This window comes from Scomber japonicus, chromosome 1 (genome assembly GCF_027409825.1).
Source record: "Scomber japonicus isolate fScoJap1 chromosome 1, fScoJap1.pri, whole genome shotgun sequence".
NCBI classification, from domain to species: domain Eukaryota; kingdom Metazoa; phylum Chordata; class Actinopteri; order Scombriformes; family Scombridae; genus Scomber; species Scomber japonicus.
In genome coordinates this window covers 22,805,911-22,877,999 of record NC_070578.1, presented here as the reverse complement: position 1 = coordinate 22,877,999, position 72,089 = coordinate 22,805,911, and the positions used below count along the sequence as shown (strand labels likewise).

The 72,089-nt window shown below is 38.9% G+C and overlaps 2 protein-coding genes across 2 annotated transcripts; both read left to right on the top strand.

Moving 5' to 3' along the window:
* The first annotated feature begins 17,603 nt into the window (after positions 1-17,603).
* Positions 17,604-57,399, top strand: tead1b (TEA domain family member 1b). Its single transcript, XM_053324534.1, has 12 exons — positions 17,604-17,828; positions 40,260-40,324; positions 42,435-42,497; positions 45,003-45,014; positions 45,856-45,987; positions 46,273-46,319; positions 46,428-46,489; positions 47,649-47,773; positions 49,874-50,047; positions 52,027-52,167; positions 52,295-52,447; positions 53,964-57,399. The coding sequence occupies exons 1-12, from the start codon at positions 17,672-17,674 to the stop codon at positions 54,075-54,077; spliced, it is 1,245 nt and encodes a 414-aa protein (XP_053180509.1). The 5' UTR covers positions 17,604-17,671; the 3' UTR covers positions 54,078-57,399.
* Positions 57,400-60,639: 3,240 nt separating this feature from the next.
* LOC128361602 (ras association domain-containing protein 10-like) lies at positions 60,640-61,971 on the top strand. The gene has a single exon (XM_053322127.1). The coding sequence runs from the start codon at positions 60,640-60,642 to the stop codon at positions 61,969-61,971; it is 1,332 nt and encodes a 443-aa protein (XP_053178102.1).
* The last annotated feature ends 10,118 nt before the right edge of the window (positions 61,972-72,089 follow it).

Here is a 72,089-nt window from a genome sequence, read left to right as displayed (position 1 = left end):
TGGTCTCATCCCATATCTACAAGTGCACCAAGTGCAGGAAATTCAGAAGAGGTTTGGAACAACAAAGGATGTCAGATCTTCCTGTAGACCGAACAGAAGCAACACCACCATTCACTTTCTGTGGCATGGATTGTTTCGGTCCGTTTTACATCAAGGAAGGGAGAAAAGAGTTAAAGAAGTACGGACTGTTACTCACCTGTATGTGCTCCAGAGCAATTCACATTGAAATGCTCGATGACTTGACCTCGGATGCCTTCATTAACGCTCTGCGTTCATTCATCGCCATTCGTGGAGCAGTGCGGCAGATCAGGTGTGATCAGGGGACAAACTTCGTTGGTGCGAGGCGAGAGTTTGTTGAAGCATTGAGAGAGATGGATCAAGAGGAACTCAAGGAGAGGGGATGCGAGTTCATCTTTAATACCCCAGCCTCAAGCCACATGGGCGGAGTCTGGGAAAGACAGATCCGCACCATCAGAAGTGTTTTGATGTCTATCCTAGAAGAGTCTGCCAAACAACTTGACTCCTCCTCTCTACGAACATTCCTATATGAGGTCATGGCAGTAGTGAATAGCAGGCCACTGACTACAGATAACCTGAATGATTCATCCAGTCCAGAGCCATTGACACCAAACCACATTCTGACCATGAAGTCCACAATCATATCACCCCCCCCTGGGAAGTTCATCAGGGAAGACCTTTACCTGCGGAAGAGATGGCGTCGAGTTCAACTCCTGGCCAACAACTTCTGGTCACGTTGGAAGAAGGAGTATCTTTTACATCTCCAAAACAGACAAAGGTGGACTAAGGATCGCAGAAATGCACAGGTCAACGACATTGTTCTTCTGAAGGATGATGGGATACCACGAAACAGATGGAAGTTAGCCAAGGTCATGCAAGTTCATCCTGGGAAGGATGGGAGAGTGAGGACGCTCACGTTGTTACTCAGTGATCCAACACTGGATACAATGGGAAGACGCACTTCCAAACCAGTCTACCTGGAGAGGCCTATTCAGAAGACAGTTACACTGTTGGAAGCAGACTAAAGACCGCAGTGTACCATTCTCGCACTCTCAGTGTTATTAGCTGGCCTTATTGATTGTTATTGACTTGTTACATGATAATATTTGAAGTAATGTTCATATACAGTATATATGTCTCTCATAAGTCGTTCTAAGAAAATCACTCGTGATTTGGTGGGAGTGTAACTGCCGACATGTCAGTTCATTTAATTCTCATTTATTTATTTATTTCTTAGTTCCTACCTGCGTTTCAGTTGAGGCGGACGCATTGTTTTGTATTTGTTTCTACACGGTACTAATTTAGTGACACACCACCTGGCAGGGCATGGCAGGGAAACCACACGGTTGGTTGTCTCCACACTCGGTAAAGTTGATATGAGTTGAGTTACGACATTAAAGGTAAATAAAGAAGACAAAGACAGAAGAAAGGACAAGATTCAGCCCCTTTTGGTAGTGTGCAGCCTACGAGGTGTGTTTTATTGGTGTATATGTGTAATATTATTAAGCTGCTAGCTCTGAATTAGCGCATGTATTTACCAGATTGTTTGTTTACTTTCATCTTCTTTAGTTCTCACGGGTTGGTCGGTGAATAAATTAAACCCTGTTTTGAAACGAGCTCGGGTCTCATGCTTTACTACCGAGAGGAGCTACAGATTGGTTCTACTATCCAGTGTGTAAAAAAAATAAATTCTTTCCTCCCAGTTTTAACAATGAAATCTGGTTAGACTGTCCTCAGTCTCTATGAGCAAAGCTGATCTGTAAGTCTAGAAGTAAAGTAACAAAAAGAGAGACTTAAAAAGGCTGTAACCCTAAAGAAAATCAACTTGACTAAGATAAACTTTTAAATACAGTTTTGTCCCCATAACTTAGATTGTAAGTGCAAGTATGAACAGGAGGAATGATTATGGCGAGAATACCCTATTTCAATGTTCATTTGGGCACGTGACTATTTTTTTTATCCCTCTTGTTGTCTTTCCATCAACTATGCAACTTTTGTCCTCCTGGGTCAAAATTTACATGATTTGGTTTGACTGTTTATAAAGCATAAGATATAAAATATCACCTAATTCTGTGTTAGACCTTCTAAGTCCACTTTATTCTGACTTATTACCACAGGTTTTACACATAGTTTTGGAAATTATGGTCAATAGGCCTCATTTAAATGAATGGTGTGACCTAACATAACAACAATTGTGATTAAGAGTGAAACTTCTGAAGACATTTCAGTTGAGGCAGTGTTACTGAGTGAAATGTAATCAAAAGTGAATGTAATATTGTTTTTTTCTCCTTCCGATCTAATTCCTTATTGTTATTTATGTATTTCTATGTGCATTGTTTTTGGAAAGTTGTTTATAAAGATCGAAATAAATCACTATTTCTACTAATGTTTGCTGTAGTCATACAATGTAGTAAAACTAAAATCTGCGCATGTAAAAAATAGGCCCTGGCTCTGAGTGCTCTTAGTTTAGCCCCGAATCCTGCCAACTCCTTAATTCGCCCCTCCATGACAACCGGAGGGTTAAGAAAGACTTGAAAAAACTGTGAACCTGTCCTTTAAGGAATGTAGTGTAACGTTATGACTGGCCAAGGAAATCCAGGTGTGATATGTTCTACCATAAGAATATCAAAGTCAAACATGTACACACTTCGGTAGTCAGATGCTGCTTGTATTGCACTTGTTTAAAGGTAGGTGTATTACACAAAGAAAGAAAGAAACATTTCTACTATACACGATATGCTTAAAGCACTGTTGGCTCTGGGAGGGGCTTTGTTCTGCATTGATAACTAAAGTATGGATCGATACAGGCGGAGATTAGGTGCTGAGAGCTGTGAAGTCTGACTTTCGCCGTGTCCCTGAAGGCCACAGTTCCCGGGATGTTCTTTAGCCTGCTTGCCCCCGCTGCTGCTGGCTGCCTGCTGCCCGCTGCCCAGGCTGGCTGCCGGGGCTCGGGATGACGCCACCTCTCGCTCCGCCCCGGCGCTAACTCGCTCTCTGCGTTCATTTCATTCCTCTTCTCATTCCGAGCATTCTTCGCATCTCTGTCAGTGCGCGAAGCGATTCACCTACACCTTCCTGGCTGGCCCAGAAACACCAGAATAACTTGACAATAGTATTAAAAAATACCCAGTAACATCACATTACCAAAAAAAGGGACATTTTTTTTATATGAGATATCAATAACGAGGTAAGTTTCAAATGGTAGTTGCAGGTATTCAAACTGGTTGTAGACTTCTGTTTGTGGGGCTTAGTTGACGTCTTTGCAAATGCGGGACAATTTATTAAAAAATGCTGGCTTATTATTTATCCCATGGCGTGAAGTAGCGTTAGGTCGTCTTGTTTCCTCGCTGATCTGATGGCCGGGTCTCTGTTTCAACAGGGTGCTCACTTTGGTGTAACCAGCCTTATGGCTTTGACATAGCGGCTGAAAAATCTTTGACATTTTTTACATTTTTTGAAAAGAAGCCTGCTCATACGCCCCTATAAAAGCCTCAGATGCCGTGTGCTCTTGTGTCAGAGCTTCAGAAACTCCCGGCGGGATTCAGGATGAACTAAAAAAAAAATTATTACAGCACGATAAACTAAATTTTTTTTTTTTGGACAAGATGACGGTTGAAAACGCTGCTGTTTTCCTCTCCGTAGTTGTTGGCTCAGCCGGGACTTGTTGGGAGATTTCACCGGAGCATTTTCACACCAGCTCGAAGAAAACACGGCGGAGAGACTTGTTGCTTCAACACGTTGGACGTTGCTTTTTTAATCGTCGGCGAAGTTTTGAGTAAGTATATTTATTTAGTGTGTGTTTGTCACTGTCCCCCCCCGAGCTGCTCTCCATGTTGTTACTGTAACTCCTCCGGCTGAACTGTAGAGGGAAAGGTTAGCTTAAACTCCTGTTTTATTGTTTCATGTTGCAGGCTGGATTAAAGCTCCTCTGTAGCCCCCTTTCACGAATAATTTACACCCCCGAAAACTACCAGTTTAGTCAAATTAAAACAACATAGTAAACTGCATGAATGTAGGTTCTTGTTATGCTTTGGGGAGGCTTTAAAAACAATATTAGAAATAGATAGAGGGTATCGACCCTAGGGGCTGTGGAGGAAAACTAGCTTAAATTTGTGAGCTTTTTAAAATGTATTACCCCGCTATAACGTGAACTGTAACAGATAATGTAAAAGACATTGAGATGATTGTGTGGATTTAGAGCTTCTCAGTGGAGTTTATGGAGCTTTTATGTGCTGTTTCCTTCATTGTTTTCCCTTCCTCTAGTTTGGGAAATGCCTGCTCAGCTAAAACCTCCCAATCATAGGCCAGCTGTGGCAGCCATCTGTGTGTCAGAGAGTTTTTACTCCTTACTTACACTGCTTTCATCCCTATAACTTTTTTTGTGGATGCTGGGAAAATTGCACATGTTATTATTGCAAAGGCCAAAAAACTTTCATTAGTTACAAGTTAGTTAGCTTGAGAAAGTGGGTGTTGCAACAAACACCAGAAAGATCTCTTTGTGCCAGACCTTTGCTGTTTCTAGTTGTCAGATTTGGTTTGCTTGGAGCAAACAGTCCAGTCGGGTCATGGGGTCACAGTTTACACAGCTCAGATATACAGCTGTGATTCAATCAAGAGTGTCCTTACTGCATTAATTTAGCAGAGGGTTGTTAAAATGAATCTCCCATCTCACCTCATTCATTTCTATTCTTCACTGGTGTGTTTTTCTAGCTCCGTCAGCTGTCCAGCCTCACTTGACATCACATTGCTTTTGATAGTGTTTCATGATCATCAGTTCGAGGGGGAGTAACTAATACATTTTTTGCTTCAGGAGTTTAGTAAGCTCATGAAGGGAAGTGCTGCAGCCCGGCAATGGGGTTAAAACAGGAGGTTCTTCAACAAAATCCACTTTCCTCCATTACCACTAATACTACAAGTTGTTGGCTGCAGCAACTATACAGTGTCCCACCTCTGTATATTCTTAATAGACGAGCTGCTGCTTATGGCAATTGTACAAGTTCTTTGCTGCTGTCACGATGTAGAATATGCCTTTTTCCTACAGTTTATAACTTGTTTGACATGTTATGTAACTGTGCAAAATAGAGAGACAAAAATAATCGAGAAAGACACAACACTTTTCATTTAATTAACGTAAAAAAGGGGGCTGTTATTATTTCCAGGAAACAGTTTGAATTCAGTCAGGCGTAACCTCAGACATGTCACAGTGTAAATCTGCTTGCCAGGAAGAAAAAAAAAAAAAAAATTAGGGGTAGAAATAGATGCTTTGTTTTCAGCTTATGCAACCAGTGGACCTGTTGGACGGAAGCCTGCATAACATTTGAGCAAGAATAGGATGTTGTCTTTGTTTGGCCATACGAGACTTTACTTCTGAAACAAGGAGTTCCCGAGCAGCCGCTATGTTTTGATGGAGCATAAATCAGAGCAATATGCATTACTTTAAGTTTGTTAAAGAGACTAAGAAGAAGTCTGAGAAGTAGAAAAGTTTACACATATGATTATACTCTTTTACACTATATTATTGTTATCATTATTATTATTATTATTATTATTATTATTTTAATTACTTTATTTTTTTGTCATTTTGATTTACTCCTTGGATTAAGGGAACACAATTACTTGAACTGAGTTGTAAAACGAGTGGTTTAAATATGATGTTATCTGCAGTAAAATGAAAGCACTTCCTGATAAACACCACAACAAGAGAGGATTTTGCTTGTGTGTGTGTATACTCTGATAATCTACATAGATAAGGTGCATCATTTTATTCTTTAACGCAGGAGTATAGTGAATGTAGTCTTTCCGTTTGAAGTGTGGACAGAATAATGTACTTTTGTGAGCCACTTGGTGGACTGTGTTACTTCTTGGAGCAAAGTGAGACTCTTCTTTTCTTCTGCCATCCACACTAAAATTGTTTAAGCTGGTCAAATTGATAAAAAGCAGTATTTTAGGTGAAACTATTGCTCATTTTGCACATCAAAGATTTGATCTCTCCTGCCAGTAATGGGTTCTTCGACCATTCATATCAATCCTCTTACTATATTGATTTCTGCATTTACAATTCTTTTAAGCTAATGCATTGAAGTTAATTAATGATATGACCATGTTTTCTTGGTCACTTGGAGATTTACTTACTAGATGTATAATTTACTATAAGGATAAAGGCTGAAAACAGTATAAGCACATATAACATATAACCACACCTGGACTTGTAATGATACTACTATGTGCATAAATCTAAGAGTAATGCCTCAGTATTAAAAGAGGGAACCTAAACTTTTCCTCTACCCATTCACATCATCGTCATTAGTTTAAATCTTAACATCTGCGGACACTTCCTGGCCATTTTGATTCACAGCATGTCATTAGATACAGTCTGTGTGTGAGGGTCATAAATGAGAAGCACCTGTGTACTTGTTGCTCTGTGCAACAGGTGCCATAGACTGGGAAGTGTTTCTTTTCTCATGAATTTTGAAAAATGGCATTTTAATTCCACTAGTATTAGTGTGAAATAGATTATTTGTAAATCCTGCTCGAGTCTTAATGTTCACAGATCTTTAAGCTTGTATTTGGCTTAAGTTTTAGGCCATATTTAGATTTGCATTTCATACGAAGTCTTAATCATTACATGGTCAAAAATTGCACTTGAAGAAATCTGGTAAATTTGGCTTTTCAGTAGATTTGGTGTACTGTAATGTTGAGCAGTCTTTTCTTTAGTGCCATAATGTAATTATAATTGTTGGTGTTGTTTGTGAGCTCAAATTAAAAAGAAAACATCTGATATCTAGATATAGCCAATGCTCAGTTAATATTGTTACAGTCAACAGTGAAAACATTGGTAGCTTATGTTTTTTGGAGACCATACCATAGATTTATTGGCAGGAAACTGATGTTAGACACTACATGTACATGCATCAAAGCATGTTTTCTGTTTGTTGTAAGGGACATTGGCATTCCTCATGGGAATGTGAACACATTATGTGTCCCACATTTTAATTAAAATGATGATATGCAGTATTATTTTTTGTTCAAATTCAGGGCTAGAAAAAAGATCTGTGATCTGTAATTGAATCTGGACACAGAGTCGTTAATTGTGTAATTAGATGTGATGTGTGGCAGCGGTAGAATCACATCAAAACATCAGTGTTCACCACGGTCAAAGCACGTTTTTTAAAAAGAGGACACTCCCGCAGACTTCCAGACTGTGTGTGCCCTGAGGTAAACCCTGGTCTAGAAAGGGAATTTTAGAGTATGCGCTGCTGCTCAGCAGTTTGAGCAGGGCCCATTGAGGCCAGTGGAGAGTGCCACCAAAAAGGAAAAGCTGGCTCAAAGCCACTGACGTCATCTAAGTAAATCTGCTTCAGTACTGCAACCATAAAATGACTGCCAGCTACCGAATGCACTTTGGCCCTGTCAACCACCTTGGTTAGTGCAACACAGGTCTTTTTTCCCCCCTCATACATTCATACTTATAGAAGACGGGCTGCGTTTAGGTTGACTCCCACTTTCCTTCAGTGAGATTTAGCCTATTCACTCCAAAGGAACAAGTGATGTTTGAGCCTCTCCAGTTTTACACAAAGCACCAAATGATTGAGCCTTTCTGACTGTTTGAAGTCATACCACTTTAATGTTACGGCCTTATAATTTTTACCATGTGGGAACCTTAGTCATTTGTGCTAGGAAAAAAAACATTTAGACAACTTAATGCCTAAACCACTCATTATTGAAATGTAGTTCTTCAAAAGTTATTAAGACGCCAGGACATCATCTTACTTTTTGCTGCGTATTCTTATTTGCACAAAAAGGCAAATAAATGAGCTGCCACAGACGCGGATGAAAAGCAATATGTACTCCATGAATCATTAGATGAGTCAGTTTCTGAAACCACTATAAACATTTTGAGTTCTTAACCACAATGAAAGCAGGAAATCTCGTCTTCAACAACTTCCTCACTCGGTGCTGGACATAGTAGTGGTGGTGGTGTTCGGCTTCCCACTAGTGAAAGGAAACCCATGGAACAAAGGCACACAGTCACTTCATTTACTGAAACTGTGTATAATTTGTGGCTTGTATTCAAATGTGGGTTATTCAAGTCTCTCTGGCACCATATTCTCCAGTCGTTGCCTGTAACAAATTCCCACAAGACCTTTCATCAATGGTTGCTGTATTGTTATCATGGCTGACACAGATCAGGCAGGCTCTTTCTGGCCTGAAGGTGCCCTGGATTCAGTGGAGGCACAGATAGACTGAAGGGTAAGCTCCCAAAATTAATATGCAGGCTGTGCCCGGTAAATTAGCTTGGAGTCCTAGTTGGGACACGGCTACGGAGCGCTGGATTGTACCAACTTAGTTCTCAGTTTAGTGTGTTTAGAAGGCCCGTAGCGGCCATTTGCAACATGTAGTCCTGTTCGTTATATAATTACATCATCAACAACAAGGGTTAGCTGTTCTGGCAGCAATCAAAACATCTCTTCATTACACAATATTTTGAGCATATGTATCAAATTCAATGTTGAGGCTTGTGATATTCTATATTTTTGTCAACAAATGGAAAAAAAACCCTCAAAGCCAAAGGTGTGTTGGTCTGCGTCGCCATAGTTTCCGACTTCCCAATGGGTCACCGTTGCCAAGGATACATTATTTCCTAAAAGAGCTGGGCACTGTGATTTTTAGCAAATGTTAGTCAAACAGGAGTAAGTAGTGTATTTGTTGGTGGCTGTTTCCATCTGTGGGTTTGGAGCGTAAGCTAACGTTAGCAGCCGCGGGACAGCGTGTGGAGGATTGACTCAAAATAACTTACATGTTTATTATAAAGAAAGAACATGTCATCCAGTGGCTCCTTTTATGTGTTTTTAGTAGTTTTTTTGCACCACAATGGATCTTTATGTCACAGAGGATTAAAGATATGTCAGGTTTTGGCTACAGAGGCTACTTGTTTAGGATCAGTTCACTGTTGGTTGTTTCCTTTTCTTTGGATCTGTTGACAATAAGAAAAACAGACAAGATGAGCAGAATTATCCTTAAATCTTGTAAATAGTGTCTTCATTTTACTGTCTTGAGCTTCCAAATGTCAGAATGTTTTATTTTCACCAATCAAGGATATTGGTTTTTCAAAGTAACCAGTTCTTGGTTTCCGATATAAGAAAATGGTGTTGACTCTAGTGTTGAGGCTGTATGACGTGTCCCGTGTTTCTAACTCAACAATTTTCTCAGGAAATAGCAGTCTTAAATTTGTATGTTTCATCATCCATGATTGCCCAAAAGATACAATGACTAAGTATGTTTTCATGTTTATTTAAAGTACAATGATCTTCAAAAACTACATATTTTTTAGATGAATTAGAAAATTATGTTGCTTTGTGTAATATTTATGAATAGTGAATGGCAGTTCTTAAACTCCTGATAGATTATTCAAGCTAAATTATTATTGTTTTACTGAGTGCTCACATAGTTTGCAAAGTACATACCATAATTGAACAAAAAAATTTTAAGTTTTAGATAAACATTATGCAGAATTTGTGTAAAATGTCTTTAACTGTTTGTTACAATTCTTATTTTTATGCTAAATACATAAACATTTACAAAATACATACATGTCCTGTGACTCTTTCTCTTTATACACTATACTTTTTTAATAACATAGACAGAACCTTTACAGTAAACTGAGGTTTGGTCCAGTCTGCTTTGTCAGTAACTGATGTGATTAAAGGAAATCTTCTGAATCATAAAAAGCTAATTTAAAAAAATAAACCATGCTTATCTTTCTTGCCCAACAATCTAAAGCTGGACTTTATGTTAGTTAAAAATACAATTGAATGCCTTTAACCTGTTGGTCTGTCATATCTGCATCACTGGTGATGACAACTGGACCAATGTTAAAATATAGTCACTTTATTGGTGATTGGTGGGCAGTAAAAAGAGAGTAATTGCATCATGTTTTGTAAATGTAACCTGGCTGTCAGCATCTCTGACGAGGCTCTCTTATGATGATAGTGTGATATGCAGTAGTTGCCAAGAAAAAAAAAAAGACAGGAGAAGAAAAGAAGCATGAGAAAAAAAGAAATAAGTACACAACGGGAGAAATGATGGCTAGAGACGAAGAAAACAGATGAAAGTCAGTGTGAATTGGCAGAGCCAAATGCAAATGGTGGCCTTCATGCTCATCACTGTGATTTGTTTTTTCATGCCCATCCGCACGCGTCCTGAATGAGCCAGCGGCCAGCCCTCGGCCTGCTCTGCTCTCATAACTGTCAGGAGATCCTTTATCTGACGGACCTTTATTTACAGCTTTAATTTCCTGAGCTTTATGTGTTCCGCTCGCACTCCACATCGCTGTGACATGGGCGTATGCTGTCTGGAATGCACTGCAAATTTTTGATAGGCAAATGTCCTCTGAGCTTTCATTACATTTCACATTTGAATGGTAAATTCTATTTTTTATATGTTTTGATATTACTGGAAGGACAGAGATGTATCCTCAGAAGGAGAGATTTTTGTCTCTCAGATTTACAGTCAATTTTCCCCTCTGTTGTTCAGAGTGGAGGACCTTTAGCTATGTCTCTTTTCTGGGCTGCTGACATATCTGATGTTGTCCAGGTCATGTTGTTGCTACCTGTTTCTCAGTCTGAGGCGGGTAGAGAGAGGGCTGCTTTGACAGAACCTGTAAATCAATCCCATTCTCTGGCAAACAAAGATTGATCCCACAGTGGCCTGATGGTTGCTGAGCAGTGGGATCCAGGCCTCAGATTTGAGTGGGATGATATCAGACAGATTCACGGCACCTAAGCCTGCCGGTTCAAAGAGGCATGAAATAAACACTAGGCCATTGCCAATAACAGAGGCAGCATAAGTAAGCTTTCTAGCCTCTCCAGCGGACCTTCGGAAATTGGTATTGAAAACCTTGTTTATTCATTCATCTGTACTCTGAAGCTGTAGATTTATACATGAAACCTAAAGGAAAATCCAATACAGGATCAATGGCTTTGTCCTGAAATTCTTGCATAGTTAAATAAAATAATGTAATACTTCCAATGTGAGCGTGTTAATTAAAATATTCCCTGCCATCCAACCAATTTTGTTGTTGTGTCTGAAATTGCAGCCGGTTAAATTTGTTCTCCACTAACATTTTCCTTTTTTAAAATTGAAAGTAGGGATATTTATCACCTCACCTATTTGGTTGATTTTCTATTTATTTTAAACAGTGGCTGCATGCCTGAACTTTACCTTGAGAAGAAAATATCTCTAAACAAATTAAATTCAAAAAGGTATTTCCATAGATTTTAGGTTAAGTTTATTTTTGTGTGTTCCCTCCATCCTATAACTGCATCTCAAGGTCCTCAAAGACATTCTGTCAAAGAGGTTCTCCATAAATGTGCTTTTTCCCAAGGTAATTGTGTTTTAATGACAAAAGCTAAATGGAATTTGAGTTATGTCTGTTATTGTAAATGTTCATAGTTTGCTACACGTTGCTCAAAATGAAATACTTTTGACATTGCTGTTCTAATTATGCAAAGGCCAGGATAGTCTTTACAACATGCGGAAAATGTTGAGTATTGAAATCACATGGTAATTATAGTTTTACACACTGTGGCCTTAACTACTGTGGGCCATTATGGGGTGCACAAAAGTCATTCACAGAATCATTATTGCACCCTCTGAGATAACGGCACAAAAGAACTCCACATGGAAAATTACATTTGAGACCTCTCATCTGCTATTTCATTACCTTGCTCTGTCTGATGGGTGAAATGGGTTCTCTTAATTTAAGGAGCTGGATTCCAGCTTGGTGAGTGGTTTATGTAATCTCACGGTAAGTGTAATTTCCCATAATGCCATGTCACAGCTACTACTCTGCTTAGCTACCACATTCACTTATTGCATCGCGGGCCATCTCCAACCCGCATCTCACAGATAAGACCATTTCTATGGTGTACACCCTGCAAAGACAGAAGTATGCAATTATCTGTAAGCCACAAGTGTTTCTATGGGTGACATTCATACCTTCTTCTGACAGACATAATTAGTCCACAGATTCTGTGGCACTAAGAGACCGCCGTCACTGACAACTCTGCCTGGTTCTAAACACGTTGAACATGGCAAAAGCATCCAATTGATGTCAATGGATGCAAAAAAGCTAATCTGCTGTGGATGGGTGTCACTTTTATTCAGATGTTATTCTTTGTGTATGAGAGGACATTCGATAATACGTTTATCAGTTTAATATATCAATACATAGGTTGATGTTATTTTAGATATTTAAGAGGAAATGCGTGTGCACACTGTATACTGTGCACACATGAATAACCCTACTCCACATTATTTTCATCCCTTAATGCAAACACCAATTCCCTTCTTCAGTATTCCACCACGCCCAGCATTGTATTGGTAATAATTTGACATTTTATAAACAACTTCGTAGTTTGAACAGTAGGAGAAGGAATGAAAGACGGAGGGATATTTATGCAAGTCATCCACACTAAAAAAATCTTGGAACAAAAAAAATAAAACGATGCAGCAGTACAAAATATGGTGGGTCAGTTATCACTTCATAGTTTAAGAACAGGATTAAGCATCATTTCATGTAATAACATATGTACTTAACTTGTCATAACTGTTTGCAAGAACGTATAAATGTTAATTTATAATCATATGTATGTATTTGTCAATCATTAACAAGTAATGCTTAAATCTTTGAGTACATTATTTATGAATGATAAGTTGTTGCATTAGTCAATACTCATGTTTTAATCATGTTAACGCCTGTTAGCTAAAGTTGAATTTAACATTTGCCAACAATTTTTGAATTTGTGGAACCAATTGCAAAGCAGCGGATGACAATTTCCTTTTTTTCACAAGTCCTCCATATCTGAATTCAAGACACTAAATATTACTCAGATGACAAAGAAGCAGATGGAAAAAGGCTGTGGGGAAAAAAGTGCACTTAAAGCTTACTTTGATATCTGATGCTAGACTTATCTGGTATTGAGGTTTCTAAACATCACTTGAATGAAAAAGTAAGAACTAGTTTGTGATTATAGTTGCTTTAATAAAAAAAAGAAAAAGAGGGAAAAAAAAGTATGTGGCGTATGACGGGAGCCTGAAAGAATTTGTTGATTCAAGGATTGAACTGTATGACACACCAGAGGATATTTGTTGGCCAAGACATAAATATGATTTACGCTGTGTCTAACTTTAACTGCGTCAGTCATGGCTGAAATTTATCTTCAGATGTATCCGGACAGCTTGAATGTTGCTGGTCTTTGAGATAGTTGCGTTGCATTGACACCGTGCTGGGAGCACATGAATGGCTGCCCCTACAATGTGAGAGATTATTATTTGACAGTGTGTGATTACGTGATAATAAAACCCACTTAACATTTGTTGTGTGGTATGGAAGTCGAAAGTCAGTTGATGCAGTGTTGTCAGGTTTATTGTACTATTAGTTGACTTGTTTAATTTTCCGTCAGATAACGATCAACATCCTGAGGAGAAAAGCTCTCTGGAGAAACGCTGTTTATAAAATCATTTCTGTTGAGGAAAAGTATTAATGTTCGTCTGTTGCAGGCTGGAAGAGTGCTGTGTGATTTTACACATTACTCAGTGCTGCATCATGTCGTCTTTTTCTCTCTCTCATTAATAAAAACCACAAACAGAGCTTTGATTTTCCTAATAGTAAAGATGAGAACATTTTATCCTTTCACATCTTTTCAGGCGTCTGTAATTAAATGAACTCTATTCTCTCCGATACAAACTCCGGCTTTGACAAGATGAGAACAGTGTTCTTTAGAGCTTTATGTAGTGTATGCGTTACATTAGTTTATTCAGTATTCTCATAATTTTGTGAAATAACACTTTTCATCTACTGTAGTTCTTTGGTGTTGACATCAGTTCTTACGTGTGTGTGTTTTGTTGTCAGACTGGGTATAAGGTGGAGTTAAAGGAAGTCTCTTGAGGGTACTTTTATTACCTGGTGTGATGTTGGACCCTGGGAAGAGAAGAGAAATAACAGGTTGTACGAATCAAGTCGGTGTGATTGCCAGAGCCACTAAAGAACGTTTAAAACATCACAAAAGTTCAAGAGGAAAACTTTAACCTAAAAAATGTTATGTGCTTTTTCATAAGACATAAAAGTGTTGTATTTGTTTTTCTTTCTTGGATTTCCTTGATAACTCATGTGGATGATTTTGTGCTTTTAAAGGGTTTAAAATAATGTTTTAGTAGATTTGGCATTATTAAAGCTTTATTGAAAAATACTGGCTGTAACAGAGAAAAAACATCCATCCAAAGTCATAACATTTTCAACAGTACTTAAGCTTTTACAAACACTGCTGTAATTCAACTGTTTGGGCTTGATGAGGATAGAAACAAATATTTTCTTCAGAAGCCGATGGTGCTACGAAAATGTAAGCTGGAATTGATTACCAGCGTAGTTCATCATTCGGCTGCGATGAGAGGAGCACATCTAGAAAGAGTCCCTGCCTTTTAGTGGTTGAAATGGGAATTTTTTTCCCCTCCCTCATCAGTTTGTGAGTTAGATTTGCAGCGTCAGCAGTCAGCACACAAAAACGGAATTCAGTAAAAGCTCTCTCTGCTCTCTGGGAGTTTTTTCCCCCCCCAACAGCTTGCTCCCATCCCCCCTTTCCCCCTCATGAACTGACATGCTGGAAGAAACATATGCTACTATTCCCACTTCCTGACAGCTTGTGCTGCTTGAATAGGATCCTGCTCAGGGAGGAAGCAGTTGTCTGGAAAGAGGGGAGAGATTAAGTATAGAGAAAACCTCAATGAACTGTTTGTAAAGGAGGCAAAATATGAAAGTATATTTAATGGTGAATTAAAGGTAAGGACAGTAACAGTTGACATAAAGTCTCAGATTGCTTCTTATTGAAAGTCCAGTCTGGTTTTTTTTTTGGGGGGGGGGGGGGGGGGGGGGGGTTGGCTTGTGCTGGACCAGAGAAAAAAAGTCACAAGTATATCGGTTGTGGATGCATGGGAATAAAGCGGAGGACGGTGTGGTAGTTTCACCTCACACCTCATCTACATTGGCTCTGCAGGGAAAGCAACACGACATAAACACAACAACAGCTGCAGTCCTCTGCCAGTATGCACACTGGATCTGTTCAACCACAGCAGTGATGTGCACCCAGATACAGTCGTGTACTTAAAGATACCCTGTGGAGTTTTTTTCTTTAAAACTGACAGAGTTTCCACTACTGTTTTGCAAGCCTGGTGCCCTGCGGGAACTGAATTGACCCCCACGTCAGGCCTGAGCCTTGGGGAATTAAAAAAAAAAAAAGAAAGTATTTTTAGATGTTTTCTAAACTGTGTCGTTCCAGTAGCAAATCTTTAAGGAATAGCTCAGTATGTAGAGAGTGTGTAGTCGAGAGAATGAGAGAGAGAGAGAGAGAAAGAGAGTGACAGTGAGGCTGTGATGACCAGAGTAGAGAGTACGAAGTTAGCAGTGTAGCTGTGAACAGTGTAGCGTGTGTACAGTTTATGTGTTGGTGAATACATAATGTAATGCATGTAATCGGTGCATGCCCGTCTATCACCAGTAACCTGGTAACACATGGTAAAACATTTTGCTCAGCAACCCCCTGCCCCCATGGTGTGTATTTTTAAAAAAATTTTTTAGACAAGACAATAAATGTGCTGAATTAATTTCCTTCCCAATGAAACATTTGAAGAGATAATAGTTGGAATACTTTGAAATCTACATTATTTGTATACATATTTGCATCAGGTTTTGCTTTTATTGGTGCATTGCTACATGTACTGGCACCATACCACCACCAAAATGAATTAGTGGACACGGCAGGGCTGTGTAACGGTCGTCCTCGTGCTCCCACTTTTTGACATAGCTGCATATTGGTTAAAAACTCCTGTCAAACATAAATCTATGCTTCAGTTGCACAACCAAAGTGTAAGAGCTGCTATGCGCCCAGTATAGACAGGTAGACAGTTTTGCATAGAACAACAGATAACTGCTAGAGACACAAGTCTGGAGTATATACAGTAGAGAGTGCAGTCAGAGACTTTTCTCCTCAGCAAGTGATTCAATGTTTAAATGATCTATTCTGTGCAGTGTTAGACAGTGTGCTTCATACACAGGCATTTACAGGCAAGTTCTGAGAGATAACTTAATAAGGACTTATTATTTTTTAATAGTATGACAACAATTTATAACCTTTGGAAACCAGCACGTAAGTCCTAAAAATATAAACGTAATCAATTTCTACATAATAGGTGGTCCAGGTTCTTACTGGATTTCTCAACACAAAACCGTACCGTGATCTGTTTCTCATGTCATTTAACCACCGTAATAAACTCTTTCAGGCTTTTGAAATTCTGGGTCTGACTCTGCGGCTGCTAACGCCACATTGTGCAGAATTCTTCCAGTCCGCACAGTCCATACTGACCACAGCCCTGCTGAATCTCATTTTACCACACACACTGATATGTTTGCTCACTTCTGTACATTCATGAAGTTTTAGCTTGTAATGGTAATTTCCTGTAATATGTGGGATAGCTGTTTTATGTTATTAGACATGTAATGTATTCTGCTCTTTATGCCAGTTCAGTTTATTAGCTGCAGATTCACCCAGGAGCTTGTTGGTCTTGTCAATAGCTGCTGGGGAGATGAGACTTTTTCCTGCTGTGTGACCAACTTGGTAAGATACACAAAGGGGGACTGGTCCTTGGATTGTGCCATTCTCTGTAAGCAGTGGTCTTGTTGTGCCTGTAGGTTTACAGCCTCTGCAGCTTGAGTTTCTGATTTTTAAATGCTGTCATGGTGTGATGACTGTAGCACTGTTTTTTGTTTTATTTCATGTATACATGATAATCTTGCAGGACATGAATGATTATTGAGGAGATTCTTGCCTCACAGTTGCTGTTACACACATTTATACCCGGAAACTTCCAAGTACGACCACAGTCTTACCTGCTGGCTATTGAGGAGTTTGGGGTGGAGTACCTTTGCTCAAGGGCAAGTGCTTCAATTTTCATTTCCCCTTTGGATTTATTCTGCTGCTCCACAAATCAAACTGTCATTTTATGAGCAAATTCCTAGTGTCCTTTTATTACAGTTTGTAGAAAGGTATGAAGATAAAAGCAGTTACACAGGTGATGAATTACAGTAAAGGCTTGATTTCGACCAGTACAGGGTTTATAAAACGTTGACATAGAGGTTCAATCTGTTCACTCCATGACCCACCTGTGTTTAGACCCACTGATGGAGCTACTCAACAGGGCTACTGTTGAATGGAGACACACCACACACACTGGGTGCATTTCCCATCATATTAGGCATTTATTCGCTCTCTAAATCAGTTTTAAATGTAACCGTCTACTGCATGTGCTGTCATTTCATTAGAAGTTCCACAAGTCCATGAGAGAAAATGTTCAATTGATTAAACCCATAACATCCATTGTAAATCAAGTCAACAACATTCTTGGCGATGTCTATGCTTGTTTGGCTGCTTCTCTCTCTCTTTTTTTTTTGGAAGCAGATGTCCACTGTCACAGAGTGATGGTTTGGTTTGTTTATTGGGAATTCCAGGTCTCTTCCTAATCTGCTCCAGGCTTCAGCTTGGAGAGCCCAACCGCCACGATTGATCCCAGCAGCTGGAGCGGCAGCGAGAGCCCTGCCGAGGACATGGAGAGGATGAGCGACTCGGCAGACAAACCTGTAGACAATGATGCCGAGGGGGTGTGGAGCCCTGACATTGAACAGAGCTTCCAGGAGGCCCTGGCCATCTATCCTCCTTGTGGACGCAGGAAGATCATCTTGTCTGATGAGGGAAAGATGTATGGTGAGTACAGATGGGGAGTGTGCATGCCTAAGTTTAAATCCAGTCTTGATCTGTGTATTTGTGTGTTTTTGTTAAAGCTGGAACTGGAAGGAGCTTAACGGGGGAAATGCATCAGTACATGAGTAATGTAATACAAGACTCGATCTCAGATTAACCTGTGATGTGTTCTCTGATGGTGGCCTTACAGACGCCACTCTGGTTCACAGAAGTGCAAGTTTATAAGTAAAGCAGCATGAACTATTAGTCAGTAGCAGATGGTACTGCGGCTGCCACCAGCTGTGCCCCCTCTCCTCCCTCCACTTCCCCCATTCCTGGCTGGGTGATGTCATGGAAAGAGGGAATATTTTCTCTCTGTGGTGTTGGACTGTCTCACAGCCTGTCAGTGTCAAGTGAAAGCAGAAAGCCCCTCAGAGCATTCGCTTGCAGCTGTCATGTGACCCCTCCGGCCAAACAAAATGTAAATTCTAGGAGTTGCAGTGAAAACCCCCTCAGCTGCCACTACAAAGATTTGGGCTCAGACAACAGGACCCTCCCCACTGTCTCTTCCTCCGTTTTCGATTAAAGCATGACAATTCAGTTTTTTGTAGTTAGAAATGAGCAGCGGTAAATGCAGGCCTCACTGTTATTCAGTGGACATCTTTAATATGATGCAAATGTTCAGCTCTCTAGTAGTCTGTGACATTGACATTATACATATTCTCTCAAATATACTATTTTTGTCAATTTTTGGATAATGTGGGAAATTAAGCTCTTCTCATTAATCAGATTAGGTAGATAAATGGATAAAAATGTATTTTAACAGGCATTAACATACACTAGGATTAAAGCAACCAACATACCTCATGAAAATAGCTTACAGACTAAAAGAATAATTCAAACTGAATCATGTATTCTTTCTTTGGGTTATAAAAGAAAAAGCATGTATACTATGGGTCTTGATTGCGTAAGATGCTGTAGTTTTAAACGCACAATAACAAAACCTTTTTTTTGTTTTTGTTACTGTGGCTTTAATCTCTCTCTTCAAATCAGAGACTACAGGTTTTAACAGAGGTTCATCCTCCCAGATGTGTTCTGTATCCGTCTCATCGGTATCCTTGGACTGGCTCTTACTGTTACTGAGTCAGACCTGTTAGACACAACAGTGAAATGATTTTCTTACATTTTTAGGTGTGGACACCGAGGGGATATTGAAACACATGTTTCCATGCTGTAAGATTGTGGCAGAATGTCTGTGTTGTCTGTGGAAAGAGCTGTAGGAAGACAGGAGAGCTACATTTTATTTATTTATCTTTTGGAGATTAAAGGCAGATTTGTGGATGCAGTCCTCTTTCTTATCATATCTGAGTTTGTTGGGACCATGTAACAGGGAACAGATTGAAATCAGTCTGATGTATGTGTGCTTTTTCTGGATGCTTGTTGTTCAGCCACGCAACTGTTGCAGAAGCACAGTGCCAATCCCATCATGACGTGAACTAACAATTCCCCAAAAACCAGGAATGCATAAAAGATGACACGGGTCTTTCTAGGAGAAAAAAGCAGCTATGTTTAATTTAGAATAGACAGTGTCAGGTCATTACTAGACCACACTGTTTAAGAAATATCAAATTAGAGGAACAGTACAGGGAACCTTGCATAGTGTGATTGCTTATAAGTGTGTGTATGTATGCACAGTCACATATGTAAATAGTCACTGGGTCATTTTAGATCTAGAAATGTTGTGCTGTTGAATGTTGTTTTGTGGCAAAGTGACATTCAGAGCATCAGGACTATCCAGTAGTATGGTGTTGATGCCTTCACCCATTGTGAATTTATTCCAACCAAATCCTACAAATCACAGACAATCACAATAGAGCCATGACCACTTAAATTACCTTTTTTAATCCATTGAGGAATGATAGGAATGTAATTGAACTCCTTTTTTCCCCTTTTCAGTGATCTTACACAATGTTCTCTGAAGGTATATTTGACTCAGGTGTTCATTTTCTTACTCTTGTGTTTGTCAACATAAGCAAATGAAAAATAAATGTTCCCACATTCTTGCTAGGGCAATATTGACAGTGTTAGATATTTTTTAACCCCTGCCTCCCTCTGAATAAAAACTTTCAGTTATCAGTTGCCAAAACAAATATATGGTTTGTTGTGTAAAGCGGTTATGTACCAGGGAAAAGGGCGTTTTGCATCTTACTGCTCTTATAGAGTATTTTTTGCTTTTCCAGAACCACCATGTCTGACAGGTGAACCCAATCTCGTACCTTCTTTGCTTAATACCAGGCTTTGAGTCTAACATCTGTTATAAAATCAGTCAGATGTATAGATTTAGCTTTACTAGTTAAAGGTGTAGTAAGCGATAATAATCCAATACATTTTTTTGTCAAAATCACAGAATCTCTCCTCACTATCTGCTAGCTGTCCCCTCTAAGTGTGCGCTGAAAAAAAGTCTGGTTTCAATACACAGCCTGGCTCTGAGATTCAGCAGATAAACATTTGGCTCGGCGTGAGCCACCACAACAATGCAGCCAATCAGAGACAGGTAGCGTTCATGCGCGTTCACGGTCAGACAGAGGGGGGAGGAGAGTGTATGCAGTCGGAGCGAGAAACGTCTGTTACAAACATAGTTGAGAAGGAGAGGTGTCTGAGAAACATCCGGAGTGGAGAAGGTTAGAAAAACAAAACATATAAAAGAGGCACTTTGACCAGACAAGGACCCGCGGACACATCGTTGTGGTTTTCTGACCGTGGAGGGACCGACGGAGACCCGGCGGAAGGTCCGATGGAGCTCCGGCAGAGGACCAGAGAGTGAAGGCGGACGCTGCTCTGCCGGACAGGTGAGTAACATCAGCTCTGCTTCACATAAACTGTAACATTACTTACTGACATTCAACTCACTGTCTAGTTAGTCAGGATATGTTGTTGTGATGTTAGCTGTAAAGTAGCAGAGTTGTTACTACGGCTGTTTCACGTTCTGCACGTTAGCTTTGCAGCTAACATTAGCAGCGTGCTACAACGTAGCTGCTGTGCATCTCGCTGTGTATCTGGTGTTTGTTCACTGCTTTCAAACTGTTTACAGTCATTAAGACATAAGCACAGGTTTGCCATCACAATAAGATTATTTTGAGTGATACACGGACCAACATGCTGTTATCATTAGCTTCAACTCTGGTCACTGTACTGTAAAATCAACCTGAACAGCTAACTCCTGCTAGTTTTTGCTCCGTTGTGTTTTGTTAAATAAACAGATTGATACACAGATAAACAGATTTACTTTATTAATCCAAAATTTGGAAAATCGAGATTTAGAGCAGCAGGATATCCAGGCATTGCAGGGGAAAAGAAAACACAGTAAATCAACACTAGACAATAGAAATGTATGTCTGTAAAAAAACAATAGCTCAATACAAAAATACAATTTTGAAAAACTGCATGTTGTTACTTAGATTATGTTTAATATGACGTTTGTTTAACTCAACTGAAAAAATCAAGGCCTGGTGATTTCCAAAAACAAAAATAAAATCAGCACATATTTTCTCCACACAGATGTTACAATCCAACTGTCTATGAATGTTTAACATTGCACATTACTGTAGCCATCACGCCACATTCTTCTAAATTATCCAGTAACAATGGCATAAGACTAATAATGGGTCTGTATTTATTCTTTTTAAAGGCATCCTAGACACAGACATGATGTCAGCTCCAGAAACCTCCCAACCTCTAATCCTGTAGCCCAGCTTCTCAGACATGGACCCTGCTTATCAGACCTGTAGCCTGCTCCTCAGACCTGGACCCTGCTCTGCTCAGCACTCCCCTGGATTCTTCTCTAGACCTGCTCGGCTCCAGCTCTGCTCCCTTCAGCCTATTCCCCTCAATAAATGTATTTTCCTTCAACCGTGCCTCCTCTCCTCTCTGTCACACTTACAGTAATAAGCTTCAACTAACAACTGAGTATCGAATTATGTAAGACTTTATCAGAGGTGGGTAGTAAAGAGTTACATTTACTCCTTTACATTTACTTGAGTAAGTTTTTGAAAAAATTATACTTCTAGGAGTAGTTTTAAATCAGTATACTTTTTACTTTTACTTGAGTAGATTTGTGAAGAAGAAACTGTACTCTTACTCCGCTACATTAGGCTACATTGAGCTTGTTACTTTTCTTTTTACCTCTTGGGTATTCTACGCGTCATTATTTGTATCCCCCCGCGTACGCATCATTTTAATGTTTTATTTTGACAGAGTGAGAGAGACCTACAAAGTGAATAAGAAAAATTTATAAAATATAAATACAATAGAATACAGTAAAATTGTCTGGGTGAAGGATCTCCACACACAGCAGCTTGGTATCACTACTCTACTGTCTAAGTGCTTCATGTTGGAGGGAATCTGCATCTCCGGCAGAAACACCAGGCTGGCTGAACCTGGACAGGGTGAAGTGATGCTGTAGGCCGGGTCACCAGGTGATGAAGACAGTAGGTTGAACACCATGCTTGGGTCCCTCATCAGACAGCGTGAAGCAGCTGATGAGACTGCTCAAGGTTCAGGTCCTGAATTATCTCCTGAAATGAGAAAATTATTAACATTTCATTAGTGTTCATAAATCAGATTTTATTATGATAAGATGCAGTTTTCACATTATAGGTAGAGCCAGTGTCAATCCAGGGGTAATGCTGTTACAGTGATGTAATCTGGTTTTATTTCACAGGATAGGGGTATTTATGGAGGGAATTTATGAAATAATACAAGCAAGCAAAGAAACACTTACTCAGTTGTAAGACTCTGAGCCTGCAGCGTCTGCTCACCTGTAGCTCTCCTAGTTTCAGGCTCATGGAACTGGTTGAACTTTGACCTCTGCCTTTTCCTCCCCCGCCAGGGACAGAGCTGCACCATGATAATAATGACACATAAATAACATCGGACATATTACCTGTAAACTTAGTATAAATATGTGATTTACTACAGGAGACATATATATCATGCTATTTCCCTCTAAATAACACTCCACTGTGTGACGTTACTCTTCCCGTCTATCTTCTTACATCATAACTGATATTAATAATATAAATAATATCAGAGTAGGCCGCTGTAATGAAGTTTTCTTCCTAGATCTTTTCAAATTCTTAATAAACAACATCACTAACATGACGTGCATCATTGACGGTAGAATAGAGGTTAGTTACTGTGAAGCTAGTAGCGTTAGCAACAATGCTAACATCATTTATACATAGGCTGATGGGGAGGTTTGTTTTGGGTTTCACTCAAATATCAACAACTTTTCTCCTCGGTTTCCCCCACATCACTTACTATACCTTTAAAGAACTAATAATATTTTTAAACATGGAAATATTACCCTGGGTGCTTGTCCCTATAAAAACCAAGATACTTTCATTTCCATGTGAATATATATTTTTTGTTGTATGCCTCAGATTTCCATCTATGAGTTGCTCTTTAGTGATGTATACTGTGCACTTCTTTGGAATGCCATCAGAGATGATAAGTAACCAATTAAGTGGCCCTCCATGCAACTGCAAGGGATTGATTTGTCTAAAACATCTAGTGATTTGTCTTTTAAAAGAAGGGCTCTGCTAACAGTGGTGAGGCTGATATGACGCTTTAATCCAGGTCTATAGGGTTTATAACAGCCACAGACAGACGACACACAAAACCTCTCAAGGCATCTAAGATGAAAGTTGGCTACAAGGAGACCGGTATTTTGTAGTTGAGAGACTCAGGGGATGGCATAGTGTTCCATACACAGAGCTCATCACAAGAGGAGCTGCCCTGAGTGCCCTTAAGCCCTTTGTTATCCTGGGCTAGAGTGCAGTTAATTAGCAACAGTCTCTATAGCAACTGTGTAGTGGTATAAAACAATTTCTAATTTCTGCTTCTTAGCTTATTGTGGTGTTTACCTGAAGTGTTTTGGATGTGCTGAGACCAGTGTTGACTGGCACTGTGCCCATTCTCTGAGGCTAATTGTAACTGCGATTGAAGACACTACATCTGCATAGTCTACTGCATCACCCGGACACTTGCCATGGCCCCAGAGTTTACTTAGGAGAATATTTTAGGAAAAGGGAAATAGGGGGCACTGGCCCCTAGCCAAAGGCCTAAGACTCTGCACTTGCATAATTCACCTGCTGTGCTAGGCTGCATTCATTTATCCCAGAAATAGAGTTGATAAATGAAACAACACGCTTCACTCAAATTGTATGTTTATTCATTGAGTTATGTATTTGCACTTGCCCCGCAAGCGAAATGACATTGGTAAATTTTTCTCAGTTACTGTTGGAAAAAAAGGCAAGAACTGATTTCTATTCCATCTGCCGACAAATAAATATGTAAATACATACTCTACTTGTAGTCTATACCACATGGTGTTTTTCTAGCTTTTCCTTCTAAAGAGGGAAAACCACCATTTGTATTTGATGCCAGAGCTTGAAACTCCTTTCTAACAATTATGATGGAGACCTTTCATGGGAATTTCAAACCACTATTTTGTGCCTGTGTCTTATCTTGTTCTGATAAATAGCAGTGAGGCTGCAACTAAGGAGTATTTCTCTGATTGATTAACTTACTGATTAGGTTTATGTTTGATCGATTAATCATTTGTTCAATAAAACCGGAAAAAATGTCTATAATTACATCATGGAGTCCATGGTGACGTCCTTAAGGTCTTACTTTGTCCAACCAATCCTAAATCTCAAAATATTACATTTACAGTAATGTCAAAGCAGCAGATTCTCAAATTTGAGACCCTCGAACCAGCAAATATTTTGCATTTTTACTTTAAAAATTAACGATTATTCAAAGATCATCGTAGTTGCAGATTCATTTCCTTTCCATAGATTAATAGATTACAGCTCTAAACAGCAGCATACCAGTAAATGCATATATTTATTTTAAAAATGAAATATGCAGTCAAATCCTTACGTGTTGTAATGTTCACCTTACAGGCGACATGATGCTTCCATCCTCACGTGTCTTTTGATGTAAAGCTTTTCCTATTACCACTCTACTGTTTGCTCTGCCATCTCGTCAGTGATCCAGCCTAGACCCCTCCTGTGGGAACTAAGTGGCACTTGGTTTGCAGAGATGCCAAGGATGAGTTAGATATAATGAGCAGACCTGGCTTGCCCCCGATGGCCCAACACTGTGCTCCTCTGGGGCTCATCTCACCGGGCCGAGCATGCTCTGAGACAGAGCGAGCGGACCTGATCCTCCCTGCTGGGCGGATAATGAGGAATTCTGGGATCAGCTCAGGCTCCCCGAGTCACCTGCATTCACTCAGAATGGAGTGTGAGGAACTTCATTGCAGGAGAGGCATCACACACCTCCAGAATAATCCCTCATTTGTTACCCTGCCATTGTCAGTGTAAGACTACTGTGTTTTCACACACGGTAGTGAAAAAAGTCCAATTATTGTATTTCTTCCTCAAAAGGAGAAACTGTCGAAAGTGTAAATAGTATTGATGCAGGTATGATGAAGGGAGGAAGAAGTCATCCTGAATAAGGAATCAAGATTTGAAGGTTGGGTTGTGACAAACTGGTCTTATTCATTACGGGTCTATGGAGATGTCTTATACTTCTCTCAGCCTGACACAGTGATGAGGATCAAACATGTCTTTGGTTTATCGAAATGGGTCAACAAGCATGAAGTGACCTGGTTTTATGTCCCTGCTTCTGATTAGGGTGGCACATGTTAGACAATAATGCGCTGAAAAGGTGTATCTATTAATGACATTTATACATTATTTCATGTACAGTAACTGAGAGACAATGAGAGAGATTTTGAGCAAAAACTAAATAGAAACTGACACTCAGTTTTATATTGATGTTATTCTTTGTAATGTTCCAGTCTAGCAGGTGATTTAAAAGCATGTGTGAGAAAGAGCGTCATTCATGAGGTATGAAAGGTTTGTCAGTTGTCACTTCTTGTCTCTCCAGCACAATGAAACACTAATTTCGACTGATGTTTTATTCAGGGCTCAACTGTAATTCATATATTATATATTTTCATGAAATTTAGGGCCCACGACTAATGATTATTTTGGTCATCGATTAGTCTGATGATTATGTCCTTGGTAAATTGATTGTTTGGTTAAAAAAATAAATCAAATAGATTCACCTTTTCAAAAAAATTTTTTGCTGATTAGTTTTCTGTCAATCAACTAATCGATTAATCAAGTATTTGTTGCAGCTCTAATGTGATCTTTTACTGTCTCTTGTTACTTTTTATTTTTGCTTCTGTTGTTTTACACCTCTGGCCAGAGAGAGGAAAACAAATGAGATGTCCAGTAGACACTAGTCAGTGTTTGGACAACAGGTGACAGAAAAATCCAGATTATAGATAATATGAGGTCTTGTTGATTTCACTGTACTCATTTTGCTTGATTCAGTTTCTTCATATCTTTATAAACCATGTGTGTTTCCAAGATGCTCCGAGAATGTGCACTTAATGAAACTCAGCCCCAAAATGGATCCACATTTAGAGCTGCGCTGTTGCTGAGCAGCAGAATTGATTGTGAAGTGCATATTAGATAGATGGATGGATGATGTACTTTATTGATCCCAAATTGGAAAATTCTTGTGTTACAGCAGTAGGTTATCCAGGATTTGCACGGACACTGTAAATACACACTCAACTTCAATACTAGAAGAGAGGAAAATACATCTTTCGAAAAATAAACAAACAACAACCTCAATACAAGAATATAAGAAAAAACCTTAGCATACACTATAAATATTATAAAATATAAACATATGATAACATATACATCGGTCAAGTGTGCAAAGTTGTTGAAGTTTTAAAAATGCAATGAGGTAGAATAGGAGTATTAAGATGGGCAAAGTTACTGAAGGAACAAAACTGAGTAAAGTTTAGTTGAGACAGAAACTATTAGGATGAGGGTTCTGAGAGTTCTCCGTTAGACAGACAACAGGCGTTGGAGAGAGTAATTGCTTGGGACAGGAAAGATCTCCTGTATTGGTTCCTGTGACAGTGAAGCTGAACCAGTCTGTTAAAGAAAGTTCTCGGCTGTCTGTCCAGTAGGTTGTGGAGAGGTTGGTCAGGATTATTCATAATGGATCCTTTACACCACCATTTTAAAGATGTTTGGTTTGCACCCAATTACGGAGCTGGCCTTCTTAATCAGTTTATTAAGTCTGTTGGTGTCGCCGGCTCTAATGCTGCACCCCCAGTTAGACCAGTGGGCAGGGGAGCAGGATTTCAGCAAAGTACAGTGAACTGGCCACAACAGACTAGTAGAAGTACTGTACTGTTCTTCTTTCCAACATCTTGTAGCACACGTTGAAGTATCTCAGCTTCCTCAGGAAATACATTCTGCCCCTCCTCTTCTTAAATACAGCCTCAATGTTGGTCTTCCAGTTCAGTCTGATGTTGATGTGAACGCCCAGGTACTTGAAGTCCTCCAACATGCCAAAATCTTCTCCCAGAATACACAGGGGTTGTTTAACCGTCCTCTTCCTTCTCAAGTCAGTCACCAACTCTGTGGTCTTGGTGAAATTCAGAAGCAGATGACTTCTTCCAGACCACTCAACAAAAGTGTCCTCTGTACTCCTCCATCTGCCTATCACTCATACACCCAACCACTGCAGTGATGTCAAATGACTTCTGCAAATGAGTTCAGAGTTATACTGAAAGTCTGAGGTTTGCAAGGGAGACAGCACACTCCCCTGTGGAGCTCCTGGACGACTCTCCATCATTTCAATCAGAGCTCTGGACTTGTTATCCCTCATTGCTGGAAGCTTCTCCCTCAGTACCAGTGGCCAAGTTCAGTCTCTCCAGCACCATCATCACAAGAGATGTAAGGGAAACTAGTTAATCGTCATTGAGGCCAGATGGAGTCATCTTCTTGGGATCAGGAACCAGGCAGAATTTCTTCCACAGCACTGATATCTTCTCCTGGTTCAGGCTCAGGTTGAAGGTGTCGCAGAGTAGCAGACATCTGACTACAACATATCATTTCATGGCAGTCTGATCAGGGGTCAGATTTCAGCTCTTAAGTTGTGTCCATGTTGTGATGACCAACCAAAACATGTTGTTACTCGTGTGAGATTCCTGCCCACAGCCTCATGTTGTGGGGGGTTCACGACTCACAACATGAGGCTCAAAGTGTGAGCAGTACTGATGCTGACCAGGCTGCGAGGTGACATCACTGGAAGAGTGATATAAAGAGTTGATGTTGTGAGGCAGAGATTTTTGCTTGATTTTTTGTTTTGAATTTTGGTGTTAGGTATTCATGATTATCAAATGAACAAAATGTGCAGTGCATCATTATCTGAAAGGGTTGAAGTGGTGTCATTTTACACTTTGAAATGCAAGAAATCAAAATGTCTTTTTCTGGCTCACACCACTGAACACTTTCACAATCTGATGGTGATACTGTATCACCTTAAATTGCTGCCAAATCAAATGTGTTGCATGTTTCTGATTATATATCAATTGTTGTAGAAATTGAGTCCTAGTAGATCTCTAATTTTTACACATTTACAGAAGTACTATAGAAAGAGCCCGGACTACATGATTAGTGAGTCTGATAGTGATTTTCTGACTGTGTGAGTAGAAGTGTTTGCACTGAACAGTTGGATTGCAGGCCTCGGCTCTCTGCCTGCCTGCCTGAATCAGGAGTACACGGGGTGTGTCCCAGCTCTGAGGTCTGTGTGAGGCCCTTTGAGCCAGGCTTCTGGTTTCAGGTTGCATGTTCCCAATTGGCTGCTTTTGTTTGACTAAAACACAGTGAGACACTGGGCTTCTTAAAGATGCAGTGTCACTTTCATGCTCTCTTCAAGAAATCATCTGTTTCATGCTGATTACATCATATCCCATTGATGAAACACTTTTATTCTGATGAGATCATCTCACACTGATGGGACCATTTTGTGTAATCAACATATGAATGGAATCTGAATGCCAGTGTTATTCTCTCATCCAGAGCACAGGGACCTCACTCTAGTGCGAACAGAGACTGTCATCTCTTTCTTTGCTGTTTGTGTTACAGAGAAAGGTCTCTCGACACTGAACAGCATCCCTGGAAACAAAGGAACTGCAGCCACAGCTGTAAAATGATCATACTCAGTGCTGTATTATGGTCTGACCTTATATCCTATATGCCCAATCCTATTTCTTTGTAATATATAATAACATTAAGTGCTTGTTTATGATGTCGTGACTAGCAGGATTGTTTCCACTGTTGAGAGGCATTAACTGTTTGGGACTTCTCCTCTCTTCAAAGTTGGACTCAATTACAACTTTCAGACAAGACTCCCCAAGCTTGTGCTCAGGATGACAAAAGAACGTGAGACATGCAGCCCATCATGACCACAAAGTTTGACTTTTCATTTATACATATTGGCCACAGCCAACATGTCTTCCTTTGTGCTCAGATGCTGAATTGATCCCAAGAGATTGAAAATATTGATTTGACTCAGTTCCTTACTTTGTTGTGGAGAAGGGGGGGTGGGGGGACAGTGCACCTTACTGACTGTTAGCGCCATGTTCACACATTGGACTTGCCACACAACTAGTTCCCCGGGAGACCCATAATTACAGCCGTCCTTTCAGATTAGTCCAGCAGCCTGTCCAACTGTGGCTTCACTCCCTGGTCATTTATTTCATCCCTTTCCCTCTCCTGAGAGGCACACCTCAACACAATGACCAGGCCATCCTCTACAATAATGTATGTGATGATAAACACAGTGGCTCCTAATTGATAGAGTGATTCAGACAAGGGCTGGCTGTGCAAATTGGTCCCCTGTGAGTATATTGCACAGAGTTGGGACTAGCAGGTTTCTGCTCTGGCCTCATTTGAGAGGCGTTGAGCAGGGAGAGAGGAAATAGAATGGGCTGGACCTGCTGGGTGATAAAGAGGCTGTCTTTGCCTGCTCAGCCCCGTCTGAATACAGGCACAGTTCAGCAGAGGTTGGCTGCTGTAATCCTCTCAGTGTCTCCAGGAAGGCTCAGGTTAGTGACCTGCTGCTTTGTGATGTCTTGTAAGATTTTGAGACAACATCTCACCTTTAATCCCCCACTGTTCAACTAACACATTAGCTCAACCGCTCCTTACCCTGCCCCTGCAATAAAACCTTTTATCCAGCTCAATAAGGTCATTTGAAGTTAAGTATTGATTTCTTTTGGTGTCCAGAGAAAAAATGGATTCTTAAAGAGCTGTTAATTACAGTTACACACTGCTTTATAAAAAGAGAACTTAATTTTGCCATGGCTGGATTTTTAAACCCTCAGTGAAATTCACAATGGTCAATTACCTTAAAGATCTAAACAGCTGCAATGTGTGTCGGAAGAGCTTCATTCAGCATACTAACTCTGCAGCTCACAGTGCAACAACATGACTTGATAAATAAACTTGCAGACATTATAGCTGATCAGATTTGTGTTAGTTCTGTTGCTCTGTAAGCTAACACAACGGAAAAAGCTGACAGACAAGCTGTTCTGCTTTCTTAACCAGTAATGCACTATGAGACAGTTCCTGATGATATGGTCAACCATGTTAGGGTTAGGGTTCTGCATCAATAATTATTACGATATATATATATATGTATATATATATAAATAATCCTCAATTTACAGTTTTAAGACTATTCTCCTTTGGGCAGAACCCTAAAGAAACCAGTTGGTTAATTATGGCTTATAATATACAATTATTTATAATAAACACAAATAGGTGATAAATATTCAACAGAACCAACATGGCTTTATGTTAAATAAATAATATAATAAATATGTAAACAACTGCTGTGATTCCCATCACATCAAACATCATGTTTCAAGTGTCTCAGACATTTTACAGGTTTTCACTATTCTTTGAATATTGCAGATTCTTGGCAACGTCACTACAAGTTTTTGCAAGAACGACAAATCTGTCAACTGTCTCAATTGGGGCATTGTTTACTCGAGTCGAGTTTTCGTGTGAGTAGACTACTCTAGACAGATGGTCATTCTGCATTATTGTAAGTGGAAGGGGCCAGAAACATGCGTCAACCACATGCATTTGTTTCTCTGCTGTACGACAGGTTTTTAGTGTAGCGTTTTCAGTAAAGATAAAGGAAAACAAACTAAAAAAATAAGTATTGAAAATAAATCTTATAAATGTATCATCATTATCATCAAAGATTTTCATCAGGAAAATAATCCTTTTATCGCCCAGCCATACTCTGAGGCCAAATGCAGTGGCCCTCTGTGCAAATAGAAGCACATATGATAGAGAATAAAACCTCTGTGTGATGCTGTCATGGTCTCAAAAGAGATAAGTTTTCCTTTTTATCAAATGTACAAAACGTATTCCCACGAAACAGAAAACCCACTCAGTGTCTTGACTCTGAAATTCTCCGGCCTCAGGGAAATGATCTGCTCTTAATTGTAGGCTTTCTTTTGTTTATGCTTTTCTTGTCTAAATGAAGACTGAATAGAGTTGTTTCCTGTGGATATGGGAAGGAACACCCATGTACAGAAATGAAAGAGCCAGTGAGAATTTTATGAGACATTAAAAAGACTGCTCGGTGCTAATTACACTGAAAAGATTACCATAATAATCGCCTTCCAACAAATAAAAAAATGTGTGCCGTTTTAAGTTAATAGCCAAAATACATTTTAAAATGCATCACCACACATACTGCAATAATGAGAAGGTATATTTATGTATGCACAGTGTACTTCCTGATTATTATATTTACAAAATGGGGACCTATACATAGATGCCAATTTTATGAAAAGATAAATAGGCTTGAACTCTTATGTTTCAGCTAGTAGGCATTGGGATTGTGTTTATGTGTGTGTGCGTGCGTGTATGAGTAGAAGGAGGAGGGATTACTATTGTGTCCGAGAGAATAGCTTTGGTGTTTGTGATCACTGTGGCGTCACGCATGCGATGTCTGGCCTTGAAGTCTTTCTTATAGACCCACGCTTGCAATGCGAGGGGCGAACAATACAGGAAGTTAAAACACTTGTAACAGGCAGCTGGTGGGTTGGAGTCAGATGTTGTGATTAGCAGACTTTATCTTGTGACTTCCACAAGAGATCTTGCTGCTGGGTAACTCAGACCTGTATCATTATTATTATTATTGTTACTATTATAATTGTTATTGAATGAAGAGAAAAGGCTCATAAATGCTGGCGCTACACCTTCCTTGGGAAACACCTGCAGGGTCTGGCCAGCTGCAGACCTTTTTATATTTAGTTGTAATTGTTTGAGCTCACTGACACATTGTGTTCTTAACACAGCAGTTGTGCGTGATTTATTCTTGTGATTTTATTTATCAGACAGGAACCTCCCTGTCAGCGTAGTCTTTGGCCTCTCTCAGCCCAGACTAACATAATGCTAAACTGATATCACAGCGTTTTCCCTCCAAAAAGGGCACTGTCAATTTTCTTTCAAGCCACAAGTCACAGGTTCCTCTCCACTTGGCAAGCAGTGGTTTCCCATTGATACTGCAAGTAAAAGGCTTCCTGCCCCTGCCTGCTATTCCCAAAACCTGGGACGAATGCCTTCATATTGTTGGTTTAGTCTATTGTGATGCTAATGGCTGCCTGGGACCCTTGAGTCATCTATCACGGATGACAGGAAAGCTGGAGCCATTGTGTTGGCCCGCTGCACACACACACACACACACACACACACACACACACACACACACACACACACACACACAGGAAAACACATACTGGGCAGACTGGTATACATAACTTTAAAGTGGAAGACACCAGATAAGCAGATTATTGGAGCGACAGTGTAAATGAAATGTTTATTAAAAAGAAACATTTGAATAATTATGAACAGTTGGAAGTTACTAGATTTGGTTTGATTGTATAATTAATTTTCATTATAGATTGTTTATATTTTATTTTATTAATTTATTAATTGTTTAGTCCATTAATAAGAGTAAATGTTCCAAGAGTTCATGGTAACATTGGCATATTGCCTGTTTTATATGATCAACCATCCAAAACCCAAGAATAGTCCATTTGTTATGACACTGATGCAGTGCATAAAAAAATTAATACAGTAGTCAGGTGTGAATGGGAATATACACCAACAATACAAAATAAACTAACATTCACAGATGTTAATCATAATTACTGTAAGAGTAAATAAATGTTCTTTTTTCATTTCAAGAAAAATAAGGGCTACATTGATAAATAAAGTGGATCAATCATATTGGGCTCTTAGATCGTTTATTTTCTGTGCCTTCAGTTTGGATTTTAGCGGGAATGCACAGATTTGTGCTTTGTCTGTAGGTGCTTCACAATTGCCACAGTCTTGGAGAATAAGAGACAAACAGTTTTTTATTGGAAAGTATATTTCTTTGTTTTTTGCACTTAACTTTTGCTCAACAATGTACCTGCAGTCACTTGCTGCTAATGCTGATCTGCTAACGCTACGCCCTCTTTCCAGACATGGGGTCAGATTGTCCATTTAGATTTGTCTCTTTAGACATCTTTTTCTCTGACTCATGCCAGTCAGCAGAGCTCCTGCGCAGAGCGGAGCAGCTAACTGATCGCTGGTTTATTTAAACTTTGTTAATATTAAATATACTGTATTGTGTGTCCGAATTGCACCAAATTTAACATTGCACTCTTTGTGGTCCCCAGCAGTACACCCACCAAGGGTGGAGTCGATCAAATGAAAAATTCAAGAGATATATGAAGGACAAACACACAGACAGAGATTCCTTCCTTTGATAGAGAAATAAAAGAGAGATGAGCAGCAAATCGTCACATTCAAGATTCTTGAACCAGAAAATACTTTGTATTTTTCCTAGATAAATGATCATTTGATGATTTGAGTTTTTGTTTATGGACTAAATTATTTATGGATATATTTATAGATCACTTGTTTCAGAAATTAATTGTTTGATATTTGATATTTAAACAATGCACCAGAGAATGATTAGTCTTTGGACTTTTGGTCGGGATAAAACAAGACATATTGCATCTTGGCATTGAGGAAACAATTTCACCATTTTCTCACATTTTTATGTGATAAGTGTAATTTAAAGAGTGAAGAATTGAAACAAAGCGTAGTTACAGATCTGTCCTTTCAGTCCAGACAGTGTGCTCTCTATGCTGTGAGGATCTGTGTCTCAGGCCCTGCAGAGAGAGTGAGCGAGCAGAGTAGAAGAAGCCACACACTTGCAGGCAATCTGCCGACTGATTCTCAGCCAGGCCCTGCGCTGTCTCATGGCAGAGTGCTGGGCCAGATGTGACTGTGGTTGTGCCTGCATTAGAAAAAAAGTGCTGTTACAGGAAATGGATGCTTTTAAAAAGAGGAAAAGAAAAAAAAACTGGAGCAGAGCAGTAAATTATTGTTCATGTAGCTCAAAGGACGTAACCAAGCCAGTTAAAATGTTTAATATGCCATTACTTAAATTAACCTCTGTGTTTATGTTACACAGGTGCTTGCAGGCTTTAATACTGAATTCAGATACAAGCTTTTGACAAAGGACAAAGGAAAAAAAGCAGTGAAAAATGAATCTGTTGTATGGATTTGCTTGATAATCCCCTCCTTTTCTTCTATATTGATTTAAAAAAATCTATTTAAATGTACAAATTAGGCAGTTGAATCATCACAGGTATTTCTTCTGCAAGACCTGCTGTGGATGAAAATAAGCCTTTGATTGTTTTAGCTTCTGTATCTTCAGATTAAACTGCATTACAACAATATAAAAAGAAAAGCATTTACAAATATACTTTGTGTTACTGTGTGTACATCTGATTGTCTGGTGGTATAGTTTCCCACCATATGAGATTAAAATATTTCCAGTGCAGCTACAACAGAGTTTGATAACACCATCGTTCCCAGCTATCTAAATCATTAGCTGTAAAGGTCAGGTTTTTGTGTCAGTCCCTCAGAATTGAAGAGCAAAGGCTTCTTGCTTCACTCACCATTTTAAACTGATGTTCAGTGGTCATACAAGGTCTAATCCATTGTAAAACAGTCAGGATAAACCAGCCTTAATTGGCTATGAACCAGAATTTAGTGTGAATACAGAATATGTCATGTTCAGAGTAAACATCATGAGTCACTTTTCTTCTATTGGAAATACTGAATCTTTCATACATTTTTGTGCCACAGCTCAGTATCAACAGGATGATTGAAGGAATTGCTGTAAAAGCATGAAGTAACTAAAGGCCCTGTACTGGCTCTAAGAGCTCTTACAGTTAAACTGACTGATGCTTGAACACAGTTATTTGAGGGCATAAATGTATTCTACAGTTAACTACAATGAAGCACACCTTTTGTCAGAGGAGAAGATAATATACTATCTTCTATGCCTCTGGTTCTTTACTACCACCTCAAGATAGTAGTCAAGAAGAAAAGAAGTCAAGGACACAAGCCTCACTTTCTTTCTGTTTCAGGTGGCTGTGTTCACTGAAGAGCAACTTCATAAATGTCAAAGTTTGGTATCATTGGCAGCTCAGATATCATTGACTTTTTCCAGATTTCTGTGTGTCATTGTGAAATATAACAGACATAACACACAAAGTGTAGAAAGTAAGCAGCAACTACATTGCAGAATTACCATAAAGAGCCACTGATGGCCATGAGTCTCATTCAAAAAGCGTCAATTTCTCTGTAAAAATACTAAGTCAATAATTTTTTTTGTAAATACATTTTTTTTCATGGTCCTCTAATCAATTTGTCAGTGGTCATTTTGGAAAAGATTGCTCTGTAAAAAAAGATTTGAAGACCCATAGTAGCTGCTGTGTTTTCTCGACTGGTGCTGTATTTGGCTCCAGGACTCACACTCTAAGCACTAGTGTCATAATATTTCAGTAAGTATACTTGATTATTATAGCCCAAGTTTGCACTGATCGGTGTTTGCAGTAAACTAGCATTAACTTTACCGAGGTAGGAGGGTATGTTTCTAGAGTGAAAGCACCCTGCACTCCTTATTTGGAAGGTCCTGGCTCCAAACATAAAAGATGGCGTCGTCCATAAGGAGCAACTCTGGGCTTCAAACCAGCTCTAATGGTAACATCACACCTCACTACGTCCATCTTTTTATGGTAGAAAGACTGTGTATCAGGTGAAACCATTCAGAGATGTTAAATGTTGTAGTAATCTACCAGTATATGTACCATTGTTTACTTGCTAAATTATCAGCTCACCTGTTAAGTCATATGACTAAATCCTCTTCAGTATTTTTTAAAGAAAAAATGACAGTTCTAACATCTCTTCTCTCTTTGTGAAGTTTTGCTGTGATATTTGATTTAATATTTTTGGGTTTTGGACTGTTGGTTGAACAAAAGCGATCTGAAGACATCATCTTGTGATTTTTTAAATTGTAGTTGGCATCTTTCATTATTTACTGACATTTTATAAAGAAAATAATGAATTGATTAATCAGGAAGATGATCAGCAGTTTAATTTATAATGTAAATAATTGTCAGTCGCAGCCTTACTGCATTTAGATCTTCCCTTTGTTGAAGAGTGGGTCAGCATGCAGATTAGAAGAAGGGGCAAGAAGACAGCAGCTGTATAAAAAGTATGTTTGAAGTCACATTTTAAACTAAGTCACTGTTTTATGTGTTATGGTTGTAAAGTTTAGTTCATAAAATGTTCATTAGACACTGCTGGTCTTATGTAGCTTATGGGATGTTATTTCTGGAGGTGGGATCTCTGAGGTTGGTCCATAGCAGACTGAGACAATACACTCCATTGTTATTCACAACAGAGGGAGTCTGTCGCAGGTTCCACGGAGGAAGGATGCTGATGGCCAAATTGGATTTCTGACTGAATGAGGAATAAGCTACTTGGGGACGGTCTAGGGAAAGTTGAGCCACCATCTCTTTGTGGGGCTGCTGCTGGAGTGCTATTCATATGACTCCTTTAGAGTCATTGAGGTCCAGAAGAGAGTTCACTCTGGCCGGGTGGAAGCTCCTACAGCTGCTGAACAGCATGAGTCTGCTTGGGGGTCACACAATATATATTGAATCCTTTTCTTGCTGCTTTGAGTGACAAGAACACCCCATAAAGAGTTCATTTTCTCACCCCTCTCCAGGCTGTGCTGGAAGTGCAGGACTTTACACAACCTCTGGGAACTGACTCACATGTAGCGTAGATCTTTCAAAAACAATACAAGAAAACATTTTAAACACAGAAAATAGAAAAAGCAAAAAGCAGACAGGACTGACTTCAAGATAACTCTCCAAGAAATCCTGTAAACCCATGAAAATCATACCAGCAACATACTGCATGTCAGCTGTATTTCATATGTATTCATGGTAGGGCTGTAGTCTCCTTGTTGACTGGTCGATTAGTTGGCCGATATGCTGTCGTCCAACCAAATTCTCATCGGTCGAATAACCGCTGTGTTACTTTTATAAGGAGTGAAGTGCTACATCAGAAGCCTTCCAGGATTAATCCATTATTTCCTGCGGAGGAGGACAGACTAAGAATTACCTGTGAAAAGGGGGATGTTTTCAAAACATAATTGTCTAACTCCACCAATATTTGGGCAAAAGATGAGCTTTAAAACCTGAGACAATCATCAGTCCAATCACCACAAGGAAGATTTGATAATAGACTGTCTTTAGGCCAAATGAGACAGGATGGCATTTACCTGTTTATTTAAGACCCATGTATAAACTATAAAACAGAACCACAATAATAATACAAGGGTCTGAATGATTTTTAGCATAGAAATTTGCATTATGCCTTTTTTGATGTTTATTTTCATTGGTCATAAATTTAATTAAACAGTGGCAATAATAATAAGTCTTACATTTAACTTGCTGATACATGTTGACACCCTGCTCAGCCTCAACAGGGCTACCATTTTATTTACCACTATGGGGGAAGAAATCTGTATTTGTTGAATATATTACTACTGTATTAGTTTGTAGAACAATGTTATAGATTACAGGTGGGAGAAGCGTAGTTATGTCTAAAGCAGTTTCAGTCCCGAATGTGTACGGTCACATTGTTTTCAGTAATAGTTGTTTTGCTGTGCAAACACAGGCAAGAAAAAGAGAAAGCAGGCTAGCCAGGACCCACTGAGCTTTTTTCCAGCCTGGTGAAAAGAATGAATTATTCAACAGTAAGCAAGCTTTCAGCTGGCCATTTGTGTGCTTTGATCTAGGCATCAGGAGTTTGCATGAGTGCCTGTATTGTAATGTTCAGTTTCCACAGTGTGTGAATTATTAAAATCTTTACCCATCTGGTAAAGTTTACACTGCAGGCACACTGGATCAGCAGACGGCGGTTGTTAATCCCCAGATGATGTTTATTTGTCCTGGGAGGTCATGTGACCTGGTTCTCTCAAGCTGGCCTTGCCTAAGTTTCAGTGTGAAAGAGCTTCAGGGTCAACCTTTAACAAACTCCAACTCAATGTCAAATCCCACTCCTCCTCACACCTCCCCTCCCACCCCTCTGCTCCACTCTCTACTCCATGTAACAACAAAATGTGTAGGTGTGGCACGCAGCCAGGTGCTGCATGTTGTTTTCATATGTATGCCTAGTATACATAGTATCTCAGTTACCATGTGATTTGGTAGATGCAGCAAAAATGAATGAAGCCTGATACAACACACCTACAATGATACTATTTTCATTAAAGTTATGATGTTCAGTTTCTGTTTAAATTGTTAATTCAATTGTAGGGTCATTTCCTGTGTAAAGTAAAAATATCTTTGAAGCTTTCATTCATCAAATCTGTGACCCTAAATTGTTTCATTGTTACAATTATAAGCCCCTTTCATTTTGAACAACTCATCAGTGTAAAAAATAAATAAAGATATTTTGGGGCTGTTGAATTAGACTGCACTCTATGTTTAAGCTTGGTGGATCTAATAAACTGGCAACTTAAACTCAAAGACATTTGATGAAAGCTGAAATCAGACTGAAGAAAGCTAATTATAATAATTTTCTATTAATTATTTTCAAAAAATGAGACTGAAGGAAACATACAGACACAGTGGTTTGAATTCAAACTGCCATACCAAGAGCAGCCTGTTTTTTATTTGGCACACAATAGTGTTGAAGCCTCAAAAGACGACACTTCCATGCTAGCTACCTTTTTATGTTTCCATCAACAACAAGCAGAAATCACACCATGTCAGTCTATTCTCTTATCCGTCCAACATGTCTGCTCTTTTATACCTCTGAGATTTACGCTTTTGCTCGATCACATTATGTGATCTGTTTTCATTGATTAAAAAAAAGCCTTTCCCTCTGATATCTAAGATACGACTAATTAGCACATGTGGGGTATGTTGTGCTCCCATTGTGTCCTAATAAATGTAAGACCTTTAATTAATAATGAAGAGAAAAATGCTTCATTGTGTTTGGGGTTTGGTGCATTTCATGGAGGAGTCGAGCAGATCCATAGCATTGGATGGCTACAGCTGGACACATAATTAGAGTGCCTCCTTACCTATAATTTGTGTAATAGTTTTGGTTGGCGGCATGTTATTACCATATGAAAGGGCTAAGCAGGGGTCATGTGCATTGCTACAGCAATTAGAGCAGAGCTGAGGGCAGAAGAATGTTTGGAGCCGTTGTTAATTGGAAATCTCTACAAAGCTATGCTTTAATTATAATTTAGTCAGAGCTGCACTGTTTTAAACCCAATATATTCAGTTGCCATTATTTACTGTAATAGTATGAACAGCTAGGTCTGCTTCCTTTCAAAGCGTCGGGCTTTGAAGAGAATGAGATTGAATTAGATTAATTTGAAAGGCTGTGCTGCTGCGAGTTTTTTTTTTTTCATGCTAATGTCACATGGTGTTTTCATAGAGAAGCAGGATCTGGTTTGTTTAGGACATGCACATATCGGCTGATTTGCATCCATTTGAAATATAAATGTTATGGTATAGAGTTTATATTTCATGTATTGGCTTTGTGTTTGATTCTATGACTACAGAGAAACGTAATTATCACTGGGGAGTACATTGATAATACATTAGTCAGGCAGCTAAAATCTACCTAATTTAATATTTTTATGTTATGTTTAAGTTTAAAACTGTAAGTTGAACTGTGGTTAAAAACAGAACTTTCTGACAATATTTTCTTAATGTCAACATAAATATTAATTTTTTCCTACAGCTTAAATTCATTCAAACAAATGTTGCATGCTAACAATTTAATTAACTATTAAAAGGAATAAAATGCACCCCACCAAGGAATTCATTTGTGTTTGTGTCATTGTGTGTCAGTGTTAATAAGTTAAAACCATGAATAACTGCAGTCGACATGCCACAACCACGACTCAATGTTCAGACAAGATAATCGTTTCCTCATTTACACACACAGCTACAAACCTAATGATATATGATTTTATTCAGTTTTTATCCAACAATGCCCTCTCATTTGATATTCTGATTTTCTCTTTTGATAGTTTTTGTTAAGTCTATTTTGTCCTGTTTTTAAAATAAACTAATTTCTCTCCTTTTTCCTCTTCCTGCAGGTCGTAATGAGCTCATTGCCAGATACATAAAGCTTCGTACCGGGAAGACGAGGACTCGGAAGCAGGTAAGACGAGAGCGTGAGCGTCTCGATTGCACGAATGTCAGAGGGCTGTCAAATCTCAATGTGTCCAGACTGTTGCCTTTTTGTTCTTCAGGAGACAAACAAAGCTAGACATAGAATAACACAATGCTTAGCTGTCGAGGGGACTTCTGAGGCGGACAAATCCCCCGTCACTGCTGTGTTGCATGAACAGATGTCCCTGGATTATGACAACATTGTCACTCTTAGTTGCACTTAAAAGCATCAGAGCTATAGTCAGTTTGTGGAAGAAAAAGTGATTGTAATTTACAATTCTTTGATTTCCCCTTTTTCAAAAGCTTTTACATACAGTGAGACCTTTTACTTAAAACGCAGCCTTTCATTTTCACAATAAATCAGTTGCATACAAAAAAAAAAAGAACATTGTGGAGATAGCCCTGAAAAAGAGAGTAGCCATTGTAGCTTAAAAGTACAAGTATTCTTCCTCATGACTAAATCATGGAGGTCATGCACTTGGCTGCAGTAGAAGCATTTATTAATGGGAAGGTGGAAGCCTTAATAGATTGGTACCATCTCTGATCAAAGAGACAGCAGAGAGTTTTTACTGGAGTCGGAGAGTGCATCCTGTCGTCTGTAGCACGCTCTTTGCACTGCACACACAACGCTTAACCACATGAGTTAAGCTCATGTTTCTGAAACAAGTGAATGAATTACTTACTCTGTGCTGTCACGCCTATAGATGTCCTGATTCACCTCTATAAATGTAATAAATCATTTACAAATCAGTGCTTTTAATCTTTATTCCTAGATGTATGACTTCTAGGATTTATGGTATTAAATAAATAGAATAATATTAATGATATGGTAAATAAATCAAATAATACACTTTTATTCTTGTATCTTAATTGTCTGATAATGAGCAGCTCTGACGGTGCTTCAGTAACAATTTAAAGCCACTGATTGGCCGTCTGAGCAGGAAATTCATTGCATGACCACTGACTTGAATGACAATGATAAACAAGCTGGTGTCTTAAGTGACATTCGATCACTGTGTGTGAATTGATCTGGACCTGAAAGGCTGTGCAGTTTCTCTCTCAGCAACTCTTCTTAACACAGAATCAGAGAAAGAGAAAAAGAGGAGGAGAGTTTCTTTTTATTGTTGTGATTACTTTTTAATGCATGATATCTATGGAAGTGCTGTGTTATTTATGTTAGGGCTGTTTTTGTCACAATCTACTAATCCGGAGATTATTTTCTTGATTAATCAAATATGTTTTTATCTGTTAAATGTCAGAAGTTAATTAAAAAATGCCTGTTGCAATTTCACAGAACCCAAGGTGACCTCTTCAGGATTGTTTTGTGTGACCAACTTTCCAAAACCCAAAGAAATTCCATTTACAGTGACGCAAAAGAGAGAAAATCATAAAACTCTAACATTGGAGAAGTTATCAACATCGCTGCTGATTACCACTCAATCCCTACTTGAACACTCACCTTGGGTGTGATTTGCGTTAGTGGTGCTAGAGGAGAGCGGAAATCCTCGCTGCAAACGTCTCATCAGCACACATTACTCCTCTGTCAGACTGCTACTGTATTACACTGCTGAATGTTTCATGTGAGAATATTAAATCATTTTGAACTGTGTGAACGTTGGAAGTAAACTTGGCCGGTGAAATGCCTCACCCAGCTCCCATAAGGATAATAGACCAGCCAATTGACATTCAGTACACAGCAGATCACATCTGTGTGCTCTTAATGGGAGCTAAAGGGGCCTGCATCCTCCTTAATCAGTTCACTTAAGTGACGACAACACACAGCATAACGCTTTATTGGCTGTTAGCTTGGTGTGTGGTTTGGACATGCCTCTGTTATGCACCTTATCTCGTTCAAGTGTTTTTAAAACAAAGAAATGTGTAATCCACTTTTTTTGTTTTTGTTTTTCTTGTTTTTTTTATTTTCCCCTTTCCTCTTTTTAATGGAGGTGTCTAGTCACATACAGGTCTTAGCAAGAAAGAAAGTTCGAGAAATCCAAGCTGCCATTAAGGTACGTCTGGCTTTGCCCAGTTGCAGGGGGCTTTTCATTGCCATGGTTACAGGCTCTTCCTTTGTTTTCCTCCCCTCCCCTACCCCGCAGGTGTCTAGTCACATTCAGGTTCTTGCCAGAAGGAAATCTCGTGAGTTTCATTCCAAGCTAAAGGTATGCGCTTTTCTGCTTTTGGGCTTGTGGTTGCTGTGCGTCTTAACTTCCTGTTTCCCGTGGTGACAGAGTGAATGCCTGGTGCTCTGATTCCCCCCTAACCCAAATCTTCTGCTGACTGTAGTCTGTTTACATCTTCTAACACTCCCCCCCCCCCCCCCCGCCCCATCCCACCTTCTCAGTCCATTGCTCACCCCTGATCAGACATGCTGTCACTGTCCTCTTTATTTCATCTACATATATTCATTTGTCATCGTGTGCCTTTGCTTTGAGAGCAGCTGTGCATCATAACTATAATGCAGTGTAAAAATAGTGAACACATCTAGTTTTTTTATATTCAGTAATAAAAAATTATTAATTGGGTCAAAATCAAACACTCACAGAAAAAGGTACTGGTAGATTATACATTTGTTTTCATTTTACTTGAGCCTGACCTATACTATATTTTTTTGAGGTTGATACCGATAATGATATTTGAGTTAAAACAAAAATGAAAATAACTATATACTGTCCAATACAGGAACGTACTGAGTGAGACTAAGAGACTGTGAGGTTATAATTAGGCACAGTGGTTCTTTGAGCTAAATGCACTGACACTGACAGTACTAAAATGGTGATGTTTATCAGGTTTAACGTTTAGCATGTTGAGTCATAGTTTAGCATGTTAGCTTGCTAATTAGCAAAGAGCAATAAAGTAAAATAGCCATTTTGATGTCGCTTAATTAATCATTTCAGTTAATTTCAAGGGCGACAAGAATGTGAGTAAATGTTATGGCATTCAATGCAAAAATGATTTAGATTCGCTCAGAACCACAAATCAACCTCATAGTGGTCCTAGAGAAAACAACAGTAGGCTTCATCCTCTGGGGACCATGAATATCAGTATTACATTTCATGGCAGTCCCTTAAATAGTTGAGATGTTTCAGTCTGGACCAAAGTGGTGCACTGACTGATCAATACTGATCAATACTGCCATCCCAAGATCCACACAGCTGGTGTTAAGTTGAAAAACATCTAATATATAAACATTGTTTCTAAATACCCTCAAAAATAGTTTCTGTTCTGCCATTGTGTGGAATCAGTTGATATGATGTATAATTGGTGTTGGCGTACTAGTAATCAGCTAACACCAGACAATGTATTAGCCCGTTTTATTCATCGGTCAGGCTCTAATCCTTCATTTTATACATATTTAATAATAAAAACTGGAATCAAAGTGTGCAGATGTTGGAAGCATGTTGGCATTGGCTGTTGGCGAGTGGCTGAGAGCTGAAGCTCTGAGGATATCAGTCTGCTTACATCTCTTAGTAAGCAGACTTCATAAATAAAGGGGGCATGGCAAAGGGGGTCTGTGTTAAAAAAATGAAGAGAGATTACACCTCTTTGTCCTTTGACAATTTAACCCAACTTTCCCCACTGTCAAAGGTTCAGTAGTGCACATTCAGAGCGGAGAATGGCCGTGAAGCTGGCTGTTTCTGAAATGCCCTTTCTGTTTTCTTGTTCTCCCTTCAATCTGTTGATAACTCCGGGCTCTCACAATGCCGTGGCTATCAGTTGCTTTTCTTCCTTCCAGTTCAGATGTCGTCATTTCAGAGCGTTCTTGTGAGTTATTTCAGCAATAGTGAAATCTGTTAAAATCACTGAAGAAAGCTTTTCAGTATGGCAGATTAAAATGGGAGAAAAGCAATGTGAAAGAAGTAAGCTTGAATAATACTAACCTGTAATTTAATGTATTTCTATGAAGTAATGCTTGTATATTAAAGGACACTCCACCCATTTGCCATTTTCTTCTTTTCTTGGGGAGCAGACTATACATTTTGACTTTCACACTTTGCTCCACTCCCAGTATTCAACAAGAATTAATGACCCCTCATTAATCTGTGTGTGTGTATGTGTGTGTGTGTGTGTGTGTGTGTCAGTGTGTCTGTGTTGAGAGAGACAGAAAGAGTCAGACAGGCCGCTGGCCACATGAATGCCTGGTCTTTCAGGGGCACAGGCGGCTGTCTGAAGAAAAACAGACAGCTTTTGTATGAATCCCTGTCTTTTCTCATTTAAAGCAAATTAGAGTTCAGTGGCAAAGAGTAATACAAGTGTGCCCTTCATTTTAGGGGGCATCAATGAAAACCTGCTGTTTCTGGTCTTGTCTATGGCATTTCAGTGAAATTACAGTCATTACGTTACTGTTCTGTTGTTTTGTCTCGAGTGATGACTACTGATCAGATTGTGAAAATTACAGAGAACAAGACATTCGCCACAGAGACTCAAGATCATTTGTAAATACAAATTTCATAATCCTTTGTTATAAAGTGTTGATTACACACGTGTTTGTTGTAGTGTGTGAAGACACTCAAATTAAACTAGAAGGATTTTTAACTGATGTTTGAAGCTGCAACCGTTTTTCATACCTTGATGAAACCACAGATGTTTTACAGTTTATAAATGTTACTTTGGTCACAAAAAGTCAACTGAAAATTTACAATGTAACCTTGTTTGTTTGTGTTTAGGTTACAAGTATGGTAAGTATTTATTTTTTGTCTGCGATGCTGTTTCTGCTTTAATTAGGGCCTGCTTTAGTCTTAAGCTGCTAGTTTTGCATTTGTGCTCCTGCCATAGTGACACAATAGCTGCTGCTCAGTGTTTTCCCTGTTTTATTGGCGTGTCTGTGTGTCATCATACTATTTTCGTACTGTAGCTTGACTGTGACACCAGTATCAGTTGCCAGCATGCTTACCTTTTAGCTTCTGCCACCAGTGAGTCTGCATGGGTTTGCTATTTCTGTTTTGTTTGCTGAATGGTGCACTCTGCTGCAATATTCATTCTCTCAATGAAGAATGGCCAGTTTTACTTCAAATAATTTTGTAAATGCACGTTGACAAAAGGACTGCGTCCACAATAATATACAATATGTGGTAGTAAGTATTCCCTTAAATCAATAAGTTAGTCCATTCAACATTAATGTAAATAAATATATCCCGATGATTTAAAAAGCAGAGAAAGTAAAGAAACTAACAGCAGAAAGACTCTTAACCAAGAGGGATTGTTGTCCTTCAGTTTTACTTGAGAAATTCTTTGCAATGTTTAGACATACAGGCAAATGCAGCCTTGATAGAAATGCTGCTGAATGAGTTTTTAAGAGTATTTTAGTGGTAGATGACAGTTTGCTTGTTGACTAATCTAAGTGCATACCACTGCTAACCATTGTATACTGGAATTCAATTGTCATTGTTTATCACATTTCTTTAAAAAAAAAAAGAAAAAAGAAAAAAAAAAGCTTACACTTAAATAGCGGTGTTGATGCAACATGCTGCACCTCCCCTTTCTGTGCGAGCACTAAGCCTTTTGTGACTGCTGTTAAAGGACCAAGCCGTGAAGGACAAAGCCCTCCAGAGCATGGCCTCCATGTCCTCCGCTCAGATCGTCTCTGCCACGGCTATTCACAACAAGCTCGGCCTGCCAGGCATCCCGCGCCCAGCCTTCCCTGGAGCAGGGGTAAGAGAGCCTCACCAGCACCCCACTATTGATCCATCCTGTCCAGCTTTCACCCAGGGCAGCCATGGGACCCACCATGCCAACACCAGGGCCAAATCACATTACACACCACGGCTTTGCACAACTGCCCCTATCAGATAAGCACATGATCAAAAGGAGTGGTAGTCAAGATAACTACATTCACTGAACTAAGAGCCATTTTGATCTTGTCGCTAACAGCTGCTCAGAATTGGACGTTCTTTGTTGTTTGTTCTTTGTTGTCTATACATGTATCTCATTCTCTAGTTATGGCAGGGTATGATATCGACCGGTCAGCCAGGATCCTCACAAGAGTAAGTACTTACTTTGTTGTCAGAAAGTGAAATAGTTTTTTAATAAAAGACTATAGTCTCAGATAAATATGGAAATGTTTTTGTTTTTAATGTAATTCTCTGTTCTAGTATCAAGCCTTTCACACAACAAGCCTATCCCATCCAGCCAGCAGTCACAACAGCCATTTCAAGTGAGACTTTACCTGTTAATGATCTAAAATGAGCATCACACTTTCAAACATTGTTTGCTGAATCTGAAAACTTCACACAGTTCATGATGTTAAGGTCATTTTTTCCCCATGTGTGCATCTCTCTGCTTGTTATGAGGAATTTCAAAACAGTCATAGTTGTTACTTTTGTTTTTTTACTCGTACTGTGAGAAATGGCAGATTTTCTTGCTGTAACACACATACGATGATAGAGGTCTAAAAGGCTTGGAAGATGGTAACAACAACAATAATAAAGGCAGGTTTTGATGCTTTGAACCCACCTGTCTTTCCCTCAGAGCACCTTATCGACTGTGCAGCTTCAGTAGGGAGGGAGTGAAGTAAATGTTGAGATTTGTGGATCTGGTCAGACACTGAAATCAAATCAGTTCCTTCAAGTCTAGTTTTTTGCAGATTGAAAAACTAATTTTAAAGTTTTAAGCACTCAAAAATTGAAAAAAAGAATTAAGCAAGCAATAAACCGTGGAAAACCTTTCCGGTTCGAGAGATATGCAAATAACAGACAGACAGACGGACATTCCTGTAATTTATAGATAGATTGTATCGGATGGGCATTCCTGTGTCTAAGTAAAAATAAAAGTGTTTGTTTTTAAAAATCAGAAACCAAAAACATCAGCTATCAGGCGTAATTACCAAGTGGGACACTGGGGCTACATAATCAAAGAGGGATGAACGCAGTGGATACAAAAAAGATGTTGGAGATCAATTTTGGGCTTCTATTTTATGTCAAACAAATCACTTGGCTTATTGTATATTAAACTTTTTATAAAACTTTTTCTCCAACATTAACTGTGTTTATTTCATGTCCTACAACTTGACACAAAGCTTACTTTGTGCATATTGGACTCCCTCCAACCAGTCGCACAGTTATATCTGAGCTTACGAACGTTTCATGAATGAGTCTTAATGTATTGCTGCTTTGACCTATATAATCATCAATTGGGCTTGTACAATTTGTGAATTACTGGGCATTTTTGAGGGAAACCACATCCAGAAGATGTAAAACCTGACTTCCAACAGATCACTAACATGACATTAAGATTTCATTTGTTACAGTGTTTTAAAATGTACAGTAAAGCAACTCTCACACAGGATGAATTACATTGTCTTGACATCACTGCAGGCTACGAGCCCACAGCAGTTCCGGCTCCCACGGCACCAGCATGGCAAGGCCGCTCCATTGGTACATCTAAACTCCGACTGGTGGAGTTCTCCGCCTTCCTAGAGCAGCAGAGAGACCCAGACTCAGTAAGAAGAGCATTATACTGAAGCATGAAATATCACTATCTCATGGTGTTCATTCCCACCTCTTATCACCCAGTCCTTCCCTCTATGAATACATTGGGACATTTTCCCAGGCACAGAGTCAGCTGAGAGGAGGCCAAAACAAGCTGAGAGAGGAGAAGCTGAGCCTGTAGGGACACACTGCATGAAAACCTGCAGAAATAATGAATGATTGTATATTAATCAGTTCCTTAAAAAGGCATGCCAAAACTATATTTAAGCTGTAGACTCCGGCTCAGCAAGACAATCCACAGACGCGCTGAGTGTCATTTGACAAATCAGCAGCCTCAAATCTCCCAAACTGTGTCTCACGTTTCTTGTTTGCTTTAGCAGAAAGCTATTTTTAATGTTTTTCCACATTTTCCTGTGCGTTCTCTTTTGGTATCGATACCGCATGACAACAGCCATTAATCCAACATTCAGCTTAATGCCTGAAATTGTTGTGTTTTTGCCTAAAGGCTACATGCTGGAAAGGCTGCTCTGTGAGCTTTTAAAGTGAAGAGCAGCAGAAACAGAGTTTCATATGGTCCCAATGAGGGCAACAAACCTCTGAAAGTCAAATGTTATTCTCTGATTTGCTGCTGTTCTTTTCACTATTGGCTGACCACAGTTTTTATTCACTGTCTGTGAATATAACAAACATCTTGAATGTTAATCTTTTTAAACAAAGCACCCAACTTTTGTTCCTCTAGTAGTTGCCTTTGATGTAGATTTTTTTATTTCTTTAATGTGAGCGAGGATTGAATAATGCTCATTTATGTTTTTCTTAGAGATGTGCTCTGATAGCTTGTTCCATTGGGTTTTTTTTCGATTACTGGTCGGCAAACCTGGATTTGCTAAGCTCAGACACCAAAGTATCTCTTATCAAACCTTTTCACCTCTTTTCATTCTTTTCTTCTTTTTTTTCGGCAATAAAAAGGTAGAACGCTTGTAATTCTCAGCAGCCGCTGTTTTGGGTTCAAATGCAGCAGATTAGATCAGCTGTAGGTAATTCTGTAAAGCTGAAATGAAAAGTTTGGCTGTTCTCTGGTTAATGTGCTCTCTGCAGCCGATGTCTGGATTCAGCCAAAGATTGTTCGAGTGAAGACGCGTCACTCCGTAACACCACTGTGCTGTTGCCAGTGGGCCGTAGAGAAATAATCAGTGATCACCTATCGTCCATTTAAGACGTTGATTCATGTCAGTATTTTGATCTCACCAGTTTAATAGTTCTGAATCAGGACCTTCAGTTTTTGGTATAAGTAGCTGATGAAGTACAGAAGGCCACAGTGTCAGATACATTTAATTAACATGTCATAAATTTTGCTGCTCATCTAATTTTCCCGTTGTAAACTTTAATAGTGAATGGTGATTGAACACCTTTGGCTTTGAGTCAAAGTTATTTTAGCTTTTAGTCACTTTCAAATGTTGAAGGGTGAACATAAGATTTGATAAGGTATTTCAAAAGATTCAGATTTGATATAATGCTATTGAACCTCATCCCTAATGTTCAATAGCAATGGCTTTGTGTAATTTTATGCTTGAGATGAATTGATCAGAAATTTGTTTTTTCACCTTTAACAGAGTCTCAACCTGAGTTTATAGACTTTGGATGAAGCAGTCTTGCATTCCAGGCTTAGTTTAATACAAATAAGGGGATCAGTTTGTTTTTGGCTTTAGCGGACCAGAATGATATTAACTCATTTGTACATCATAAAATAGACACCTGCAACCTTGCAGACAGCCAAATAAAAATAAAAAGCAATGTTGCACGTGCCTATTCATCATCAGTGTAGTCTTGCCAATCTAATTCTGGCAGCCACTTGTTTGTTTGGACTAAAACTGCTTTATGGGCTCAGAATTGGCTTATTTTTTACATCAGTAAACCTTTCTGTGTTGAGTTCCTGAATATTGATGAGTAATACTTAAATAGATCATTTTTCATTTTTCATTACTTTTATGTGATCCTAATGTTAAAATTCAAACTGGATATACTGACTACTGATCTAACCTGAAGGGATCATACCTGAAAATAGTTTCTTAAACATTCAGTTTTTTTAATGATATTTTTGTTTGTTCTTTCAGTACAACAAGCACCTATTTGTACATATCGGGCAGACAAATCATTCCTACAGCGACGCCCTGCTGGAGTCGGTGGACATTCGTCAGATTTATGACAAATTCCCAGAAAAGAAGGGAGGGCTGAAGGAGCTGTATGGGAAGGGTCCGCAGAATTCCTTCTTCCTTATAAAATTCTGGGTGAGTGTGATAAATAAACGTTGTATGAAATGACCAGTTTGATCAACTTTTACGCATGTGTTAATATCGCTGTTACCCCTCTTGCAGCTGCACAATTTTAAATGTTTGAATCCTGTTCAATGTGTTCAGGTTCGTCTTTAGTGATTGGGTGTAATTGGTCTACATGGAGAAGATTGCTCTTGTAATGTTTGCAAAATGCACTGCTATATTTGGACTTGCATAGCAGGAGAGCTTTTGATCAAAGCACTCGCTAATTCAGCGTAATATCTCCAAACAATAGCGTGACCTGGTTGCACTCCTAATGGCTGTTTAAACATTGCATGTATTTCCTCCCTGATGCAAAATGCTAACTAGCGGCAGCCAACAAAGTAGGCATGATGCACTTGGACCAAGTCCCCTCAAATTCCTTTTGAAGTGACCGACCAATCTAAATTTCAAATGAAAGACAGAATCTGCACAATAATGAATGTATAACTGCTTTGCTTAATGAAGGAGGAGAACGTTGTAGGAGGATGTCTCCTCTTTTTGTATCCGTAATGAACAGGATGTTCAGGGCATAGAAAGGCTGCCCTCTGAGAACAGACCCGTTCAACCTTGTAAATCAGTCTTTTAACGTAACTTCATTTAATCCTCTTTAGAATCTTGTTTCCAATAAGGACACATTATCATGCTTATTCAGATGTGGTCAAGATGTACTAATTTTACATGTGACGCACGAGGATGATCCGGACAGCTCTGTGATCACACATAAAAAAAGAGGTTCTTAAGAGCAGAATTTAATTTAAAATGTCTTTAAGAGTCGACATTAAAACATAATTTTGACTTCCTCCAAAAGGCACACTATAGTAACTTGCTGTGTCCCAGTTCCATATTAACTGTATACTGTATGTACAATAAACTCATCTTCAGAGTTTGCTCTTTTTGTAGTTAGTATACAAAAAGGAAATAATATAAAACTTGCTCTGTCAGATGTTTATTAAACTGTGTCTTTAAAATGTCAGTTACACTTAAACAGACAGCAGAACATTTTTCCAAAAGGTTTTTGTTTTCTGCAGAGTCTCTGGAGCTTTTCCACCACCATGCTTTTTTTTTGTAACATTTTTTCCAGCTGTGAGCAGCTCCTCCATTTCCTATGTGCATTGCACTGCAGGATAAAAGTGTCCATCAACAGGTTAATATGCATGCCAACTGTTGATGAGAGCCGATTGAGTATGCTTTGTCAGTCACTTTTCTTACACAACGTCCTCCTGCTTAATGTAGTCTGGATTTGGATCACAGTGATGGAGTTAAGTAGAGTGATATCATTTAGTCCTCATGACGTCAATATTACAGCCAGTAAATGTTAATATGGGGGATTTGTAAAATTATTCAGTGTCTTGTTTTTTCTGGGTGTTTCTTGTTGTGGGTATAGTATATTATATTATATTATATTATGTTATATTATATTATATTATATCATATCATATCATATTATATTATATTAGTATTTAGGTTTCATTGGTGTTACTGATATTTTTTCTCTTCCTTCAACCCTTTCTACATTTGTTCTCCATCAGTGGTTCCTCAACTTTCTTTTTAGAGCAAGGCACCATTTCACAACAAATTTTCTGTCGTGGATCCCCTCCGTTATGCTGAGCACTGCCTTTTGTGTTACTATGACAACCAGTGACCATGCATTGTCATGAGTTACTGTGTTTTATCCATTTTTAATACCATGATTCAAATATTTTTTTAATATCTTCTGTTATGAAAAAAAACACAGAAAAACCATAAACATAATTAAATTAAAAGTCACCTCAGTTAAAGTTGGTGAAATTATATTTAATCATACAAAATATAGAAATATAGAATAACAATCTGCTATTTAATCCTTTTGATATTAGCTTTTTAAAAATATTGTATCTGCCTGTTTTTTGTCATGTGTTTTGTGTGTATTACCTATTTTGAAAATAAGCCACTGAATGCTCTCTGCCTCACAGGCCGACTTAAACTGCAACATCCAAGATGATACCGGATCTTTCTACGGAGTCACCAGTCAGTATGAGAGCTCGGAGAACATGACTATCACGTGTTCAACAAAGGTCTGCTCCTTTGGAAAGCAGGTGGTCGAGAAAGTTGAGGTATAGACTCAAATCTTTCAGTCCTGTAAATCAATGCTTAAAGAGTGAACTGTGAAAATGTTACTGGTATGTTTAGTTTTTTATATCATTAATACATTTTCTTTTCTTTCCTTCTTTCCTTCCTCAGACTGAATATGCGCGGTTTGAGAATGGACGTTTTGTCTACCGGATAAGCAGGTCTCCCATGTGTGAATACATGATCAACTTCATCCATAAGCTAAAACATCTGCCAGAGAAATATATGATGAACAGTGTGCTGGAGAACTTCACTATCTTATTGGTAATCACCTCACTGACCTGAGTGGGCTAGTTCCCGCTCCAGGACCCTCATTCTTCTTCTTTTTCACTGTCAGGGTGTGTTGATGGCTCCAGCTGGCTTTAAAAAAAAAAAGGGAGGGAGTTGACTGGATCTTGAGATGAGTTCCTCTCGCTGGTCTTGCATTCCTGTCATTCCACAGGGGATGAAACACATTGTCAGGAGCCTCATTATCTGCAGGGGGAGAGGGGGAATAAGAGGGGGCAGGAACCCCTGTTATTAGCCATCACATGGGGTCTTAAATTGTCATTCAACACCACTGAGAAAGCAAAAAAATAAAGAGATGAGAGGGGTGGATCCATATGTAGCGGTGTGCACTGAAAATAGTGACCTGGGACCAGATGAATAAAGGATGCATATGTAAAAGTAAAATACCACGCATGTACCACTTCCCACCTAACAGATATTTACAAAGACTGTGTGGGCTGCAAGAACATCTTCATAAATACATACATACTTTAAACCATGTGCACACAAGGGTTTTCAGAACTATTTTAGGGTCATCTGATTCAGTGGAGATTGAAAATTAAGGCGAGAAGTGGAAGCTACAGTAATAGTGAAACACTGTTTAGGTTTTAGCAAGTTTCACAGATTGTTTGAATCTGTTGCGATACAATCTACACATTTTGATACATCGACACCAGATTATTGATGTGAAGTCATTTTAAAGTCTCACAGTGGAGTCTCAAGTTTTCGTATGAGCCCGATAAGCTAAATCTTTGATCACTCTTCTGACATTTATAAATGGTCATTTAGGTGATTAAAGGTGTATCTACATCCACTTATGGTTCACTGTGGGTTTTATATGAGTGTAGTTGTGAGTCTTATGTATTGGCTAGAAACATAAAACTCTGTTGAAACTAAGATTTATTAAGATAGTACACACATTGTTTTATACATATTTAACCATAAATGGATGTAGATTGTAGTTTTTAAAAACAGTTTTTCTTATCAAAACATCCTGTCTGCTACATGAGTTCAGACCTGTCTAGTAGTGGTGAAGGTTCACACATTACGTTGCCAGAGCAGTCATTGTTATGTGCACTGTTGCTCTGTTACACACACGGTTTTAAGCATCACTTGTTAGATGGGCGTGTATCGGTTATCTTTCAGTCATCATCATTAAATGTTGTTAGATAAATAAGTGGGGGAAAATGCCTCTATTACACATTAAGATGATAACATTGAATTGATTACAGAAAAGTGAATGAATCAAAGTTTTTATTTTTATCTTTTACTTATGCTCTGATAATGGAGAGTTCATGAATGTGTCTTTGATTGGTATTTTAAAAAATCATTCTATAGAAACGTAATATCACAATCAGTGAAATTAGCGAATGTATTTTTCCGTCTAATCTAATACAACCTTTAATCAGATCATCTGTAGACTTCTGTACGTCTGATCTGACACCAGCACGAGCCTTCTTGTTTTTTTGTGTCAGTCGTCTGTACTGGAAACTGACTGTCTGTTCTCTTGCAGGTGGTGACGAACAGGGACACCCAGGAGACACTGCTATGTATGGCGTGTGTGTTTGAAGTTTCGAACAGTGAGCACGGCGCCCAGCATCATATCTACAGACTGGTGAAGGAATGAGAAGCTCTGAGCTCTCTGAGCTGAACCCCCCCCCCCCCCCCCCCCCTCCCTTAAATTCCCCTCTTTTCATAGACTTTCCAACCTCAAAACAAGTGGCAGTGCCTCTACCTGAAAGTCACACCTACAATGCTTTTTGGTCATGGTATCGGGTTAAGTCGGTTGTTATGAATTTGTTTTTAATATAAATGTTTGTAATTTGACTGCAGCTGTGAATTGCGGTACAGTTGTTTTATGTTTAAATACGGGAATTCTCATTTAAAAATATGTTGAGTTGCTCTCTGTTGGGTATAAATGTGGCCGTTCTTAAAGAATTTACTAGATTAATTTGGTAAATGGAAATATGTGTGTCGTCTTTTTCTGCTTTGTTATGTAGACTAAGAAAAAAAAAGTTTACTGGCCTTTTCTACCAGTGTCCTGATGTGGTCTGTGTAATATGTTTGAGTGTGTTTCATATGTCTGTAGTTCATAATTTGTGAGCATACATACTGTAGATATACAGACATGCACCCACAGCCAATAGATTTTCCAAAGAAACAAAACTAACAACACTAAATACAGTAGTTGAGAGCAAGTGATCATGGTTGTGAATATTGCTAAATTACTGCTATTTCTTTCTTTTTTAAATCAGTCTTGAGTCGTATATTTATCCCTGTTAAAGCACTCCAAGTCTTAGACACTAACAACAGAAAGAATGCACTGTGAAAATATTACAAACGTTTTGCCTGCATCTGCTCCGTGAACGTATGAGGTCCTGCGAAGCATTTCTGAGTCTTTCCTCTGTGACAACTGATAAGAGAATTTTAAGATTTTCGACAGGTGAAAGCACTGCTAAAATTACTTTAACCGGACCCTCATCTTGTCCAAAAGCACTTTGTTCCCCTCCCTGGACTTGCCTTAGTGATGCTTACTTTTTTTTTTTTTTTGTCTCCTTTTGAAGATCCGTGTTTTTTAAGACAACAGTTTAAATAATCATGACACTATAAATCACTTGTAGAGAGCAGGCCTTGTTCAGTATGCCACGGCGTCACCCCTGAAAGACTCTCAGAATATCGTTCCCCTTTGGGATCACGGCGTGAAATAACTCCAAGAGTGTTGCTGCCTTTGTGTTCACACTATGTTCACATGTTTCTGTGGCCTACGCCAATGCTGAGCCTTAAGCATGTTACAGCTGTGTGAACACCAAAAGATGCCACTAAAACTGTGATCTCTACGCTGGAAAGACTTTATGTGTTTGCATTGTGGAAATAATTCACAATACAAATCTGCCAAAGTGTAAGTGTACAGTGCCTTAGAGTATATTCCAACATTACCAAACATTTCCCTTTGCTTTGTTTTAAGACTATGATCAGTTTTTTGGATGAGAGGCGGATAATCACTCACAAGTATAACTCTTAGTTCATCTCCACATTTGAGAAATTATGTTTCCTATGATTGGTACACTCCTACAAATACAGGTTTTTTTTTTTTTTTTTGCGAGGCAGTACACTTGTGTTTAAATTTAAGTGTAGAAACCGTTAAAAAGCATTATACAGTTTCTATTTTTCTCTAACTCTGTAATATGTTCATAAAATATCAGCCTTTTTCTAAGAGTGTACTATAAACACAGACTGACTGCCTTTCCTGTTGTAAAAGACCAAAAATACACAGATACAGTCAATCTATTGTCATGTCCTGCATGGTAGCAAGGAAGTGCCTTTGGTTTGAAAATTTACAGCTTCAAAAATATCAAACTGACTGAAATTTAAAAAAAAAAAATTAATGTTGCTAGACCAAAAATGAAACATAAGTGAAACCAATCACCACATTTGCCTTTTTAAAGGATTGTAATGATAGCAGGGGAAAGCTGGTTACTGGTTAATGATGTATTCATTTTATTACAATGTAAATTGATTTTAGAAAATAATGTATTTGAAGAAGAACCTGTTTCTTTGCTCGAGGTCAAAGACTGACAGCCCTCCTGATAAAGTACAGCAGCTGACTGCACGCAGGATGTCAACTCCTAAACACTGCAGCTCTCTGCTTCGTGCACACTTGCAGGTTCAAGTGTTGTTTTTTTCTTTCTTAAAAAAAAAACTGTTTGGAGACATTATGGTTTCCTCTTTCCTGTGACAACACACTCGCATGATGTGAAAACCACAGAAACATCCAACTTTCACGATGTTACCTTTAATGATGCAGACGCAGCTGTTGATGAGGCAGGGACCAAACAAGCTTGTATCATTTGTTATCTTTCAGAACAGAAAGTTAATTAATAGTAAGCTATAAATACATTAATTTACGCTAACTCTAAAACTTTTAATGTGTCCATGGAAATTCCGAAATTGTTTCCAAAACCAGGTCCTAAGTGGGCTAAAAGATGCTGTTTCATAAACTGAACTAATTTTAAAACTACTAGTGTGGACGAGGCCGTCGAGGTTAATACTTTTCACCATAAGGACCATAGATACTCAAACATTTACCGTCTCTAACAAGAAATATAATCAAAGTATTTTAATCGAAGAAGCTCTAAATAATTGCAGACAATGTCTCTGGTGGATGCAGATAAAGTTCAATCATTCAGTATTTTGCCACAGTCCTGTGGACACTGTGGAGTTTTAATAGGCTTTTTCTTATGTTTACCCTGTGTATCTGTTCACATTTATTGATTACATAGTGAGATGTTCCTGTTTTCTTATTGTACTTGTATACAGTTGTACTTGGTTTTGTGATGACAGTGTATATTGCAAGCCCAATAAGATGGTAATGATGTTACTGCTGCACTGCTGGTACATTGTGACATGTGGTTTCAACACTAAAACAGCAGGACTGATGCCTTCGATGGCACGAATGTCTGGTGAACCATTTCAATACAAAATGGACACACACACAAAATAAAAAATAGCTAAGTCAAGGAATCATGCTACAAACATATCAGCAGTTTGGCTCTTGTTATTTGTAATTTTGTCGAAGAGTAGGTACTGGTACCTTTTTTTTGTTTTGTTTTATGACCATTTTCAGATGGTGGCTTTAAAGTGATTTTTCACATAGCTCACATATTGTCATACACACATTTGGGTTTTGTGTGCAGACTTTTTTTGTAAAAAGGTGCTTTGTACAAAAGGATATCTTAGCTTTTCTTGGTACAGATGTGTGATATCTTTTCATATCCATGACAGTAATGCGTTGGAGCAAGTAAGAGAAAAGAAGCTCTGCTATGTTTGTGTGTTCTGCATATGGTCTTGTCTGTAACATTATGATGCCTTCTTGATAATAGTAGATATTTTGTAGCTTTCTAGATACTTTGTATGTATGCAATATTGAAGTTAAATAAAATTGAAAAATATTGGCTCGTTTTTGTTGTCACTACAATAAAACATTCAACATAATTACTGTGCAGTTCATTGTTCACTCAGGCAGCCGAATGAATGAATCTTCACCATCCAGTTAAGTCTGAGCAGTAACAGGAGCCAGTTTCACATGACAGGAAACAGTTTAACATAAACCAATGTAGTAACAACATTCAACACAAGAGGGAGACATTGTTCATTTAAAATAATTGCACTTTGATTTCTGTCCCTTTGATTTGATTCATGGGTTAAACCATAAATATAATGTATTCATTCATTGTTTCATTAATGTAGTACTATATAACAATTGAAAACAAATCTTAAACGTCCCACCAGTGACCATCAGTTTTTAAGTGATAAATGATAAATAAAACTAAAATGGGAAATATTAGTCTTTGCTGTTTTCACACCCATTGAAAATGAAAAAAATATAATAAACTATATCAGCCTGATACTGTGGTTTTGAGTTTTTTGGTCGAGTGACTCTTTGGAGGTAGTAGGTGTTTTTGTCCAAAGGAAAATTCACACAATTAACTTTTACTCTGAAAACTGTGATAGTAGAATTGATTATTACATCTGGACTGCAGCCCAACTGCTGGCACAAATGATAGTTTTTGGAGTGGATAGCACCACCATGTGGCCATGTATAAAACACTTTACACTCACTCAGCTCCTGAATTATGAGTCCTACAAGCACATTCACATTTCTTTAGTTTCAAGAAAGACAATTTTACATTTACAACTGAGTAAAAGTATTTAACCTTTAGGTGGCACAACACAAATATACATTTACTACAAAACAGCCACAAATCTGACTCACTTGATGTTATCTTTGCACAAAACCATGATCCTCCTAGAATTGAAGTACTCTCCAAAAGTCAGTCCATGTGTATTTAATGCAGATCCAAATCTAAGTTACAGATGCATATCAAAACAGTTTCTGTCCCAGTAAGAAATTTAAAAGCTTGCACACGTTACTGGAGGTGCAAGTTATATTTCATCAGGATGGCTGTGATCTGTAACAGAAACTGGTTCAAGCTAAGACAGTCATGGCTTCACCAATTGTGGATTCACACAGGAGCAAAACCCTAACCCAACTAATGAAATGTTAAACCATCACAACACAGAGCACACAGTTACTAGTCAGTCACTCCTCTTGTTGGTCATCTATAAAGCCTTTTAGCCTCCAGCTATCTGCACCATCAACTTCAAAATCACTGACCTCTTGGGGTCATTTACCTTATCCAGTCTCCACCATTTCACTCACATGAACAAAACCAAACTGACCCTGAATATTCAGATCGCTGACCACCACTCCACTCACATTTCTGCCTCTGCTGCACAATGAGTACCTTTGTTTTCAGCTGTGTCTCTGCTGCATCCATGTGATGGCAGCAGGAGGTATAGACATTTGTCTCTTTGTTGTCAAATCATTTTTCTCAATTATGTGATTTGAAATTGTTTCACTGTTGATATTTTAGGATACCAAATTACATTTTGCTCAAATGAATCTCCTGGTGGTGTATAGATGCCTGGTTATGGATGAATCACTATGGCAGCTTCCATCTTGACAAAGAAAAAAAAGGAAAAATTATAGACAGGACAATGGCAAATCAAAATTAAAAATAAAATCAAGAATAAAACTTTCTGAGTGAGAGACAGACTAATCAAATAGTTCTATCTTTAAAGCTGCAATATACAATACTTATTATATTAATATTTTATAATATTAAACCATAATGAAGTGTCTTCCTGTTGCTCTGAGATGAGGGTTAGGGTTAGGGTTAGGTTGTTGGTTTGATGCCATTATGCTTTTCCTTATTGTCAGTCATTCATATTATATATACACTAATATAGATTGTTTTGGTTCATTTTTAAAAGTGGTCAAATTATGAGATAATGAAGTAAAGGTACAAAGAAGTTAATATCTGAAAGCAAATATAAACCTGCTTCAAACTACTCTGAACACTCCAACAGTTTCCAACAGTTCTTTTGTGTTTTCAGTCCAAGCTGACGTCAACTTGTGATGGATTTTTTTATATGATCATCTGCAGAAACACAGCGCTCAAGTTCATTGCTTCGCTCTGCAAACATTATGGTGTTTTTCCATTGTTTTGGGGGTAGTCACACTGAGCCATGACTTAAGTCAAGCTATAGTTTACCTGTTGGAGGTGTGCTGGTCATCTGCAGCTATTCATCATACATCATCATTACTGTGACTTTCAGCTTTTACTATTCCTGATATATGTTGTTGTGTCGACTGTTTTTTAGTGCCGCTAATACAGCTCTGCTAATTAGGTGAGGAACACGTTCCATTTCCTGTACATTCTTCACAATAAAAGGCTTGTGTTATTTAGTAATTTGAAAGCTTTTAATATGAAGCAGTAAAGCAGGAAATGTTGGGATTGCATCAGCAGTAACTTGATATAAGACTGCCTGTTAAGAAACAGAGGCTGAACTGAGGGGCTGCATAAAGGGCCAGTATAAAATTAATAAGGAGTTTTAAAACTGTCAATCATGCAATGCTAATATAGAGTCCCAGAATAAGAATAGGGCTGGTAATGAGCATAACCGATCCTCTTTAAATTGCATTAAAAGTTAAAAAAAAAGACTCACAACAATAATTAAAAATAATTAAAAAGACAATCTATCCATATTTCATCCCCAGTTACTGTAACTCCTGATATCACTTGAGGAAATGATAGTTGTTGCTGTAGCTGTGTTCCAATTATAGTTTATTAAATTGCATTTTCATATTTTATAAGTGTTTTATTTTCCACTTAATGCACACTGATTCAAACATAATTAAAAAGTACTTACCACATGGACCATGCACAACATTTTTTCTTGAAACAATGGGCACCATGAGTAAAGCCCCATCATGGCACAGATAATACTATCTTGTGATCATCACTGTGCATTTAAAACTGAATCCATCATGGCTCCAGCTCAGCCCATAGTCACATTTCACAATATGAAATCTTGCTATTTGGGAGTCATGTGATCACAGCAAAGCCAGCCCCGAGAAGGGAAACGCAAAAGTGTTTCCTTGGCTTGGCCTCAGGAAAGTGGACCTCCCAACCTCCAGCTCCAACTTCTCAGACGTTTCTGAGACGCAGCAGGCGCGCACACAGAGGAAATGGAGACGCACTTGTCTCCGGAGACGCGGATTTAAATCGATTTTAAGATGACTCTTTTTTAAATGTTTATTTATAAGTAGGATAGTTTGCTTAACAATGGAGCCACCGGAGAGTAAGATATCAGTGTGGGTCTGCCGGGAGGAAAAGCTCATCTCCAGCTTGTCAAAGCGCACAACCTGCGCTGATGTTGTCAAAGTTCTTCTGGAGGACCAGGGCACGCAGCTGTCTGGCTGCTCACAGCCTTACTGCATCGTGGAGAAATGGAGAGGTTTCGAGAGGATTTTGCCGAACAAAACCAAGATTTTACGGTTGTGGATGGCGTGGGGAGAGGAGCAGAGGAACGTGAAGTTTGTGCTGGTGAAAAGCGAGGCGTCTCTGGCGAACCACGGAACCCGGAGCGCAGAGGCTCGTGTGGTGCTCAGCAAACAGAGTCCCTGTGTTTCCAAAGGGACCGTGCGCTCTCCCATCAGTGGCATCTCATCCGAAAAGCAGCGCCGGATTGTCAGGAAAGCTTTCAGAAAGTTGGAGAAGATCAATAAAAAGAGGGCGCAGGCGTCGCACAGAGACGCGTCTTCTGCTGAAAAGATGGAAACTTTGGTGCATCTTGTGATTTCTCAGGATCATACAATCCGCCAGCAGATTCAGAGGATTACTGATCTGGACACTGACATTGAAAGGTGCGAGGCAAAAGTGCATTTTGACAGAATTAAAAGGCACGGGAATAATTATGTGCAAGACACGTATTTACTGGATAATGCTGAGACTTCCAGCCGAGAGGGAGACAAACTATGTTCAGCGGTGACTGTGGCCAAGTTTGAAGAGTATGTTCGGCAGTGTGAGGAGCTGGTGAGACTACAAGAGGAACTGTGGGATCAGGAGGCTCACATAGACATCATCACGGTGCAGATTCAGGAGGAGCTGAATCACCGCTGGATGCAGAGGAGGCAAGAGGAGCTGCACAACAAAGACGCAGAGCCCGGTGAGGGCGCACCATATGTCCCCGGCACCGAGTCTGACAGATCAGAAAACCAGCTGCTTTTGGAAAGAGAGAGGATCAAAACGCAACTAGATGCGAGTTTATACATCGGCCTGCGCCTCAACACGGATTTAGAAGCTATTAGGAGCGATTTAGAGTTGACCCAGGAGATTTGCGAGGCGAGAGAGAAGGAGATGAGGGATTTGCTGGAGAAAGTGAACATTTTGGCCATAGAGGAAGGGGCAGCCAGTGAGGGAAGATGTAGGCCTAGTCACGGGACAGATGATAAAATGAGGATGATGATCACTTTGGACAGGAAAAGCGAGTGGGTGGAGCAGGCCAGGGGTCTGTCCAAATCTCACAGTGTGAACGACGACGACTCAGACACTGGCTTAAGCTCTTTGCATAGTCAGGACTCAGACAGCCACCCGGTGTGGGAGTCACTTGTTTAGGGGGGGGGGGTGCTTAAAGACTCTTTTCTTACTAAAAAATACTTTTACAGTCTCAGGGATCATATTCACTCAGGAGAAAACGAAAATTTGGGACAACATTCCCACAGGGAGGATAAGAGATTGATATGAGTATAAACTTTGTTTTTCAGCATGTTTTATTGCATCACTTTTATATGGACTAATCATACTCCCTATATTTTTATAACATCCTTCTTAAACTCATCAAACTACTACAGTTTTTTTTGTATTAGTTGTCTCACCATGAAAGTTGCCATGTTAAAATAAAAATAAACTGTTTTTGTAGCTTGTTGATGAACCTCCTCTATTCTCTTTGTTTTGGCCTGAGAAGAATAACTGTCATTGTCAAAGTCATTGCTGTGAGTTAAGAGATGACACGAGGGGAACCTGTGAAAGTGGGATATTCACACATCCTCTGCCTTGCAGCTGCTGAGAGACAGCAGGGTGATGCAGCCAAAACATAAAGTCAAAGGTCTTTAAGATTATTCTCATCTTTCACTGTGACCCAGACACTGAGTGATAAAAAAACCTCTTAGCTCTGAATCAAAAAGTCATAATAATAATATATGAAGTCAAAACAGACACAAAGCTCAAATAGTCTGCTCCCCATCCCGGTCGACTCACAGCTGTAAGCACAAATGACTGCCTACAGATGATATGAAGTGACATTTTACACACACACACACACACACACACAGACAGAGAAAGAGAGAGAGAGAGAGAGAGAGATAGTGTGTTTTAATTCAATATGGCTGCTGCTGAACAATATCAAGAATCAACTGATATCTGAACTTGGTTGTTTTTTGTTTTTTTTTCCATGAGTCATTCACAGCTTCAGGACAGCGACATGCAGCCTCCACATTTTATCTGCCAACTGCTATAAAATGATAGCCTAAATGAAAAACAAGCATGATTAAGGTCAGTTAAGGTCCTTGATGTGTTATGAATCTCTGCACAATCTGTCTGCCTTTCCCAAAGTTTGACTCACTGACGGGGAGGAGCAGATTTGCTGGTGGGATGAAAAGAAAATCTTATGTCTGGAAAATCACTTATGAAATGTTTTTTGTTTTTTTTAAATGTCAGATTATAAATGTTTGGATGTTGTGCACAATTTTACTGTGAGAATATTTACATTTATGATTCATATTCTGCAAACTTTTGTGAGGTTGAGAAGATTTTCCTCTCTTACATGTTTTTTCTCTCCTTTAACTCTTTGCTGCCTCTAACTCCTGACATATCACTTCCAATAAACTGTGTCATATTTACAGTCTATTAAGTTCCGGATAATTCATGCTCATTGACCTCAGTTTAACCCATTTTAATTAAAATTAACTTTTTTAAATGCAAGATTAATGATGCAACAGCTAAAACTCACTGTGGCCCATATTAATAAACCAGGAATGATAAAACTTCATGTCATGGCTCAGTGGACAAACAGCAGCTGCCCTATATATATATATATATATATATATATATAATAAATAAACGTAGCCAAAGTTGCGTACAGTCATATAATGCTGTTTTTGTAGCCTACATATACTTCAGGTTAAACTTTGTGTCAAAGATACAGATGGTGACCAAAGAGTGTGATTTCAGCTTTTCACCATTTTTAGATCTAACTTTTCTTTTATAATGCGGCTGTCAGATTATACTGTGTCCATGGGATGACAAAGCTCTGAGTTTGATTAGTGGCCCTGACACATACACCATGTCCTGTTACATAAACTAAAATACTCCGTTTATGTGCAGAACAGTACATGACATCCCTGCAGCCACTGAAAAACACCTTTTATCTAGAAAAACATGACGCTCCTGCTGCTCACTCCTGAGTCTATTTACTGTCAGAAAAAAGCTTCAATAGGTTTATTTCTTCATTCTCACTAGTTTCATTCTTTCGAGATTTTTTAACGATAATCAGACATCTAATTATCATTGAGGTGTTCAGTGACACACTTTTAAAGTTACTTTGCAAAGTATGAGCCAAACCCAAACAAAACATTAAGTGGCACACTTACAGGGTTTAAAGAAAGGACACAGATGCTCAGCTGACAACACAATTTCAGCCTCGAGCCAAAGCAAGCTGCCACTCTGATAGTTTTTTGTGTCCTGTTCATTTTTTCTCGGTCATTTCTTTCTTGAATGAGAAGAAATTGTAAAATGTTTTTGAAGCAACGTGCTATGAAATTGACCACGACAAAAAGGTATTGTAAATATTAAAATACATATAATACATACAAATACATATAATTATACTTATATGAATAGGGTTAGGGTTATGAATATATTTAATTATATATTAACATACTTCATATTGTGCCAAAACATTTCTTCCACTATAGTAAAACAGTGTGCATGAGACTCACAGATACAGTACCAGTCAAAAGTTAGGACCCACTTTTTCATTCAAGGGAACAGAAAGATGTGTCCAAACTTTTGTCTGTATGTCAGCTGCAGTGACAGTTTATAATATTCTGCCTACAAAGTAATGAAATGCTGTGCCCACTGTTAAGGGGAATAGCATTTGAGGAGTTGAAGGCTAAAAAAGCAGAACCTGCTTAGGTGAAATGAAAGTGAAATTTGGGGAATCATAAGTGAATCTTTAGTGTGAGGTGCAGAAGAGAACTACTTTGTCAAAGTGCTCAGGGCTGCTCATGTTGACTAATGTGTTTACATCTGCTGCTTGTCTGTGGCTGTGTGCAGTAAGTTGTTATGCACTGCTTTGCAGCTGAGGTCCCGAGAGAGCTTTCTTTACGCACAAAAAAAGAAACAATCTGAGTGCAGACACGCTCTCGGGTGGCAGGGAAGAGTCGTGCACAGATACACACAAACATGACACAGATTATTGGCCTTTTTCTGGGTGCTACTTTTCTACATCTGGGTCCCTCTGAGGGAGGATAAAACATAAGTGACATTCATCTAATTTATGCTGAAGACAGTTGAACACAATGCAGAAGATACTAGTGCTGCAGTGCACTAGTGCACCAAGATGGCATTAAGAACCAATAATCATGATATCATAATACATTTTACATCCTGAATAACACACAATGTCCCTCTCTTCATATTACTTGATTTTTATCTAATGAACCCGTTTTGTGTTGGACTCCCAATACTAATATGAACACATTTTGGACCATTTAACCACCATTGTTGTTTATGGAATTATTCATAACTCTCAGAACAAACAACCTGCTGGATTACTTCAAAGCTTCCAATCTGAACAGCTGAAACTCAACAACTACCTGTAAACTACTGTACTGTACATCTCTTCATCCAGTCAGCCCACTCTAACCACGCACTGTCAGAGTGGAGACTTCAGGTCCTACACACATCAAACACAAAAGGAAATCAAACACAAAAGGAAATCTAATTACTTTTGACAAGTAATTCAAAAAATGTGGCTGCACCCCCCCCCCCCCCCTCCTTTTTTTTTTACTGGCCACTGGATGAAGATGTCCAAACCCCTTTGTCAACAGGGAAAAATTTGATTACTTCAAAAGAATGTGGTTTATTGAGTAGGAGGACAGTTTAAGAAAAGATAAACATTTAGATTCTGTTTCTCTGCAATTGATTTGAGTTACCGACAAACTTTTCCCCATATGGCTTTAAAAATCATCATTTTTGGAAGAGAAATTATACAAAAAGAAGATGATCACCACCTGAGAAAAAACGTTTCAGTTACTGAATCCTAAAACAGTAATTTTACCACATCTGATGATTGATTGCTTCACCCCAACTTGACTATTAAAGACTAATATCACAACCGACAGGTGGTACTTTCCTTATTGTTGTATCACAACCAAAATACAGAGTGGTATTAAAATAAATCAGCCTTCCATCAACCCATGAATGAGGAGTGTTGCAGTGTTATCACAGTTCTGTGTCCTGAGATTTGCATGTTCTACATATAAGACTTGATATATTTCCTAGTTTTACTATGACTTTAAACCTCACAACTACACCATGTAACATACGTCTAGCTCCATTTAAAAACACTGTCACTTTCTTTTTCTACCCTTTTTCCTTTTTTATTCCATGAAAGCTTTGGCATTAGTATATGTTGTATTATTATAGACAAACTCTTACACAAATAGAGAAAAATCACACATGCACGCACACAAACACGCACACACACACGCACACACACACAGACCACATTAAGTGTCTATTCTTTGAATTTAGGGCAGCATCATTATCAGACAAGGGGAAGTGCTGTATTACACGCCCTGTGAATGGCAGCCTTCCTGCCTCTTGACATTCAGTCTTCCTCTGTGCTCCACTCTCTCTCTCTACATCTCTCTCATGTGGCTTCTCTTTTCATTTGCCACTTTGTTACACAGAGGAACATAAATTAACCTGACTGATAGAAAAAAACAACCTTTATCTCACAGGTGACAAGTGAGACGTAAGACTACACATAGTATTCTCTGAGGTAAAAATGAGCACATTCCTTCTCTTTTGTTTCAGGGGTGCAGTCTGCATGGAGTGTTTCCCACATTGCTGGATGAGGTTGCATAAATGTCAAGATTTGATTATGTCGAGTGTTCCCAGAACTCTGGAGCCACTTGAGAAGAAATTCAGGAATCTGGAGTGTCCTTCTAAAGCTTTACGCTGAGCTGGCCTGATTAAGGAGACAAAGGGTTTTAAAGAATGCCAGTTGTAAGTTTTAATATTTTTCTCTCTGGCATGCAGTCAGAGCATTCTGCTGCCAGCCGGATAATCTTTCTGTTTTCTTTAAAGTCTTATCACACAAGCATACCAAAGATCCAGTCTTTTATTATAGCGTCCTGACATGTACATAAACATACACAAATCGCATCTATACGCACACTAAACAAAAACATGTTGAGCCTCAACAAAGGAGATGGTGCAGTCTTTGTTCAGAGGTCACCGCAGGGTTCACAGGTCATGTTATCAGAGGTTAAAGTTACTGATGCATCACTGCCATCTGACTCGCTCTGCCGGGGGGGTAATGAAGGTGAACAGTAGGGAGGTAGAAGATGATAAAGGAAAGCACACTTTAAGCGGCAGGACTCCCCGACTCTGGCTCTTCATGACCAGAGCAGATGACAGGGTTTCCTGTGGTGGGACGTGAGCAGCGAGGGGATCAGAGGTGTCTGCATGGCCACTAAATCATTGTGTCACCTTAGTTAACTTGATAAAGAGCTGTGAGACACTTTTCATGCATCAACTCTGTCTAAATGATAAAAGTGAAGAATGAGAACAGACTTTTACATGCCAGCAAGTTGTGTGTGTACATTAACGCTAATTTTTTAATGCAAATCTTACTGCAAATTAAATGTAAAGTAATATTATCCTTAAACGTCTCACTACCTCTTCCTTCCTGCTCTGTTTTAGTGCAAAACCTCAAATATCTTCAGTGTGCTAAAGTCAGAGATCAAATTACCAATTTGGTTACCGAGTATAGATGAATCTGAAGCTAAAGATATCCAAATTTCTGACTGCAATCAGATCTAAAGCCCTGTTTCTTAGCAAAGGCAGTAACATGTCGTTTAAAAAAACATTTTTAGGGGCAAAAGTGAAACAGTGTGTTACAGCCAAATGTTACAGCTAATGATGTTGTAGAAGAAGCTCTTACAATGTGCCATTAATTCATCAATCTGAAAATAAACATACACACACAAGCATACATTACGGAGAAAATGGTCACAAAAACTTTCAAATGCAACAATTTCTAACATTGAAAAGATACAAAGGTTGAGGTTCAGAGCATTGTGAGCATCAGTGCAAGTTCCCTGGATTACATTGAAAAATACTGCGTAGTGTGAAGAGTAAAAAGTGTGTTTGAAAGGTTGTATGGTTCGTATCTGTGGGCATTTGTTATATTAAAAGTAAATATTGTCTTATGTAAAACTTATTGTCAAAAGATAATGGAAAAGTTGTTTTGTTAAGCTATTATTTATGGTGATTTTAGCCACACCACTTATTGATGGTCTACATAGAAATGACCAGAAACTGCCTCAGCCTCACTCTCATAAAATAGACAACACAATTTGATAAACAAAGCACTGGAGGGTTATGTGATTTGTTAAATTTCAACATTAACCAACCAAATTAAGTAAATTAAATACACATCACTGTGCTGGAGGCATTTTGACAGTTTTATATAAACAACTTCCAACCTTCAACTCAAAGGGAATGTCCTAACTATGTCAAGCGCAAAAATGCCTTTGATACGGCCGAAATGAAACTTCAAACTACATCAAACTGCTGAATGGAAGAAAAATACCTTGTCAAATTAATTACATTGAAATACATTATTTTTCCCGTTGTCAAAGCAAATTCCTCGCACATCAGGCAAAGTTTAACTTCTTTTTATGGTACAACCTGCCAGTGTTCCCTAATCCCGGGAATGTGTCACTTTGTGTTGCTGGGAGCCTTTGTTCGGCCTCAGAGAGTGATCTGCCATGAAGTCACTAATGAAGGTATTGACTCGAGAGACCAGACTTCAATACCAGCGCTGAGGTGTGAGCCACTCAGAAAGCACTTGGCCTGCTGCTAACAGACTGGGGCTGCCAGTGTGCGCTCATTAGACCTCATTGTGCTGGTGGCAGGTGTGTTAATCCTGTAAGGCCGGGTGGTGACCCTTGGACCCGGCCTGTGGGATACTGTACAACCTCTTTCCGAGCCACTCAAGGCCTGTCACATCCTGTAGGGACAGATGTAGCCCAGATCTGTCACCAGCAGACTCATTACCCTCCAATAACCTTCTTCAGAAGGGCTAAATTACAACTGGGGGAGTGAAAGAGAGTGTAGGACAATCTTTTGCTACTGTTTGCAAAGCAATGCAAAAGTCACTTGTAAACAAATCAGCCATTTTCATCATGACTGGGTGTCTCACAGATGAGACACTGGGTCCTATGCAACTACTCCTACAGTATGTACAGATTCATTCTTAAAAGGATTTGCCTGAAAATGTTCTGTATTTTTCTGTTTAATCTCTCATGCAGAGACACACAACACATTCTCCCACTTATGAGTATTGTGCGTGTATCTAAAAACTGATATATCATATTCCTCTGTGCCATAGACATCCGTTGTTGTCCAAAAACTATTGAATACACATCATTGAGTCATGTCACTGCACTGGGTGACATGTTCCTTCACACTTGTAGACAATGATTACAGTAGGTTGTTTAGAAATGGCTCCAAAGAGTAAAAACAGTGATACCTAACTGTGCGTGCACAGAAAAGCATCACAGTTTACACAGCTTTGTTAAGCGTTGGGCTATACATCAACCTCTTGACTGCACTAAAGATTTTTAAGAAATTCATAATATTGTACAAAGTCAAGAGGCTGTGCTATGTAGCACAACAAGCTAGCAAAGCTCTATAAACAGAATTGTGTTTCCACCATCAATGTACAAAGAACTGGATACAGTGTCGGAGGTGGGGGTCCGTTCATTCCTACGAAAGCTGCTCTGTGGCGCATTAAGCTACAAAGAATGTCTTCCAAGTTCTTCCTCTTCCACATCACTGGGCACATGAAGCAAGCGCACTAGCGACTTCAGCTGGCCGAGCCAGCTACTTCCGGTTTAAAACAATCTAATCGTGTAGCTCTTCTGGACTTTTGAAGGCTTCAAAGAATGATGCTCTTCCTGTGGGCTTTTGTTTCCACACATGCACAGTGGCGTTTGCCGTACAAGGAAATTCACGCCTGAAGGTTACAGTGATTACAGAGAGGAGCAGGGTGAGACGTTTGCTTTCGGTCACAAATAGAAAGCGCCTCTTGCTTCGAGTAGAGTTCAGACCCATTATAGAGAATCTGATAAATGAGGACTCACACAAAACGTCAGGGCAAGCTGCAAGAGCCTCCTGAAGCTTTCAAATAAACATTACTTTTATATGAATCATTTCAAATTTTTGTGTCTGAGTCTGAACAAAAGTAAACACAGAAACCAGCCACCTGGAACAGCCATGATAGTTTAACACAATGTCCACATACTTAGGGTTCAAATAAACTGGAATTATCCTTTAAAATAGTGGGTGGGATGGAGAGAAAGTTGGATGTTGCTTGGTTGCAGTAAATGTGAAGAAAGATTGATGATGATAGATGTTTAATGTCAATAAAGTGTTAGTGATAAGACACTGGATAATTACAGCAGCTCCTGTCTCGCCAACTGTTTGCCACAATACACATGTAAAGTTTTACTGTTTAAGTGTCTGCTTTGTTAAATGTTTAAACCATACTTTCTACGAGATGTCTAAGTAAAATATTAAGAAAAGTTTGAAAGTGGACTCAAAGTATCTGAACAGTGGGAAAAAAGTAAATGCAGCCTTGAGAAAAAGGAGGTTGGAAGGGAAGAGAAAGGGTCATTGTGTTCCGACATGAGCTCTTATAACACTTTGGCTTCTGGCCTGGCTTCTCTTGATAGTGCTGTGTTCAGTTCACCACATTACATCTTTAAATCATGTGTTAAACAGCTTCAGGTTGATTGTGGCAAAAGCTACCATACCCAAGAGTGAATAAAGGACAGCTTTAAGTATTTTACAGCTCTGCACAGTGGCTCAGTTATCATCAACAACACAGAGACACACATTCTCTTATGGTTCAAAATGTAGGATTTCATGGGTGTGCTTGGTGTATCAGTTACAGAAAAACTCATGAAGATGTCTGGGTGTTTCTGAAATTCACTGAATTACCTTCCTCTCCATGAAAGTAGATGGATTCTGCTCTAGGCGAAAAATCACAAGATCTTGCTGCAGAACAATTGCTGCAACCACCCCCTCCTTATCACCTAATGGGAAAGTTTGGTTTCACATACAATGGTGATGGATTGTGTTTCAATACCTTTGTGGGTCAAAATGCACACTGTGTACGGTGGAGACTAAAAATGATTAAAAAAACTGTGAGAATGTGGCAGGTTTCTAAGTATGTTGCACCTGCTAACCTCAGTGGGTATTTAAACTTAATGAATGAATGAAGCAGAAGCTGTCAATGTGTAGATGAGTTTACATTTCATCTGATTATATTTAACATTTTAACTTTAACATTTATACATACTTCCTCTCAGTTTATCAATAAAAAATATTTTAAATGTCAGAAGGAGCCTTTGGGTAAGTTTTACCAAAATGTGAAGAAAATGAGTCTGTATCAATATGAATCCAAGAGTCTTAAATATATTATTACAATTTTATCTCGAGTTTCTGAAACACTACAATTCAAAATATGTGAGGGCAGTGATCATAACATCCTTACAGGACCCTCCCCCTTTTTGTACTCATTCACCACTCCCTAAAAACAGAGTTTACTCCACAGTCAGCAGCTATTCTTTCACACAGCTGTATTTCTCTATAAAATGTGATGCATTGCATTTTGGTATTGTTTGCAGAAAGTATTTTGTTGTTCCTTTTTGAAAATTATGAGGGCACATAATGGCTGCATTCCATTTCGATAATACTGATGGCCATGGTATTCCTCATACTGGCTCACTGGCTTATCTTGCTGGGACAATTGAGTGAAATGGAGCCATCCATAATTATATCAGTTCCACCTGTGCTTTTCCTGCAGTGAGAAGTCAAAATGTCTGCAGTCAGAAGAGGAATACTAATCAAATACTGTGAAATAAATGTGAGTGCAACAGTGTCACCATATGGTCACCAAAGAGGCTAATTATTACACTGTCAATCCTGAATTAATTTGCCTTTATATTACACTGGTGCTATCTATATTGTGAATGAACACCATTTTCAGTTAACAGCAACTCAACTAACTGGTATTTATAATCATCATTTGTTAAGTACTAACTGTTCATGATTTGTACCTGAGAATATTAAATGTGTTAAATGTTCTTCCCCCTTCTAAACACGTGACTGTGCCCATCAGGCCAAAACCACTGCTGTCTGTGAACCAGGACACACTTTACTGTTCATCATTTTGATCTGCCCTACAAAAACAAGTAAAGAACATTAATTGTCTGCAAACTTTGGAGAGGGCAGGAGTAAAATATGTCTGTGAACTATAGATTGACAAACACAGGCGTCTTGGATGGAAATGTGACAGCCTAAAAGACATCTAATAAAAGCTTTCTTCAGCCATACACACCATTCATTAGTTTGTGCAGGATGTCAGACACTTA

What these genes read in the sequence shown, in the direction of transcription:
- tead1b (XM_053324534.1), top strand. Translation starts at nt 17,672, where the DNA reads ATGGAGAGGATGAGCGACTCGGCAGACAAACCTGTAGACAATGATGCC. An exon ending in CAGCCTTCCCTGGAGCAGGG is followed by an intron (nt 45,988 to 46,272) that starts GTAAGAGAGCCT and finishes CTCATTCTCTAG; the next exon opens with TTATGGCAGGGTATGATATC. An exon ending in AGCAGAGAGACCCAGACTCA is followed by an intron (nt 47,774 to 49,873) that starts GTAAGAAGAGCA and finishes TTGTTCTTTCAG; the next exon opens with TACAACAAGCACCTATTTGT.
- LOC128361602 (XM_053322127.1), top strand. Translation starts at nt 60,640, where the DNA reads ATGGAGCCACCGGAGAGTAAGATATCAGTGTGGGTCTGCCGGGAGGAA.